The sequence below is a fragment of the Centrocercus urophasianus genome, unplaced genomic scaffold (genome assembly GCF_019232065.1).
Source record: "Centrocercus urophasianus isolate 14NV4802_14NV808 unplaced genomic scaffold, USGS_Curo_1.0 seq_13, whole genome shotgun sequence".
Classification (NCBI taxonomy): domain Eukaryota; kingdom Metazoa; phylum Chordata; class Aves; order Galliformes; family Phasianidae; genus Centrocercus; species Centrocercus urophasianus.
Window position 1 is genome coordinate 20,338,115 of NW_024884475.1, and position 72,089 is coordinate 20,410,203.

General features: G+C 39.4%; 2 protein-coding genes across 5 annotated transcripts in view; both read left to right on the forward strand.

Moving 5' to 3' along the window:
• The first annotated feature begins 5,833 nt into the window (after positions 1-5,833).
• On the forward strand, positions 5,834-54,939 carry NWD2 (NACHT and WD repeat domain containing 2). Its single transcript, XM_042811852.1, has 9 exons — positions 5,834-5,890; positions 7,248-7,304; positions 8,720-8,813; positions 23,508-23,596; positions 28,403-28,519; positions 45,427-45,630; positions 46,833-46,977; positions 47,293-47,882; positions 49,386-54,939. The coding sequence occupies exons 1-9, from the start codon at positions 5,834-5,836 to the stop codon at positions 53,316-53,318; spliced, it is 5,286 nt and encodes a 1,761-aa protein (XP_042667786.1). The 3' UTR covers positions 53,319-54,939.
• Positions 54,940-60,626: 5,687 nt separating this feature from the next.
• Positions 60,627-72,089, forward strand: part of CUNH4orf19 (chromosome unknown C4orf19 homolog) — a 42,312-nt gene continuing 30,849 nt past the window's right edge. The window contains exons 1-3 of one of the 4 annotated variants that reach the window (XM_042812084.1): positions 60,627-60,724; positions 60,901-60,971; positions 70,121-70,206. The gene's annotated coding sequence lies outside the window, so the exon portion shown is untranslated. Of the gene's footprint in view, positions 60,725-60,885; positions 60,972-70,120; positions 70,207-72,089 lie in introns of those variants that run through there. The other 3 variants (XM_042812083.1, XM_042812085.1, XM_042812086.1) reach the window with 3 other exon arrangements.

Below are 72,089 nucleotides of genomic sequence, written 5' to 3' on the forward strand. Positions count from 1 at the left end.
GATCAAAAGCCCATGTCTGATTCCCAGGACAAATATCTTTCAAATCCCATGTGCAGAATTTCAGATATTACTGAAGTTCCTGAGCATTTCCATTGGCAAGTCCCAATTCTGGTGCAAATCCCATCTCTGTAACTGACTTTCTACTGGTCTCCATTCCACGCTTTTCCTATGCCAGACTCTGGTCTCCTCCGAATTTCTTTTTAATAGTTACTGTCATGCAGGAAACTTAAATCCACCATCCATTATAATATTTCCAAAAATGACTGCTTCTACTCAAGCTAAAGTCTGTTTCAAGAAAGAAAGGAAGGAAACACTCACCCTGAATCCTACAAGTTTTGAGGTTGTATAACCATTCAGTTAAGTCAGTGGCAAAACTCCCACTGCCTTCAACAGAATCTGGAGCTTGTGCCCAGTTTTACCTGTTGGCAAAGTCAGACACAGCAACCTTTAAACCAGTGGGGAAGAAGTGCAGCCAAAAGTCATAGAGGTTCAGAGCACAAGCAGCAATGAGAAAAAATGGAAGGAAATTAATATTTTCAATACTGTGAACTGGGTAGAATAGGGAAGTCCAAATTAAGTTAACTAAACCTTGAAAAGGCTGTAAAAGGTCCTCACAGGCACCCAGTACCGTGTAAGATTTGCTAGGACATATCTTATTTCTTGCAATCAGTTTCTTGATGTAAATATAAACCCAGTAAGCCTAGGCAGCCTGTCATTCCTAATTTGCAAGGATAATAATAACTGGGTTTTTTTTTAGTGAAGCATGAATTCCATGAGAGCTCTCTCTCATCTCAGCACATCTGCCCCTGCTCTCCTGCCAATCCGCCCCTCCCTCCCCCCCCCTCTGCAATGATGCAGTACATCATTGTCAAGGAAAAGGAACAGAGAAGAACACAGTGAGTTCCTTTTCACAGCCCCAGTAGCAGCAAGCTGAAGCATGGACAGCAGCAGCTGTGATGTTCAACCAGCAGGACAGCAGCCATGGCTCCTGCAGTGAGGATCTTGCTTGGACCCAACACCAGCAGTGTGTGGAGAACATTAAACAGGTGCAGAACCACCGGGGCTCTTTCTTCTTAAAATGTGATTTTATTGCCTCCTTTTGTCTGTTGCTCTGGGCAACTGCCTGCTCCACCTGCTCCTAGAAGTGGGCCAGCCTGCCAAGGAGCTGCAGACATCGCTTGGCTGTAGGTAGGAAGTAGCTGCATGCAGAAGTCCTTAGCTTCTGCAAGTAGGAAAGATGCTGGCCAGCTTGCTGACTCAGTCTGAACCTTCAGCCTGCAAATAAGTGATGTTCTTGGGAGAGGACAGCAGGGACATGTTGCCTCTGGCAAAAGCAGGCTGTGATACCTAAGGAGAACCAATGGGAGTTTTAGCTTCTTAGGACATAACTCAGTAGACCTAAGATAACACGGACACTTGGAAGATAGCATAAACCCTCAGAAATTGTGACCCTATTACACACACAGTATGGGGCCTCCCAAAGTGTTTGCTGCTTCACTTCAGAACTGCTGAGCTCCACTAATTCCCATGGAACTATATCACTGTTGAGCACTGTTCAACACCTCACAGTCTGTACCGAGGCACATATGCACAAAAACATAAATTTAGATTGCAGACAGAACAACCTTGCAGAACCACACTGTGGAGACACACAGCACTGCCTATAGTCTATCACCCTGGTTGCCTCCCACCTATGTTGACTACTGGGGCTGACCATGGGGTTCGTTTCCATCTGAAACTAATCTCAGAACAGCACACTGCCTCAGAAAGCCCATTCTAAACAGCAAGCCTTTATTCATTTGGGGGTTGAATATTAGGAAAAACTTCTCTGAAAGAGAGAGGCATTGGAACAGGCTGCCCAGTGAGATAGTGGAGTCACCGTCCATGGAGGTGTTCAAAAAACACATAGATGTGGCACTGATGGACATGGGTTGGTGGGGATGGGCTGGTGGTTGGATTTGGTGATCTTAGAGGTCATTTCCAAGCTTAGTGACTCTATAACAGATGTGGGGTCAAGCCTAACAACTCTGCACATTTGTATAGATCTTCATAAGGTGGGGCCAAGCTGTATTTGCACCCCCAGTGTCACACTGATGGCAATGGGACATCTCAAGAAGAAAGGTTTGGTGGGAATTACTGGAGGATCAGGCCATCAACAAACCATAGCTTGATTATTCTCAGGCACTTCGCCAAGGGGGGCATTCTGTATTTAGTATTTGAACTTGGAGTAAATGAGGCCGGAAGGGTAAGCAAGAAATTATGATGTAACATAGTAGAGATTTTCTGGCTACTTTGTGACCTACATTGTTTCAGGACCAAGCCTCTACTCAGAGATGTTTATACAAGGGCACCTTCAGGATTACACATCCGTTCCACTGCATTCAGCACAGCACTTCACCCTCCGTTAGTCCTATTGACGGCAGAGGCACCTGTCCTGTAAGATCACTGCAGGGGCTTGGGGATCACACCTCCAGGCTGTGCTTTGCAATCCTGATGTGAACCATGCTCAGGCAACATAGAAGCATAAAATCATAGAATCCTTAGAGTTGGAAGGGGCCTCTGAAGGCCATTAGTTCAATTCCCCCGCAATGAACAGAGAAACCGCAGGTAAATCAGGGTTGCCCAGGGTCTGTCCAGCCTTGCCTTCAAAGTCTCCAGAGATGGGACATCAACCACATCTCTGGGTAACCTGTCCCAGCACCTCACACCCTCACTTCAAAAGATTTTTTTTCCTTATATCTAACCTAAATCTACCCTCTTTGAGCTTGAAATATCCCACAGTCACTCTGGGACTCCAACACAAACTCTGATGCCAAAATCTGGCTTGTACAGAGGAACATTTTGCTGAGAGACAAAATTTACAAGATCTGTTATTCAATATGAAATTTAGTAAAGTATTTTTGATGATTTTTGCTCCTATAGCAAACACAGTAGCACTCTCTTTGTGATTTGTATGTGATTGTATATGACATTTTTTTATGTTCTTTCTATTGAATTAAAGAAATTAAATGTTAATACTTAAGTAAAGCCACCAACTAATCTCCCTGCTGAGTTATCCCCGTGCTGATGCACTGAACACTTTTCCACATCCCAGGGAAAGTGATACATCCATTTCTCAGCAGCCATTCAATGTCCTCTCTGCCTCAGCCCTGTGGCATCCATCCCCAGCACTGCACACATCCAGGTGCCAGGCTCAGGGTGCTGACCCCAGTGCAGGCAGCCCGCAGCCACTGAGACTGTTGCTTTGGGGCACCATTGGCCTCAGCCTCCTCAGCACAGCATCAGCTACTGCAGCTGAGTCATGCATGAAGGCACTGCCAGCTGCAGCCCAGAGTGGCAACACAGATCAGCGCAGGTGCTGAGCTGCATGGTGAGGCTGTGGGCTGCAGGGCCCTGTGCAGCACAGAGGTCCTGCTGCTGGAGCTGCGCACCACAGTGGCGAACAGCAGCAGGAAGTGATTGTCCCAATCTCACTTCATCCCAGAGCATTCAGATAAGAGCCCATGCTGCTGGCAGTGCTGCCAAAGACAGGACTCCAAAAGAATCCATAAGATGAAAACTCAAGTTTTCAACTTGTCAGAGCAATCCCCTCCAGTGGCACAGGGCGTATCTAAGCACATCAGCACAACACTGCAAGGTGACTGTAACACCAACAGTTGTGCAGGCAATGGCACGCAGAGTCTCATCTTCCAGGGACTTGCATCTCATGACTATCCAGTTTGTTAACCTGGCCTGACTCATATGGAGCATCAGGCAACCCACAGAGAAGAGAAACATGCATGCTCACCAGGGAAGGCTCCTTATCAAGCACTACTAAATCTCTCAGGAATGCCACTTTGATAGAAAGGGGAATTTTCCAGTGCTGGGCACAGAGATGGTTCCTGTGATACTCTGCCCAATCTCAGTGCTCCTGGCTGTAATACACAGACACTTCCCTCCTTTGCACAGAGGCCCCCTCCCTGCCTAGCTAAGCTAACAGAGCTTACAGGAACGTAGTCTGCTACATTTAGTTAAAAGTGCCCCAAAATTTATAGAGTGCTGAACTACTGAAAAAAACGGCAAGCAAACAGCAGCCAAAAATTTCCCCTCTTACTCGCGTGCAAACGCGCACGGAACCCACAAGCGAACTCCCCTGCGTGCCTTTAAGCAGTCAGGGCCAAGGGGAGCCAGCCCGGCCTCGGGGTTGTCCGTGCGGCAATGAAGGACGGGGAGGGAAAGCTCCACTCCCAACCCAGCGCTCGGTCGGGCACACCGTACGCTGCTCAACATGCATTACGCCCAGCCCCTCCCCTCGCCGCCCGCCCCTCCCGGGGCGGTTTCAGAGCCCCGCGGCCGCCCCCGCCCAGCCCAGCCCTGGGTGGCTCCGGGGGAGCTGCCGCAGCCCGCGGGACGCCTGGACCGAAGCTGCGCGGGGACCGCCCGCCGCCGCTCCGCGCCGCCCTCTTTCCTGCCTCGGGCCGGGGCTCCGCATTGATGCCGCCAAATAAATAACTGATTAAAGCACGGGAAAGAAAGAAACAAGCCGCGCGAGTGTCTCTCTTTTGTACCTGAGCAGCCGGGGCTTCCGTGCGAGCGACTACAGAAGACACAAACAGCGCTCTGAACTCTTCCGTGCCGGAAGGATGCGCCGGCTCTTCTATAAGAACCCGACGCCGGGGTCGTGAAGCGCTCGGCGGAGGAGAGGCGCCGGCAGTCCGCCTGCAGACGTCCCTGCTTTGGGCACCGAGAAGACCCCGAGGGGCCGGGTCACCTCGCCGCCGCAAACTTTCTTCCCCGCCTCCGGCTCCGGCGGCGCTCGAAGGAGCCGCATGGGCGCTGCCGGAGAGCCGCAGCTGCGCGGCGCGGCCTGGGGGCTGCCCTGAGCCCGGGGCCCGGCGGGCGGCGGCGCCATGTGGGCGGCCGGGGCGGGCGGCAGGGCGGCGTGCCCGCGGGACGCGGCGCTGCGCAGGGCGGCCTTCGCCGGCAACCTGGCTGCACTGCCCGCCCACCTGGTGCCCGGCGGCCGGAGCGTCCGCGTCTTCATCAGCGCCAACCCCGAAGGTAACGGCCGGGCCCCGCCGCGGCTCCCCCTGCCGCCCGGGGCCGGCTTCGGGCGGGGGGCGGCGGGTGGTTGCCCTCCAGCTGCCGGGTAGGGCGGGACGGTGCTCGGGGCTCCGGCGGATCGCGCGGTCCCGAAGTCCGCGGCTTAAAGCGAGCGCCGCGGTGGTGTGCGCCCGGCCGGGCCGCGCTCGTGAGCTCAACTGTGCGGTTTTAGTGTAATGCCGTCGCACTCGCACGCTCCGTATCAGAATGAGTTAGCCGACTTGCCGCTTCAAAGCCCTTGTTAAAATTACCCTTTCGTGCGAGGGATTTGCGTGTGTCGGGAGTGCCGTTCCCACTTGCAAGACAGAAGTTTTGAAGCGTATTCTCACACGGTGCAAGGAAGTATTAACTGAAATGTTCACCCTTCGACGTTTCCCACCTGTGCAAACGAGCCCACAGCGCGCACGGCTCTCACCCCACCGCCTCCCAAACCCAACAGCGTTGTCTCTAGGCAGGCATCCCAGAGCCGCAAGCCGTGCCGGCAAAGGCAGAACCGTTCGGGTTCCGAAGTGCGATTGCCATGGCACCAACAGCTGGCTGATGCAGGCGGCGGTGCCCACAAGCCGTTACCGGGGAAAATGCTGCCGGGATTACCCCGTGCCCAGCTCCCGCAACCCCATTCCTTACAAATGGCACCGGGATGTTTGTTGGTGCAAGCTAAGCAAAGATACAGTTAGTGATAACCAGAAAGATGCTTAGTTGGCTGTGAAAGAAAACTAGCATGAATCTGTAGATTTGTTACTCATCGGGAATGGCTTTCTGCCAGCATTGCCTCCACTGTGGGAGCACCGATGCCTCCGTGTTTGACGTGAGTGGCATTTACCAGTAGGGCAACTTGTGCTGGCTCTGTGGTTGTTCAGCTAAAAAAAAAAAGCCACTAAACTCATGCTGAAAGTGAGAGATGTAAGCCATACATCTGCGGGATTTTACTCTTGCACTGTTATTCCAAAATTTCAACCTTCACAAAACCGTAAGAGGAAGGATACAACTCGGTTGCCTTAAAATTGTGCTGGCTTCCTTGTAGGACGGTGTGGCCACAGTGATCATCATTTCTCACTGACAAAACATTATCTGCATCTTTGCTCCTGCTTTCAGAAATGACAAGAATTTCAGTACTTACTGCTTTTGGTGAGCAAGTGGGCATTCAGAGGATCCCAGTCACCAGGAGCAGCCGTGGCTCTCAATGGTAGCACTGACACTGCATAGTTCACTGTATGTCACCTTACGAAAAGGCTACTGATAAACAAGAAAATGTGTTTAATGGAGTTAGTTATCATCTATTAAAGTCCTTAGAAATGAAAGTGCTATTTGAAAAAAAAAAAAAAAAAAAAAAAAAAAAGTCAAAATGCAAATGTTCTGGGGAAAATAAAAAAGGTGAAACCCTTCCTACTGAGCAAAGCATTCAGTGTGTTTCAGCCTCGGCTGCAGTGCTGTCTGCATACCCAGGGCCTGCCTGGCTGTCCTGCAGCCCCCCAGACTTCTCCCCTGCTCTGGCCATTGCTCAGCAAGGACCTGGGGATCGTTGCTGCTGCAGCTCTCAGGGAAACTCCTCATTGCAACCTCACAGGAACAGACTTAGCATAGTCCTCTTGAATTGCAGCAATTTGCTACATGGAAAGTGGGGAAAATCAGGGCTTGATGTTATGTCTTTTTTTTTTTAGGGGCATGCTGTATTAGGAATTAAATTTATGTGTATTACATAGATAGGAAAAATGGTTATTTGTAAAATTTCCTGAACAGAAATCCCTAAAAAGAACACTTACACAGCAACAGTGAGCATGAGTAACAGGAACAGAACTGTGTCGTTTTACAGTCACTTGCTTTCTGGATTTAATATTGTAGATAAGTGAAACTGCTTTTTCCTCTAGCAGTGTTTTCATCTATCAATTAACATCATCAGGTTGGTGTTAATTAATCAATGAAGATGAAGGCATCTTTAGAAACATTAAAGCTCCTTTGTTATTTGAACATAAATATGTCTTTTTTCTTGTTGCAGATCCAAGCAACCAGGCATATTTTAAATGCATATTTTGGCTAAGAGAGGTTGCAGATTTTTCCTTCAACCATTCATCACTCATCTCAGGGAATTTTGCTTGCTTCCATGTGATAAGGGAGGCAAGTTACTTTCGCCTGATTCTAAGAACTGCTTCTGCTGTTTCCTGCAGGAATCTGTGGACTGCAATAGCAATCAGCTAACATCAGTTTATGACTCAGTAGTGCCCGTATAGATCCCTGCCAATAAAACAAAGTTTATGTACAAGCATATGACAGGTACAAAATTCCATACAGCCCACTATACTGAGCAGTGACATTAACACTGCATGGACTTGGATCATTCCAGTGCCTCTTGTCATTACTTTAAGCAGAAAATTATTTGAGTTGCAAAGTTTGCTATTTCGTTCAGCAAATTATGTGGTGATACAATGTGATAAAAGTCCTGGCTGAAAATAATTGCTTAACTGGAGTAAGGGATTTGGAAAATGATTGAGAAGGTGCTTTTCATGTCATGCAGCAGGGACAAATGAAGGCACTGAAGAGGGATGTGTGCAAAGCCAGCTCCTACACACTGGCTGTTCGGCTGTTCCACTGAAGACTGACTGATCATACTTCACATAGCATCTGAGTATGTCCTGACAGAGAGTGTGAGCCACTCTGACCTGAAGGAATTAGGCTGAACCAGCATCCAGCACTTCACAGGGCAGGGATTCTTGCTTCTCCAGCCATCATCTCAGCTGATTCTTGTCTGTGCAGCACCTCTGACTACTTCCTAAGTTCCAGCACAGTATTTCTTTTTTTCTGCTATTTCAAAACATTTCTGCCATATCAACAGAAGCAACTGTGCAGAAATCATGAAAAACTTTGTTTTAAAAGCCCTTTTTAGTACAGAAAGGATGTGCATTTCATAACTCTATTCTTCCAATGACCATTTAAAGTTTCGAATATTAGAACTAATTACAAAGTTGGAAGGATAATAGTAAATTGCTCCAGCTCTTTTGCACTCTGAAAGTAGCCCAGGATCCAAGAAATCACTCACTTTGAATTTTTACCTACTTACTTACTTGTGTACAGGCTTTGGTAATTCAAATGCCTGCTGATCTTCGTTGCTTTCTCTCAAAAACAGATTCCCCATTAACAAGTAATAATTAACTGTATACTTTTTTGTTTTGGATGGTCATTTGTTATAATCTTTCACAAGGCTACTGAAATCCAACTACTTATTAAAAAGCTAATACTAGTTTTGGCATGATTAATAACCTTAACTATCAAATCCTATGTATACGTGTAGGAATTTAAAATTAAGATCTTGTTCTAACAAAAGGTAGACTTAGAGGATCCTCCGTAGCAATGTTTCCTCATGTTATACTGTTTGAGTTTTCTTGAGTTATTACACAGTGGTTCAGCTTAGCTTATTTTCCGTTGGCATACTTAGTCCAGAACATTGTATTATTATGAAAAACATTCCATTGGAAAAGACACAAATGTTTTGTGCTCACTTTACATACTTTCTTGTGACACACAAGGCAAAATTCTCACCCACAGTTAGTTTGATTAGACAAGGATTATTTCGTAATTAAGGATTGCAGAAATGAGTCTTAGCAATTTTTATTTATACTATTTTTTGAACTTACTGTTATAGGCTGCTTTGCAGGAATTCCGTGTATTTCTGTGTGTTGATGTACATATGAAAGAAAATCAAAATAATGTTTGCATTGTATTCACTGCTACTGAACGTGAGGTTGCTTAACTCATAACAGATTAAGAACTGTGATTGCTTTAGTTGCAATCTAATTGCCATATGTGATAAGAAAAAGGTATAACTTTGATTCTTTGCATATTCCAAGTATATGATACTATTTTTACCTCAAATCTTGTTTTGCTTAAGAAAAATATAACTCAGTCAATGTTAATGTTAACACTCAAAAGTCAGAATAATACTTCACTAATGATGGTCCATTTTGTCCAACCCAAAAATACCATATGGCGTCCCTCCTTGGATTTGTTGCACGAAGGTCTTTTTATAATGACAATTTTATGTAATCTGGGTGGAATTTAAGCCTGAGCTAAAGAAAAACACAGATGTTCAAGTGTATAAAATTGCAAGGGAGGTGTTGCGGAGATGTGGAGACAAATAACTCCAGGACTTTTTTCATGCTAAGTGTTAGTTCTGGTTACCTAACTTTGTACCTATTTATGGATTTACGTGACACATATCACTGTGGTGCTTGAGAGCTATAAGCTAAGCTATACTTGAGGAAAAAAGCCTTCAAAAGTTAGAAACAAAGTTGAGTAACTCAGCACGGTTCAAGCATCTGGTCTTGGCGGGGTCCTTGATTTGGTGTTTTACTTCAAGTGGCCCAAAGGTCAGAGATGCCTACAGTCCATCAGGCTTGGAACAAAGCTTGCTATTTTCAGTGTTTCAGCCTCTGCCAACTTTTCTTTCTTCCTGTGCCACAGAACCACCTTTGTTGTAAGCATAGTTGAACAGAAAGTGTGATCTGACTGCCTAAGGATGTAGGAACTGTAATTCATTTTATTTTATTTTATTTTATTTTATTTGGTGGTGAAGGTAGGTAGATATGAATCAGAAGTAGACAATTTTTGCTCAGCAGATCCTCAAGCTTTTGTTCATGTTAGAGGAAACAGCCGTTTGGGGCTAGGATGGAGACTGAGCTGGATTCAAGTTTCTGCTGGTTAGTTAAACTTGATAAACTGTATGAAAAGAACTGTTTTTCACATCCCCCTGTTCTTTTTGTGAGTTACTGGCTTATGTAGCTCGAGGAGTGGGCTGAGGATTTGCTCCAAATATACCAAATGTGCAAGACAAAACACTGAGAACTTTTGCTTAATTCACACACAAAAATATTCATTCACATGCTCACCAGGTAAGATATGCATTTGGAGAGCAAAACTGAGATCAAAGGAATTGTTCTGCATTTTTTCTTTTGTTGCTTTGTTGATTTTCTTTTAGAAAAACAGCAAACTATTTAGTTTGTTGGCTTTTTTTTTTTTTCATCTTTAGAAATAAGTAACATCATGAGAAACCCAGTCATTTTCCTTCTAAGCAGTATAGATAGTTTTCAAGTTTGCTGCTAGAACTTCTTGTGAGAACTGAGTATGTATGTTCCAAAGACCACACCCAAAGCTGTGGCATAGGAAGTTCCACACCAGTATGCGAAGGACCTTCTTCATGATAAGGGTGACAGAGCACTGGAACAGGGGGGATTGTAGATTCTCTTTCTCCAGAGATATTAAAGACCTGCATGGACACCTACCTGTGCACCTTGCTGTAGGGGGCCTGCTTTGCAAGGGGGTTGGACTCAGTGATCTCTAGAGTTCCATTCCAACACATACAGTTCTGTGATTTTGTGATTCTGTGATAATACATTAATAATATTTAGCTACCTGTAATTTAAGAGTTTACTATACTGAAGGTGGTAGATACAGTCACAGATAGACACACGTAAGGAGTACAGAAAAATCTGGTGGCTTTAAATATAGGCAGCATATTTCAGGGCAGCTGCTTTATTCCCTTTCTGAAGTTTTAATGAAAGAAGGATAAAAACTGATAGATTAGAAACCCCAAATAAAAGCTCTTACTTCCAAAACTTTTAGCCAAAAGAGAGGAGTAGGGCTAACATGCCACTAGCTGGGAGTTTGGCAAGTTGACATGGGGGGACCTTGAGCGCCTGCTGGGTTTGTGCACGTGCTGCTGTCTGAGCACTGAGATGTACTGCAAGGTCTCTCAGGATATCTCATTGCCCCAGACACATCTATCTTCGACGTGCTCTTGAAATTCCTCTGAGTATCCATCTCCTAAGGTCCATTTCCAGAAGTAAGACACTTCTGCACAGATGTGCTTGACCAACTGCAGTCATTCTTTTTGAGATCCAGATCTTGAGAAAAAGTTGTCTTTGCAGACTAGATCTATGAAGCAGGAAAGACTAGGACATGGGAGGATTTCCACACTGACTTAATCTAGAGCCACACTGTTGCTATGTATCAGCCACTGGGACTGATCAAATAGCTGAAGAGACGAGATTTCAAGTTGCCAGGGTCTGGAAAATGGGGTTGTACAACCTGCTCCTAATGTTTGCTTGAGGTAGCACAGCTGCAGTGTTTAGTATAGTGATATGTACCTGTGGTATGGTTAACAGTCAAATGTTTCTTAAATCTCACTGTATGAGCAGTCGGGTACCTTCATAAGCTCACCTATGCAATGTGAACCTCCAGCTTTCTCCTCCAGTTCACTGTTACCTTTACTGAACCTGGAATTGAGACACATGGCCATTGCAGAGCCATGTTATTTGTAAAATTATTATATAGAGATTATAATGAGGGACGCTTTACAAAACATTAAGCTGAAATGACAATGGATGACTCCCAGTTGTAGGTCCCCACTGCAGTGCTCCCTACTGTCCAGGCATTGAAGGCTGGACCCTTCGGTGTGGTTGTGTCATTAGAAACCACTTTCATTTCCTAGAAGCTGCAACGTGAGCTTTATGAAAATACAGAATTGAAATTCAGAGTCACATGGAAGCACAAATTTAAAAATCAATGGCAAAATAAATGGCTTACACAAGCCCTCCAAAAACTCTTTTTAGTATAGTGGTTTCAATATGTGTTATCTGTTAGTAAGTATTGCTTATTTGTCTTGTACAAGATTGATGCCGGACCATGCAACATAGGCACTTTATAACAGAAGCCCTGACACTGTCTGGCTGATCTCACTGACTGAATTTTGTTAGATTAAAATTACTTTTAAGATTGAGAGCCGTCAAATAACCATGAGGATTTAATACTTTTAGATGAGAAGGGTTGTGCACATTTGTAGAGTTATGCACTTGAGCTACTCTAACATAAACAAGAGGCAAGTGCAGTAAGACCTGACATAGTGAGTTAGCCCAAAGGAGTCCAGTATTCTTCCTGACAGTTTCAGATGTACAACAAAAGAAAATGAGATCACAACAAGGACAAAATGACAAACGTTACATCTTTGTGCTCAACAATCTGTGAGATCCTTTGCTTCCAGGAATTTGTCTAATTGCTTCACTAATCAGTCACTGGTCTTGGTGTTTGCAACAACTTCTGAAAGATGGAAAGTTTTGAAACAGAGTATTGCTCACAGAAATGCCTAATTCTACTCATGTCAGTGGGAATTTTGTATGAACATGACCGCATATTCAATATTCAGCCAAAAAGATCTAAAAAAATCAAAGTGGAAATATCAGTGGAACAGGCACACCTAAAAGCAAATCTCCCCATCAGAGTACTTTTCTCCAAAAGCATCGCTGGACACCGTCCACTGTATTCTATCTTTATATGGAAAACAAGATAAATTGTGAAGACTGAGTTATTTGAATGTTCTTATTTCCATGGGATTATGAAAACAGCCATACTAAGAGATAAATAAGGGAATGCTTTATAAGTGCTTTCCTTAGACTGAAGGACTTCATCTTTTTGTTTTCTTATCTACTACATTTTCATAAAAGTCTAAAGAATTCTAGAAAACAGTGGATAAACATGTTCTTGCTTAATAATCATGGTGGCTATATTCCTATGGAATGGCCTATATTGTTCAGGCTAGACTAATATATTTTTTTTTTTTCAAGAAAACACCTATTTTTCATCTTCTTTTTCCACCTTATAATATTTTCAATAGCTCAGACACTGAGATCTGTGAGCAGTAAGTGTTGGGTTTCTTTTAACTTCACAGATTCCTTTTCAGTTACCAGTAAATATTAAGAAAATGATTGAAACACATTATTGTTTGGGAGTGATCTTAATTTATTTAATATATTTTTAATGGATTAGACTAAAGGGATGAAGATTTCTGCAATGCTGTTGAATTTCTGTTTATGTGACTCCTAATTTGTCTTAACAAGACATCAGCAAAATCTGTATGATGATTTATTCTGAAATACAAATCAGATACACTGTGGGACTATAAAGAGTTAAGTAATCTATGGTGAACAAAGTAAATGCAGTTGAATTAAATGACATGCCACTTAAACCAGGTATATGATCACAGTACCCTAACGGGTCCAAGGGACCTCAGGCGGTTCTTTTGCTAAGCAGCTATTTATTGTTTTGCAAATCAAAGAGAAGGGACCTCTTGTGGCCTTTGGATCTATGCTGCAGCCTGCAGCAGGCTCAGATATACCTGTGCCATTCCTCAATGAAGATGGTCTGACTTGTCGTGACAGCTGCTCTCTCTCTGCACTGGTTAAGAAAATACACAGGAAAATGAACTATGCAGAGTACTGCTGCACAGAGCTTGCACAGCTCTCCTGGTAGTGCTCACAGCAGTGTACAGACACAAAATAGGCTCATTAGTCAATTAAAACTACCAAAGATAAAAAATTCTCCAAGCATTTCCTTGCTTAGAGTGAGCTTCGTTCATTTTCACTAGTGAATGTCATTATTCATACATTTCTCAGATCTGGCTTTTACCGTGTAAGGAAGCTGGTCTGTGCATCCAATCAAAATATGAATAATTAAGTAAGCTGGATAATTAACTGAGTTGGATAGTAAACTAAACTAAAATGAAGCAGTAAATTCCCATAAAGGTTCTTTTACCATGGCTGTACGTCCTGCAAGGACAGCATGTTTTGGATGAAATTTTCCCTCACTAGAAGTGTTCGTAAAGTGTCTAGTAGTTCGTGTTAGAGCTTTCCTTTTGATTAATTCATTTATGCTTGGAAGTAGGAGAGTTATTTACAGGATTTATTTTATTCACCTGGTTATCTGCTCTCATGTAGGATCTTCATTATATTTGAGATTCATATCATTTTGTTGGATCTGTCTAATGTCCATCATTGAGTTATATATTTCCAAAGACAATGGAAGACACATGTAAAAGACACACAGGTCATCACATATTCTTCTGTTCTTTAGAAAACAGAACTAAAGCCAGTCTCCTTACATGCCAGCTGTTTTAATTTTTGTTTTGTTTTGTTTTATTCTTTCTGTGATCAAGCATGTTCAATACAATATTATTCCACTGAGTGCTTGCATTGCTGGTGTATTATTCTAGTATTAATACCACAGTTAGTTTCTCATAGTCATTATGCAAATTCAAAATCATTTCAAATAAAAGAGATGAGATCCCCCAACGTGAGCTCAATTGTGTTTAATCATCTGTATGTGCAAAAGGTAAAGAAAGAGTTGTGCACATTTTTGTCTGTTCTGCAACCAAGGCACAAATGCCTTCACGGACAGTGAGAAAGACTGATAGTATCTGGCAGTGCTAGAAATGGAAATGAAGCCAAGCCCATCCTTTCAACCACCTTCTATGCTGCTGTTGAGAGTACAGAATCATAAAAGATTGTTATCTTCTTTTAAAGGTCATTGTGGCTCGTGGGGCAGCATCCATCAAATTTCCCCCATCAGAATATGCTGTGTTAATAGATTGGTGTGCAGGAGAATGTTAACTGCTGGGTTTCTTTCCAATCTTGTCTGTTTGCCATAGTTGTCCAGAGTGTTTCAAAGGACTTTTGGGTTACAGTGCCTTCATTTGTCTTTCTACATGCTTCTGTACAAATTGTTAGTTAATGGGATTGTTTTCTGTATGGGAAACAACAATTATGTTCACATCATTTTGATACAAAGGGGCTTAATAGAAAACTTGAATTTGCATTATATGGTGCACAGAGTATGCTGCTGACATTCCAGCTGCAGTGACATAGTGGGAGCACAAAATCCCCATAGCAGTGCAGGGATTGAATGCATCAGCTTATACGCACTAAAATGAGATTGCCCTTATGCCTTCTTCACATCCCCTTGCCTTATTACAAAAGGAACATAGTGAGAAAGACACTTTGAGAACTTTCACATTCTGCTCTGTAAGAATAATACTTAATATAATTATTTTCAAACTAGAGGCAAAGTGTTGGGAAGGATTGTTAACATGGCTTGAAAGCACTGGTTGGGAAGGCAATCTGTTGCTCAGTGACTGAGTAATTAACCTGGTATGCCAGATCTGGATGTTTTGCAACTGTTATTATTTTGTATAGCACTTGTGAAAGGTACTGATTTAGGAAAAACTGAACTTAGTTGTTTTGATTATGTGTTTGTCAAGAGCAGCAAGTGATTGGGACATATATTCAATTACTAACTCCTCAGGATTCTTTAACTGCATGTTTACTGTTACCGTAATATATCATCAATTTAATGTGATTATCAAGATAAAAATAATTAATAAAAGCATGGCAAAAACAAAATATGGTCAAATCAAGTCATCACAAAAATATTTGGATCATAAAAACAGATGCATTTGAAAAATTATTTTAAATGGCCCTTCCAACTATCTTATATAATCTTCAGGAAAAATAATACGTAGATGAATCACGATGACTGGGAAGGCAGAAAGGAGGTGCAGTAAGTACCTCCTTCTGTGTGTGTCACTCACTGCTTCCCCTCAGGCATCACACAGTCCCTAAGAATGAGCCCATCTGGGGAACTACCTGGCCTTGCCCCCACACACACTCCCCCCACCCTCCTTGACTCCTTGCACCACACATGGGCACAAGAACCAGCTGGAAGAGAAATCAGTCAGATTCTCCTTTTCAGGCACAGCATTGCTGGGTTTCTGGCTTCCCCCCTCTGCCAGTCCCATTGCTCTGGGCTTTTTGCCCTCTTGCAGCTGCTCTCCCTTGCAGGCAGTATCCTTTAGTTTCTTCTTTGATAACTGCTTCTGCTGCTGCAGCCAAGTGCTGCTCTTACTGTGTTGAGATGTTATTTAATAGTCCTCCCTGGTTAGAACTAAGGAAGAAACAGTTGCAAAGGAAACTTTTGTTGTATTGCTGCATGCTTACTTCCCTGGCAGTAAGCATCAGCTCCTGATTCTCTTTAAGCCCATACAATCATATTTTTCAGCTTTTACCCCTGATTTCAGCTGTTCTGTTTTGATCAAAGCCATACCTCTTTTTCTTCAGATCTAGAACTTTGTGGATGAAGAATTAAAGTTTAGGGAAGAAAGATGCAGCTTTACCAAAGGCTGGCAGGATTTGCTAAGTTTAGCTATGGATTCTCAGTGCTGCAAGGTGCAAAACCAGGCAGGGCGGTGATTAGAATTTCTTCAAAATAGGTGTGTTTAAGGGGCCTGCTTTGGCCTGTGCCATGAAGCAGGTGAGGCTTCTGCTTTCACTTGTTTTTTTTATGGCTCCCATCTATCTCATGCCTTCTCCAATCCTGCAGTGCACTGCTCTGTTTGCTCCCAGCACTTGGGGCTGCAACTCAGGTGGGTGTCTGACTGTCTGTGGCATCTGACATTGCATTGATTGCCACTGTATCCTGACCTCATGTGCTTCAGTTAGTGCCTCAGTTGTCTTCCCTCTGCTCTAGGGATGTCAAAAAGAAATTGTGAAGCTTCCACCGTACACACAACTTGACTACTGAAAACAGTCTCCACTATAATACAGCTTTTTTTGTTTTTTCTTTTCTCTTTTCTAGGTAATTCCACACCTTTTCTGTTACAACGAATTAGGATTTTTCAATGTTTTTGTTACTATGCTGATCCATTTTTTCTGTACGGTGATTTCACACAGCTCACTTGGAGTTCCTCTTTTCGATTTCAGAAGTTTTTCTTTCACATTAATTTTTATTATAGTTGCAAAGTCTAGCCCTTGCAGGCTTTGCTGTTTTCTAGTGCTTGGTTGTAATAAGCTTTAGTGTTCTGCAGAGGAATTTTTCTGACTTAATTTTGGTGTCTCTAAATGTGCTGTGTCTTCAGTTTCTCCTGTCATGTCATTTAATTGTATGACAGTAATTGCTTGTGAATTGTCATGTTTTCAAGAGCTTTCCTAGTTTGCATTATTAAATGAAAGAATTAGATTTTGTCGAATTCTTCCCCTTGTGCACTGAGCAGAATCTCTTTCCTTAGAGATTCTACCTTCAAGCCACAGTGCCGCTGAAGCTCCCACTGTTTATTGGCATCTGCAAGCAAATATATTTGTGTTTGCACCATTTGCCACACAGCAGAGCCAAGGGATGCAAGGCACCCAATCTACAAACTGGGAACCATTTGCACAGTTCCAGGGCAGCCTCCTTTTTCCTCCTGAAGAACACAGAAGGACAGCTGTGTCCCCAGGGTGTTATTTGAGGTCGGATATAAGGACTCATTATAAGATAAAATTCTGTTTCTGAGTTCTCACTAATACCCATCAAATTCCTTGAGTATGTGGTATTTATTTACTATTTTTTTTAAGGATTGAATGGTTTAGTATGAACTCCATGGGAGTCAGCAAGACATTAGCAGATGCTGGATTTCAGTTCATGCCACAAGTGTAGAACTTCCTTTAAGATCCTCCAGGAATAACAGACCTTTCTATTAACCTCACTGGCCAATGGATCAGACTCCAAATTTGTTTCAGTGAAGGCATAATATACCTAAAACAAAAATCAGAACTCTCATTTGTTTTAAATTGGGAAAAATATCCTGTGTGAATAATAAGTATTTTTGTTGAATACTCCTAGTATTTGGACACAGCTTTTCCTTTCTGTAACTCCAGTTCCATTCTGATATTTCCCACATTATAACACGACTCCCAACTGCTTTGATTTTACTAATTGCCTCGTTTTTTAACACATATAAATTGACAGGAGGGTGTTATTGTTAAGTCAATAGGTGGCAGTGGTTGTCCACATCAACAGTCAAGAAGCTGGGTGTTTTGTAAGATGTCACCATGCAATGTGGCCAACTATTAAAAAGTGTATTTAAAAAAATTAATACGAAATCTGTGTCTTATATATGTTGTCTTTAATCTGTCATCTTACAGAACTGAAAGTAGGAAACACTTCAAATAAGTATATTTAAAATTACATCTCAGTTAAATGAGACGTTTCATTTGGGGCTAAAACAGAGGATCTAATTGCTGCAACTAGGAGTTCCAGGCTTGCAGTTATGCCCTACACTTTGAATTCTGTCTCAGGTAGTTCTATTTTTTGTTAGGAAAAAGTGCTTGTTCAAATGTTCTGATGTGGATCACAATTTTGTAATCTTATCCAGTCATTTCTTTGCAATTGAGAGACACACTCCAGTATTACTTGATATTTTAATGTTATTTTTCAATACTTTAAGCCAGGTAGCCTTTCCTTTGGTATCAAATTCTCAACCAGCTGTCGTATTTCTGTTTATTTTTTAAGAATCAAGACAGCTGAGGAAGGGGGTGCCACCAGTGTTGTTACACAGTATGCCTGGTGGCCAGAGCACTAAGAAGGAGCTGAGGGCCCCTCCGTGGTCACTCACACACATTCTGCACATACTGGGAACCTGGTGTTGAGACAAATAGCTGTGTGCCACATTGCAGTAGTGTTGTAGTGTTTTTCTAGTCAGAACCCAGAGAGTTAGAGTCCATTGTGATTATTAGGTTAAGTAAAGAACTTCAGTGTGCTGAGTTGCTCTTTTCCCTTTTTTGAAGACCTGAAGGTAGAGAACTGAGGGTTGGCAGTGCTGTTTGAGAAAGAGTCGTTGCAAGAGAGAACCTAGACCAGTCTGTTTCCCTTCGTAGTCTATCTAAAAAGAGCCCTGGGTAGCTTGGAATGCATATTGTAATACTATCCATGTGTAGAAATCCCAAGGGAAGGAAATGCCAACAGCTTTTAGAGTTAATTTTGTAGGAAGTCAGGATGCTGAGAAGCTCAAGTCATTTTTACCTCTGTAGCAGCTACATGATTCAAACTCATTGTTTGCAAAGTGCTCTGATATTTTCAGATGAAAGGCACTATAGAAATGCAAATGACACTATTATGGTATTATTTTCAGAGACAAGGTTTCCACAATATTTAGAGACATTTGTTAACCATTGATATTCAGAGCTTTTAGTTACAGGGGTAATACACAGTGCTATTGTGTAGTATTAGTAAAAACAAACAAACAAACAAAAAAAAAAGGCAGTGTAAAAGGAATAATTCAGTTGAATAGTTGTATATGACGAGAGCATACTAACATTAAGAAGTTTGGCAGTCACTTCCTTATATTTGCTGGTAGGTAATTTTTAACCTTATTTGCATAGTATCTTTAGATAATTCATGGATATTCACTGCAGTCAGTAGACAAAGGTTATACAATAGTGGCATTTTAGTACTGTAATGCATTTAAAAGTTCCCACGGCAAAAATCCATCCTATCAACATGGCAAATATAAGCATTTAGGACACTTAAGGGAAGCAAATAGGTAGATCTCTTAATGGATATGCACTCAAAACTAGTTTAATCTGTCCACTGCTCATTCAGGGTCTTAGACTTCCACCAATGCACACAAATTGTGTTAAAGTAAACCTGTCTGTGGGCATTATACTACAAACAAAGCTGGCAAAGAAGCAGGCCATGAAAGAGGTGAGGCCAGGACCCCTGATGATCTTCTCAGTGACACACTGAGACATGGAGCTCACAGAAGTGACATGAGAGCTGCTGCTTCTGTGTACACAGGGAGAGAGCAGTTCTTCCCTGGGTGACCAGAGGTGAAACAATGCCATGCATACACACAAAAACGAGATGGTGCTCAGCAGCCTTCTCATGGAGCTGTGCCAAGTCCTGATCGAATAAAAGTCATGGTGTGAATGCAGCTTTGAAGCAGCATTTCCATTGCTGGGGAATGACTCCACCATTGCAGCTGCTGGTGAGGGCAGAGGTTGGGTAGCATGCGGGCTGAGAGCAGAGTAACTGGAAAAGCACAATTTCCACAGGGTTTCAACGTTCACTCTTTCTGTTTGTTTGCATGTAAATTTTGAAATTTTCAACTCGGCTGTTTCCCATGACATGTTTTATCCCAGAGATTAATGTTTGGTGACTGTTTGTACATACTCATCATGTATTTACTAACAAGAGAATATAATGTGTACTTTCTTTGCTGAAAATAGGGGAAGCGAGTTTAATAGGAAAACAGCTTGTGCTTGAAGGTCAAACTTTGGCATGGAAATAGTTCACAGTGAGAAGAAGCACCCTGGAGTACTCTAATGAAAACTGGCAGTGATTTGACTGAGCTACAAGCCTTCAGAAATCACACCTCACACACACAGTCGTGCTTAAACAGTGATTGCCTACGATTTGGCAGAGAGGCTGTAAAAGCGTGCGTGCTAATTCAGTTCTGTCCTCAGATTTGAGCTGGGAATGCAGCGAGAGCTGGGGGGTGGGGGGACTCTGGCAGCATGCCTTGTCCAACTGACTGGTTTCTGAGGGTTTCCAGTAGGCCTGAGGCTGGAGCCAGCCAGGGTATTTCACTCACTGCCTATGTGGCAAGTCAGGAAGTGCCCGTCTTCTGCCTAAAAGTTGTCAAGAAAAATAAAAGATGGATTTCTAACTACAAAGGCAAACAAAAGGTTAAGGCTGCACTGGGGCAAGGTGTAGGGCTGGGCAGGACGGTGTGGCTCGGGGATTGGTTCATGAGGCAGCAGTCAGCAAGGGCTTATAGGAAAGGTTTGGGTTTTCCAAGTTACCATCTCACTGCAAGACAATGTGATTTTTTTATTTGATTTAAACATTGGAGATGGGCTTTGGGGTCTTTGTTTTTTAATCTTGTCATACATTTTTGCACATGCAGAATTCCTATGGTTTATTGTGGACTATCATTTGGATTTCAGAGTATCAGAATTAGAAGGTGCATAAAGCTTGTCTCACAGCTCATGTTGTCTGCTAGCAGAATGTCATGCAGCTAATCTGTTCATCTGCTGCAGCATCCTGGAAGGCGGAATTTGACTCCATGACATCCTTGTTGGGAACTGCCAGCTTCACAGATTTGCTGTCAGTGTAAATCAGATTAGATTTTATTTAATTAAAGCAGCTTATCTGTCATCCATACTAATTACTGTAGTTCATCTCAACTAGATGCAATTCTGTTTCATTAAATTTTCACAAATTATTATGAATACAGGAATTCTTCGATTTCATTAATGTAGTCAACAGATTCAAACTTCAATAAGATATCACATTCCATTAAATTTGGAGGTAGGAATAAAAATGCAGGATGGGTATTCTGAGTCCCTTGCCCAGAATACAATTCTAGTTGAAGGAATGTTTTGTCTCTTTCTGACTGATTTATAAGGTATTAGAAATGTCACACTGCTCTTGCAATGTGTTGTTTCGTTTCTGAGCAAGCCTCTACAAGTAATGCCACAGGAAGCAATGCCACATCCTGAAAGTGGAGTCAGTGGGGTTCTGCAGGGTGTCCTGTGGGCACAGCTGGAAAGCAGCAGAACGTGATCTTGTTTGCTGTACAACTCAGGCAATGCATTTCCCATCTATCGTCCAATAATGTTCACTTTTAATTTTTGCCTTTTCTCAGTAATCTTTTTTTCTTTTCCTGCATCTTAGCCTATTTTAGTTCCCTAGTAAGACTGATCTATCTGCTGTCATGCTGATCATTTAAGTAAGGGCATATCACACCTGTGAGTTGGTGCTTCCTTAATAATGAAAGTACAGTTGTGACTAATTTCAGTTTATACAGAGGCAAGAATCATTTTGTTTTAGCTTGGTAGCAGAGTAGTAAGTTGTTTTTTAAGAAAATGTTTTGATACGACACAGTTTTGTCAGATCTGTTTGGGTAAATTAGAATCTATTGTATCAATGATTGATCAGTGGGCCTCAGTATCTGCTGGAGGAAGAAAAAAATATGTGACATATGTCAAATGAAGCCAACTCTAGAACCTGATGCACACCAAATAATTGTGAGGATTCAACTCAGTGAGGAGTAAAATACCCCTAAACATGTACTGCATGATCTTTAGCACCAGCTATTTTACTCTATAGTTTTGCTTGTTCTGCTACAGACAGTAGCAGAAATCTTCCCAAGCACTGTACTGTATGATGAAGCCATACCTATGGGTTCTTCTGGGAGACTAGATTGCTGGTTGCAAGAGGGACTCAGGAGGTCATCAGGACTCTGGAATTGCTGCCAACATTAATTTGGGCAACAATAGGCTTGTCCAGTTGAGACTTTAAAACTCCTGGGACAGAGATTCCCAGCCTGGGCAGCTGATGGCAATGATGCATCACCTGCCTGCATAAAAAAAGCTTCTCCTTATGCCACATGAGCTTCCCAAGCTGTAATACTTGGTTCCACCATCTTTGAACTACACTGAAGTAGTTGTAGGCCAGCCAGGGTTATTTCCACTTTGCATGACTAATCAAGGCCAAATCCCTCAGTAGGTACTTGTAGGCACTGAGTTCATGACTGTCTCAATAGCCTCTCCAATTTCTTTCTCATTCTCCTGATTTGGGTGTCCAGAATGCACAGCACTCCTTGTGTGGCCTCTCCAGTGCCAAGGAGAAAAAAACTTGCCAAGAGAGAAATGTAAAGAGGAAGAGTGGAGCTACACTCCTCTTCAAGCAGCTCAGAAGACCTGCCCTAGTTGTAGCATGCAGTTTGGATGCACAGAAGCTTTGCGCTGCGGATTTAAACTGTTATTTTGTATCAGTGCAGTTATACAAATGTTACCTTAACTGCAGTAGATATTCTCCATCATTCATAAGTTAACATTGTTTTGTTTTTGTTTTCCATTATATGGCCTTGGACCTAGTGATTTTAACAACAGTTGTGCTTTACTTTTGCAAATAACTCAGCAACAGTGTCATCCATTTGTGTCTTAACTTACTCAACACTGGCCACAATCTAGACCTATGTAATCCATCACATGTCTTAACCTTACTTGGAGAGACAATAAAGTTTATTATCTATACAAGGTCTCTGTGCTAAACAAATTTATTTCAAATTTGACAGTATGTTTCTTATGTGCCTCGTATGAACGTGTTCAAATTAACTTAATTCTTGCATCCAGTTACTTTATTGGAATGTGTTATCAAAAATCATTGTTTCGCATGGTGAGAATAAGATGAAGATGTCAGAGCTGTGCATTTAGTGTAGTAGCAGGAATCACCTGCACCCAGAGATACCATAAATAAGATATTGTCATTTCCTTCTGCCTTTTATAGTACTATCAAATTGAAGTTGTTGAAGAAAGTAATAGCATTTGACACAATGTCATTAATTAATGTGGTTAATTTATTTCTAAGTACATTTTTTGCGTATTTCTTTGTTCTGTGGTGTTTCTAATTAGTAAAATTCATCTTTGTAAGAATTAAATAGAAGTCAAACTGGTAAAGAAATTCTGACTGTTGAATAGCAAAATTAATTCAGCTGCATTTTACTGAAATATATGCTGCAATATGAAGATAACTATTGAAGCTACCATTGTACACATAAAGCCATTTGTGTGAAAAAGAACAAAGTACAACACAGAGATGGGAAATTAAACCCAGCACTAGATTTCCGTTACAAGTATAGGTCTATGAGGGCTCTTTTTATGTAATAAGTCTGGATCTCTGACTAAAAATAAGAAAGTTCATTTAAATATTTAATATATATATATATTAATTATATATATAATATATTTAAATATTAAATATATTAATAACATCTTTTTCCAACACAGATACCATAGCAGAAAGGAGCGCTCTAAGAGAGCATGTGTATCCTAAGCTGAGAGAATTCTGCAGGGAAAACTATGGGCTGGAATTTCAGGTAGGTTTTATTGAATCTTGTCTTAAGAAAAACACAGTTTCTTGCAATTAGCTGTATTTAGAATGGATAATATTTTTAATTACTGTAATTGTTGCCTTACCACTGGTCAAATATAAAATTACGGAAAAATGTGTTTCATACGTTAATTGTATCACACTGATTCACTTAAACTATCTTACAGGAAGATTTGAGGTAAATCCAGAACAGATGAAAAAAACTCACTGGTGGAAAAAGCAGTACAGGGACAAAGTGCCAACTTCCACATAGGGAATTTAATCAAACCACCTTTGTTTTAAATACTCAAGAATAAATAATATCAGAGCTGAGTTACTGTGCTCTGCTTCTAGAAATCATACTGAAGTTAATGTCACCCCTGCAAAATATTTTTTATTTCATGTCATCAGCATTGCATTGCACCATCTGTGTCATTTCATAATTGTTATATATACCTACAGATTTGTCTTCCACTGTAATGTGGAAAATAACCAGGTGAACGCTGAAACACTGATTAAAAAGTGGAACTGAATGTGGAACATCTAAACAAAATTCCTGTTGTGATTGTATCCCACAGAATTTGCTTCCTTTACTGTCAACCATAAAATTCCCATTGCTTCAGTCCATTCAGGTTTTACTTTGTATAATGGAAAACCCATAGACATCTTTGGAAAGTGCCAATTAGTAAAAAATGGAGTTGCATTTAATTTAAAGTGCCTGAATTTGACTTCACAGTTAAATCACTGGTACATTTAAGTCAGGTATAGACAAATTCACAGTCCAATAAAGTCAATTAGATCCATTTATGTCAGCTGGTGTGGAACTAGCTCTCTCTTAAGAGTAACAAATGCAACTTGCAATGTTGTAAAAATATTCAGTTTTTTTAAAAATCTGGTTATAAATCTTCAAGCCTTTCTCCAATACTAATAATTTTTTTTACCATCCCATTTTAATGACTCCCAAAACTCAGCTCTTCAGAGTTTAGCTCACTTGACAGCAAACTAATGCTTTTTAAACAGCATCTTGTCCCTCACAATGTTATTTGTGATGTACATTCAACTGGCTTTTAATCAAAATAACAAGTTCCTGACTTAGGATATTTGGTCTTAATTCCCTGGGTTGCAATGAAATTGTTGAGTCTGCATAGTGGTAAATAACAGAGATTCCTGATTAAGGCTATAAAAGAACTTCCTTTGAAGATTCTAGCTCATCAGCTGACTGGGAAGCCCCAGCTGCAGTGGTACACACAAGGAATATCAAAAGATACTGAAATAAGAAAATACATTTTCCTGCTGCTACCATATGATGATAATGGAAAATGCCAATAAAAACTCTCTCAGCATCTTAATTTTGCAGTCATTTCTGAGGAGACTTGTCTGGGACAGGAGGGAAATGTCTCCTCCAAATAAATAATGATCCATTGAATTCTTTGTGGGAAAAAAAAAAAACATGCCTGTCTTCAGATGGATTGTAATGTACCCTGTAGGGGAGGAATAATTGAGTTTACTCTGGTTGATATTCATCAAAGCAAATTGTTTTATCTTACAGTTTCAACACCAGAAGAATCCATATGTAATATGAGGTCTGAGAGACAGCTCCACTGACACAGTTCTGGAAACAACTAGAAAGTTACCACAAAAGTGCAAAGTAGGAAAATTCGCACACAAAATTACCAAGGGAAAGGACTTTTACTGCCTTTTCCACTCCTGATACACTATATTTCTTAACTCAGTATGCAAAGTCCAGACTGCAGATTTTACTGCAGTGGTGGCCATAAAGTAATATGTACTTTTCAGATAGAGTGATAAACTTGTATCTCCCTCCACAGAGCATAACATGTAACTTTCCATCCTGTTACATAATCCTGTACTGAACAGACATGTGCAACCTCACGTTAGACTGCCACAAAGATGTTAAAATACAGACTGTCCTGAGATACCCTGTGCATGACAAATCATGACCTAAGTGAAATACGTTCCTGGGCATTCATTGTTCCATCTTCCACTGAGTCATCTGGTTCCACTGACAAGTGTTTCAGGCATTGCAAAACATGAGATTTGTCAAGCATCCTAGCACTGTTGGGAACTGTTGGGGAACATGGCTACCATGTGCGTGGAAGCAGAACTCAATGAATTAAATCACTCTATGGATTTTATAGTTCAGTGTGCTTCCTCTTCCATTGAGTCAGCAAATATTGCTGAAAAACATATATTGGCTAAGACAGAAATGAAGTTGTGAAGCCTACTTCCAGGAGGCATGGTGTTTTATACCTGGAATATAAAATTTGGAGAAGTGGAGGGACACAGAATGGTCAAAGAAAGTAATTGTAATAGAAAAATTTTGGAGGATGACTAACAATAGTTAACAGACAGAATATTCTTTTCTTCTTGGGAAAAAGGACTGTTTCAAATAATTTTCACTGTGTGATACTTGTTATGTTGAAAGTAGAATCTCTGCATGAATGAATTTTTTTTTGGTCTTTTTAAGCAGTAGGAAGCGATAGAGTTAAAATTACCCCATGTAATTAGACAAATCTATGAAACTGTCAATTCAATAGATCAAAAGCTAAAATAAGCAAAAGGAAACAATGAGTCATCAATGAAAAGTCACCATTAATTGACTAGTGTGGAGGTAATCCAGAGTAGCATCAGCCCACCTTGTTTAACCAGCTGTCATCTCATTGTGACAGCCCTACTGAATGTCAGGATGAGGTCAAGCAGTTTCTCCAAGTTTGAGTAAAAAAGCAGTTCAACATCAGACACAGCTGTTGTCCTGTTTCATTTCCTTAATTTTGTAAATCCTGTTTATTTCAGGTAGCATAAGTGATAACAAATGAGCTCATCCTTTTGAAAATGCTGGTGCCTTCAGCGGTTTGATGGCTAAAATACATCTTCTTGTAGGACAAAATTATAACACACGTTGAGATACTATGCACCAAAATTAAGTTACTGAATAAAAATAATCTATAACTGACAACATATAGAAGGTGGGTGCCAAACTGCTACAATATCCAGATAATTTCCTCTTCACGTTTACAGTATTATCTGATATCTGAACAGTTAATTAAAATAGAAATTTCCTTTATGTTTCAGTACAATAAATTCATTCAATCACTAATTCAAATGCTTCTGACAGTATGCTAAAATGCTCTAATTTTATGACTAGAATACTTTAGCTCTATCGGATATCATTCAAGCAATAAGACAGCTGAATACAATATGAAGTTCAGTAATGAAGTCATATAGATAAATAACAGATGGGTGAGAGAAACTGGGAACACTCTTTCCTAATGAGATTAGAAAAGGACAGAAAAGAAATCAGTGAAAATGAGGGAGATAGGAAAGCTGTTTCAGAAGCAGCTTTATAAAGCAGAAGACTTTTGTTTCAGCAAAGTCTTGGAACAAAACTTCCATAAAAAATAAGGATGCTAGAAGTATTTTTTTGCCAGTGCAAGTTACAGTGCATTCATACTTAGGGCTGTTTCATTCATCATCAGTCAGTGCCTTATCCGGTGTGTTTGACATCAAGGTTCCTACTGTAGCAAACACCACCATAGGTCCCAAAATTTTCTGCCTGAAAAAGCCAACAGGAAAATAAGTAATAAAGTTAAACATTGGCATAAGTAGTTCCAGGATGACAGCTTCTTAAGCCTTGTCACTTACTATTAGGAGAAATTTCCCAAGCTGATTAACCAGCTGTACACCTCTGACTTCTACTTTTACAGCAATTCACTATTAATTCTTATATTAGCCCTTCAGATTGATTTTATGATCTTTTTAGACAACAATCAGTTTTGTGTTCCTCACAGTAAGAGCAGAGTGCTCCCATGATACAAGTAATATAATAACTGACACTGGGATCATTCATGTCTTAATACAGTTTTGATTTTGTTTTTTAAAGCTGTCCATTTGGACTTTTTTGTTCAAGTTACATGCTAACTGTAACAGTAGCTTAAATTAGAATGTAGTAGCATGTGTCATAAATATTATTCCAATAGTAAGAAATGTATGCATACAATCCCTATTCTTTTAAATTCAATTGCCCACATTAAAGATTCAGCTTTTTAGGAAAAATATACAGTGAAATCACACTTTGTCCCTAAATTTCTTGAAATACATTTAGCATCTATATTCCAGTTTCTTCCAAGAGTTTGTTTGCAATCCATTACCATCACAAAACCAAGTCTGCAGCTATAAATGAAAGGCTGAACAGCAAGCTGTCTGCTATTGCATATCTGTAAAATTTTTTCTCCCAAAGTAACAAAGGGCAACTAACAAAGGAAGTATGATATTACAGAACTGCACATATTCTTTCTTTAGAGCCATGTGCACTGGATGATTTTATATCCTATGGCTACAAGCGACACAGGGTGTCAAGTCATAGTATTGAATAAGATCTATAGCAAAACTCCCATTGATTTCCAGGGAGCCAGCATTCTATCAGTGCTTTTGTCATTATTCTTACCTGTTCATTATATGCAATCTACTAGAAAATAAAGACTACATCAAATCAAGATCTTGTCATGCTAATCTCTGCACAAAAATATGAATACAAAATGAGAGACTGTCCCAGTCCTAAAGTGTACTTATAATCTAAAGAGAAAAAAGTCTCTGAGGGGAAATAGAGGCTCAGATTGTCGTTACTTAAGGAAAAACTGCAAGTCTGTTTAAGGACTGGTGGTAGATCTCATTGCTTTTCACAGCATTGCAGAACAATGCTTAGCAGCACACAACATGCCATCAAAGTTAATTTTTAATTTGATAGAGAGAAAGAGCAAATAATAGATTAACAACATTATATACTATTTTCCAGGTCATAGATTTATACTGGGGAGTCGAGGCAGATGAATGGGACAGTCCTGAGCTGCAGAAGACTCGCATGAAGCTGTTAGAAGATTGCTTGAAAAGTTCTGCAGGTCCATGTTTTGTTGTGGGTATAAAAATAATTTTCTTTTTAGAAAGTTTTTCTTTACCACAATAATATACTATTAATGAACCTAACATGCATGTTTCAGTAACAAATATATTATTTTCCTCTTTCTGAAGTATTTGATATTCCTAGCTGTACATTTTGTATACTGCAGCCAAAGGTTTCCCCACACAGAGCTGTCAAATAACTGAGATTATTCACTAAGAGAAGAGAGGAAGGAAGGATCTTTCATGAGCAGTCCCTATGGCAAGATGTATTTAGAAACCACAAGATGTGATTGTTCTACCACTACAACAGGAGATGGACTGCTTGTGTAAGAAGGCCACCACTAATTAATTCTTGGCACTTTTCAGACATGGATTATTGGCTGGCATAGAAGGACTTAGCTATAAAAGCACAGCAGCAGGCAAGAGCTATCTGCTCTGATAAGCATTTTGCTGCTTTGTGTGGTAAACTCAAGTGAGCATGCCATATATTAGTGCATGAAAAGCCTGGAGGTCAGAGACAACCTGAGGAGGCTTTGACACTGCCTTCTCTTTATTGTTGCCAGAACATTGCCTTTAGGATTCTTAGAGAGTCAGTAAAGCTGACAAAACAGATACATCTTCACTGGCTTTTTCTGTTGTAGTTAAAAATGACCATTACACCTGTACAGAAGTGCTTTGTAAAGCTTTACCCATCTTTTTTAATGTCAGAGGTATCTTCAATAAATGAACCTGTTGATCTATATCAAGGTCAACAGACAGTGTTCTTCAGATGAAGCAATTTGAATTTATGAAATCATGCATTGGGATGAATAACTGAAAGGCATTGGGAGTAGACTACATACAGTCTTGCTAGGTATACTTCTCCCCTTCCCGATGAATCATCTACAATAGATTTTGTAGTCACTGGTTTTATATTAACTACATACTTCAATATAGCATGAATTTTTCTCTCTCCTGTGCTTAGAAAGATTTGTGCTATGTTTTAAGTTGAACATGTATCACTTGAAAAATATTTTAAGAGCAGTTAAATGCATTGTATGCTGTCTGCGTTAAGTTTTCAATGCAAAGAAAAAGTATACTGGCTTTTGATAAAGGTATTTTCTCAGCTGTTTAGAGAGCAGCATATCCTCATTATCTATGAAAAGCAAGGCTGTTTTTCTTTAACTTTCTGAATAAGACCTAGGGAAAGAATTTCTCTAATGAGTTTGGCAACTGAGTGGTATGAACTGCACATTTAAAATATTCTATTAAAGTATAAAGCAAAATACAAAATGATTTAGGAAGAATGTGGGTTTATTTTTTATGATAGAGGTACTTTGTGAAAAGAAGACTTCAGAAAATATACAGATATGATGACAATGTGTAGAATTTGTTCTGATCAAGATTATTTCTCTAGAAGATAAATACTTCCATTATTATTATTATCAGCTTTCTCGAGTCTCCATCTTTGGAAGAAATTAAATGAGGGATGTAAAAAATCATTTTTCTATGCATAACTGTGGAGATGTTAGGATAAGACTTCAGTTAAATCACCCTCTCTAAACACTATTCATTTGTGTTTAAATCAACCAACAAAGGTCATCTTCAGCTCTTGACTGGAACAAGCCTAACCCAGAGGACTGAGTCTTGGCTGGGGTGTACAGCTCTCCTTACACTGTTTTCATAAGCCCTGATTTGAGCAGCACCTTTTGTGGCTAAATTTAGTTTTCTGGATTTCTTTTCTAATTTCTGTGTTTGCTTTGATGGAGAAACAGACTTGGAGCAGAAAAGCATAGCATATTTTGTTGGGCAACACTCGTTAACTATGTACACTCTTAGGCATGTATGTTCTGAAATATCAGTGGAAGAAACCTCTCAATACACCATTGCTCAATAGTTTTGCAGCTCAGAATTTTGGAAGTATTAAGAACTGCTTGGATTGCATTGTTCCTAAGGAAAGAGAAATCAAGCCAAAACAGAAATTTTAAATAGAGTGAAACAGTTAGCAATGAGGCTGGATGGAGTCAGATAACTCAATTTCTACTCTAGTTTTTCTAGTTATAAGCTGGAGTAATAGCACTTCCAATGTTAGGTTGCAGAATTATAGAAATTATAGAAATCTCTGTATGCATATTTGTTTGTTTGTTTTTTCCTTTGTTATACCTTAGTGGAGTGTGTTTTATTTCATTTACAATCAAATTGAATTTGATCCTACTCCAGCAAGTGTATTTAGTTTTAATTTATAGTAACATAATTAAAAACTGACTGGTACTGCAGACTTTGGGCAACTTCCCATTTCTTGACAATGTTCTATAAATTGTGCCACTTCCATTTAGCTGGGTATTTTCTTACATTTCAGTTATGGCTTTTTAAATTGAAACTCAGATCTGGGATTAAATCTGCATATTCAGAATTAACTTGCGGATATGATTTGATTTTAGAAAGTGTTCCCTTATGGTGCTTTGTGCCTGTATTGTGATGTCAGGTGAAGAGAAAATGAAATCCAGCTCTTAAATTAAGGTGCAGAAGTTAGAAGTCTTAAGCTTTTGAACACGTATTCATAAGCACAAAAGAGGAAGCAACTCTGAAACAGTGAGTGGTTAATTTCCTGTGATGTTTTCTTTGGGAACATACAGTCCCCATTTTCCCTGGTGTCCAAGCTCTATCAATACTAGTTCCAGTCAAGGGAGGGGAGAGTGGTTTGAGTTTGGGATTTTGTTTGTTCATTTGTTTTCTATTTAAAGTCAGTACCTATTGCATGTGATCATTTACTAACTTGCAGCATGTACCATGCTATTTTTATCTACAAATTTATCAAGATTTATTTGTGAGGGGAATATGCAATCTCTCTGTAGGAAAAATGTTTTCCATGCAAATTTTGCATAAAAATTCAGGCTGGTTGTCTCAGTACCTTACATGAGGAGATCATATTGCAGTGTATTTGTTAAATTGTGAACTGCAAGACTGCACTGCATAATGGTACCAAAGACTGAATATATTTTCAGTGCTTCTCCAGAACCTTTACATTTTCTTTGGTCACATTTCCCAGTAAATTCATAAGAGATAGCAATACAGGCATGAGACTAGTCTGGCAATAAGGATTATATTATCATCCCATTATTAGTACCGATCATGAAGAGGATTCATCCATTTTGGATCTAGTCTCAGTCTACAGTAGATACCCTTAACAGCCAATAGGAATATCTAGTTACCTCCAGTAATTTCTGAGTCATTCTCTGGAGCTGCACCTATTTCTCCATTGAAAGCAAAGAAATACTAGGTAATTAGGTGCTATTTTAGGAACCAAAGTGCAGTGCTTGTTATTAATTAAAGCCTTTAGCTATTTAGACTATTGTTAATCTACAGTGATTTATTTTTCAGAATGAGTTTACTGCTTTTTTACTGAGATCCCCTAACTAGTAGCCCAGTACTAACCTGCTGTTGGTTGTGCCTTGATACAGATAAAAGATCTGGCATGCTGCTCTGCACTGCTCTTCAAACACACGCTGCAAGTTGCAACTTGCACATGCTCTCATCCAGCTATGCAGCACTGTGCAGTTTCTGCCTGAACTACTCTTGTTTCACGATCACAGCCTGAGAAACTGCAAAATTAAAGTCTGAGTTTGTTATTGTAGCAATTTGTTCAGTTCAATACATTTGGGTTTGTGCTTAGATGGTGGTTGCACCAACATTTTCAAATCGAACTGCAGTATATCAGGCACAAAAAAATGATTTCAAAATTCATTTGGAAATGCAGCACTGAATCATAACACTGAAAGAACACTGTTGATACGTACTAATAAGGGTGCTTATTGGTTTCTAAACTTTTATGTCACTGGGGATAGCACACCTTTTCTTATTCCTCTTCACTAGATGCATTCACTGAAGTCTTAGACCAGAATGTAGGCATTTTGGCTATAGGGTGGATTTTACTCTATTTTAGGGAGTAACCAGATTAAAAGTTTCAGCAAGTGTTCCTGATCATTGTCTAAAGGGAATACCTGATGAGCCTATCGTCTTTGCGTACTGCTTTGGATTAAGAATGATTGTTTCATAGAAAAAAAGACGTAGAAAAAAAGTCAAAGCTTCTTCCTTATTTACAACAAGTTATAGAGCAAAGTAATTGGGTACACTGGGGGAGTTATATCAATACCAAATTTTAGTCAGCCTAAACATGAACTTTGAAGTTCCTCAAGCATGTTTTGAATGTGTAATTATGAAAGTGCAAGCTCTGGCAGGTAGTTGTGCAAAAAAAGCACTGATTGTCTAGAGAAAAAATCATTCCTTTGCCTGGTCAGATGAAGGCCAGCTCTCTGCAAGTATCAAAATTACATAGATAAAACAAAATTCTTTATGATTAAAAATTTCATATTTGGTTTATTTATCCCCAAGATATCTTTTTCCATCTTGGTTTATATTAATGATGTATGTTTTATTTTATTTCTTTTAGTGAAGTCTTCTCTGTCTCTTAGTGACAGAATACTTCTAATAGTGCAAGGAGGGACACAACCTAGACACATAATAAGCATTAAGATGGTTCCAGAGAGATTCTCATTACTTTGTGTTTCATTTGAACACATTTATACAAAATAAATAAATAAATAAATAAAATGACAACTTCAATGTAATTTGGAGTTGACTAACAGTAAGGATAAGGAGCAGATTTATGAAGATTTATGATTACTATTGCTTAAGCATAACAACTAAATCAAATAATAGAAAACACTGAGTAGATTTGGCAAATGTCTGGAAATTAAGAACATAAATACTTATCTGGATCCAGACTGAGCTTGAAGCTACAGCAGATACAAATCTAAGAGAGTCTTCCCTGCTTTCATACAAATCATGTGGTCCAAAGAAGCGAAGGCCTCATTCTACTTCTTCATTTTCTACCTCTGTACTGACACTGTAGTTTACATTAACCATCTGAAATTATTGACAGCTTGTGTTTAATACAGCATTCATAAGCCATTAAAAAACTCCTAATGTTATAAAATCGAAATTCCACTAGAATTTCAGCTCAATATTAAAAATATACAATGTCTGTCATGTCCTTAAATAACCCTGGAACTGAGATGAAATCAAGGAGTGAAATGATGTCTATACCTCCAGATCTTTTTGTTCCCTGAGTATAACGTGTGCTTTAATCATTTTATGAAGTGCACTGCTACATGTTTTTCTTCGCTTGATAATTAATTCTAAGTGCATTCTGGCTCAGAGAAAAATCCAAATTGTATTACTTCAGTTCTCCTGAATCTCCTCAACTCCCAGTTCAGTTGTGCTGTCTACCTTAGGATTTGTTCCTAATTGGAAAACTGAATACATACAGGCTCCGGAATACCTTAATTGCATTTTGTTTTTTCTATCCTGAGAAAACACCCTGACATTTAAAGTTACAGAGGGTAAAGTCAGCAAAATGTGTCCGTTAAAACAGTCAGTTTAGGAGGAATGCTAAGCACCCAGGAATTCAACAGAGGTTAGGAAGTCTCAATGCATTTCAGACTTTAATTTTCCTCAGGAAAGCAGATCTAGATTACAGGGAATGAGGAGAAATAGCTGAAACCAGCCATGGGCACAACAGCCCAGTTGTCCCAATAAAATATATTCAAAGGGAGAAATATCAAACCATGAATTATCTTCTCACTCAGCATCTGATTTGAAACCCATCCAGATAATAATTCCCACTAACATAAGTGGAATCACACATGATACAGCAGTGTCTCCGTAGGACTTCCTGGCATTAACCCTGTCATTAAGCATAGGGCTGAAAACACTAATTCTGTTTTGGGACAGTCAACAGGAAAAAAAATTCTGCCAATATCAAAGGAGAGCTCTGTGTATTTTTTTAACACTTTTCACAATGGAAACAGTGATTAAATTTGTATGTGACTCTCCTCTTTTGGGGAGCCTTGGTCTTCAGTCAGGCAGTTCAGGCAGGCAAAGGATATATAGCCCTTTACATGATGTTTGTCTCTGGACAGCACAAACAGCACACATACCCATAGACTGATATCAAGCACAGGATAATATGATATTATTAAGCTATTGTAAATGAGTTCCTTGATCTGCCTTAGAGCTGGGAATGTATTCTCCTGTGAATCATTTCTAATTCTCTAAATCTAAAATCTAGGATCTAAAAATGCTTACCCATTTTTCAAACATAACCCACTGAAAATATCTACAAGATTCATCATGCAGCTTTTGCATGCACCATCAAAACTGCATGGTTTTCACTTGTTTCTCCATGTAATCTTTAAATAGCTTTCATTTTAAGCCTCCAGAAGACTGTATGTGATTTGTGCTAAATCTCTGTGTTTCTTATTCTGGACATAAATTGACTTTTTGGTGCTGTCTTCCAGAAAGTTAGGTATTAAACCTAATATGAATGACCATATTAGTGAGAACAAGATTTGTGTAAACTCAAATTTGCTTCATTCTGCACATAATGTGTGGAGGAGAAAATAGGCAGCCTGAGATTTATAAGATTTAGTTTCTCTTGAGCTTCAAGAGTTTTACCATGTCATATTCTGTGCTACTATTTTAATCAAGTAGATGTAAAGGTCTGCTCTACAAATGAAACTGTGTGAGAAAGCCAACATCAGCTATTTCTTGCAAGTGAGAGAGGAAAAAAAAATAATCCTAAACTTTATAATCTCACTTCTGTGTAAAGAAACAGCATACTTTACAGCATGTAGCAGGCAGTTGATAAGTTCACTTAAGCACTTAATGCTCTTGCTTGCATCTAGCATGTACTCTTTTCTCAAATAGAGTCTCTTCAGGAGTGACATATCCAGAAACAAATACCTACCCACCTAGTAACAAGTTCACTTCTCAGTCTGAATATTCTTAAATTCAAGAATCAGTGGCTAGTTATTTTCTTAAAGATAATTAGAGTTCATATTATTTTTCTTCAAGGAAGTAACTAATTTATAAAAGCAAAATAATGGAAAGTATCAGTGATATTCATGGTGCTGCAGGTATGCTCATACACTGTTTTCACTCATCTCTTAAAATACTTGCTCTCAGTGAAGTTTTGTTGGTATGCTATGTAGCAGTTAAATATTATACGCTTCCTTCTTTCATAACTGCAAAACATCACACTATTTTTTTTATCCTATTCAGCCTGGAAAAAATAAATTAGAAAACACCTGCTTAGAATGCTACAGAGATCACAATTATTATGAGTAAGCTATATGTTCTTTTCTTTGTCAACTATTTTGTGACAAATGCCTTCGGTGCTAATTCATCTCTTTTTCTCTTGCTCAAAATTACTCCTATCTGAGCTCTTTGGCTCATCACTCATCCTAAATACCACACCAAAATAGTAGAGAAAATATTTTAGTGCTTAAAACTTCTTTGAAAGTTTTTTACAAAATGCTTGTGCTGCTCATGGCTGGAACAACAGGGCATTGCCTGCCACAGCCTTTAGCAGAGCATATACTCTGCCTCTCTGTCATATCATTGCATGGCATGGGCAAAATGGAATCCTTACTGAAGGAAGTGTCATGTCCTTTGCTGTCTTTCATTCATTTTCATGCTACTGAATTTTTAACAATTTGGCTAATTATTTGACCTGTTACCTGCAGGCTGTATTTAGCATTTAGTGTTTTGTACACTTACCATTTATTTCAGGTCTGATTAAAATTACTACTAGAGAAGACATGAAGTTAACACATGAAGTTAACACACTAGAGAACTAGAACTAGTGTCCCTTGTACTAAAAAACTGCCTTTGGGCCTTCATTTGTTTTTTTATCTCTGTAATATATTTTTATTAATAGTGTTTATATGCTTTACAACACACTGCACAATCATGGGTCATATCAGGCTTCTGGGAAGTGTATTATTCTATGCAAGTTGTCAAAGCAATTTCATGACATTTAATTACAAAATTAGGTTTTCATTTGCAGAATCAATGAACACCAATCTCTAGTAAGAAGGACAAAAAAAACAGCAGTGAAATTGCAGTGAAATGACATATAATGTTAATACTAGCTTCAAGTTTTCTAAAGTCAGAGAAGGTCTTTAAAAACTCTGTTATCCCATCAGTGACCTATACTTCTGATAATATTCATTGATTATTCATTAATTAACACTTTCTAATACCATTATAGTGGCTGTATATGTTACTGAGAAACATGGCTTGTGTTACTGAATAGCATAAAGATATATAGATATAGAAGATAGATATATATCTATCTATATATCTATCTATATAGATATAGAAGATATAAAGATATAGATCTTCCCAAGAGTTCTTCTGCATTAAATCCATTTTCTGAAGTACTCCAAAAAAGAGTGCATGTGCCCAACATGCAGCCCTAAAGACCCCCTCAATTGCTGCAGATTTGGAGGTGTCTACATACCTCTGTGTTAATGCCTTACATGCCTAATTCATCTCTTTTTGTCTTGCTCAAAATTACTTCTATCTAAACTCTTTGGCTTATCACTTATCCTAAACACCACACCAAAATAGGAATTTAGAAACTAAGCAGCCCTTGTTATAGACATTAGCACAATTTTATTTCCCTGAATATAAAAATAAGGTCCTTCTTTTTAGAAGGCATGTGGGTATGTGGACCCAGCAGAAGACAGTACATTTTCTTTGGTACAAAGCATAATAGTGGGCAATAAGAGAGTCCTAGTTTTTAATTCCTTGATATTTTGTCCAGAAATCAATGTCATGTCCTAACAGCCACCTACACTGCTAGTCTGAAGGTATCTTCTTCTGTGTGCCTGTATCTCTGGATGCTCAGAGAGGCACACTAAACAGCACTGGCAGGGGAAGCATTTCTCTGTTAGCTGCTCTTCACCTAAGAGATGCAAGACAAGATTTCAAACCCTCTCATGTTTCTTCCCTGCTTGGCTAAGTGTTGAGATTATTTTACAGAACAAGCAAGGTTACACTACCATGCTGTTCTCTTGAAGACAAGGTGGATCTTGCAGGAAAGGTTCTTATCCCACATGCTGTAGGAAGGGTAGAGATTTCTACAGACAAGGTTATCAACTCCAGTCTGGGGGTGTTTGCTGAAATCTTCTATTAGAACTAACCCTTGTAGTTTGTTTCTCTACCCAGCTCCTCTGAAGGAGAATTTGAGTGAGTGAGTGGCTCAAATGTACAGCCACAGGTAGGCAAAATCTTCTACAGTACTTCCTCTATCTTGTTTTATTCTCTTTGACTGTTTTTCTCACCTGCGCATCCACTCAGGGAGATTGAAGCAATGATGGTGAAAGAAAAGACAACTAAATGGACCGAAGCAATAGTCTATAATCACATACAAGAGAGAAGAAAGATTTTGGAGAAAGTAGATCACTGATATTTTTATCTCCAGAAGAAAGAAAAGTTCTGATGAAGCAAAGCATATCAGGGAAGTCATGAATTTATTCTGAGGAATCACGTTCACCCTGCATGACAGACTATTAGTTCCTACCAAATATGTCCTGAGAAATCCTTCATAGTTATTTTCTATCTCCCTACCACTAGGAGAAAGTTAAGAAATTTAGAAATATTGTACTGTGGTTGAAGTTCAGAGCCAAAGGAAATGGTCCACTTGCTTACAGCTGCCCTCTTTATCAAGTAACACCACCATCATTCTCATACCTCATATCAGAAACTTTACTCACAGCAGAAGATTTTAGCACTCCATCCTTTCAGTTCCAGTTCCAGTACAACAAACCCTTTTTGTTCTTCGTGGAACTGAAACCAATACCCTTATGAAGTTTCTGAAATGCCTCTAGCCTTGCCAACACTACCATCTCCTTGTAATTCTGCAAAGCCTCCAGGGAAAAAGAAGAGAGAAATTAGGGCATGCTTCAGTGAGCCAAAGCACTGTTTCTCAAGCCAAGGAGCATAAATGCACATTCAGGCAGGTTGAAAATGTATCTATTTCTCAACACAGAAGTGATTTTATTATACTTCCATGACAATCATTTCAAAATGAAAAAAAAATTTCTTCTTTCATGGTTTCTGCAGTCAGCTGAAGTTATAAAAATAAATATATTTTCCTACAAATTTCAACCAAATTACTGGAGGCATAGACACAAATATTAGCACCAGGTAAAGAAAAAAGTCAAAAATATTTATTACTGCTCAAAAGGCATTATTTTCCTCTTTTAAAAAACAAAAAATTTGACAAACAATGTAAAGCTACAGTCTCATTCCTTGCTGAAATATAAATACTTGAGATCCATTATATATTAGTAGTGAGAACATAAAAGCTTTTTTTGCAAGTTGTCATTAGCCTCATTTCATAGGTGGGCAATCCAAGGCAGTGGTAAAAGCATCAGGAAGCTACATGTGCCAAACTGAGATGAAGCAAAAAGTGGAACAAAGGGCTGAGATTTAAGAGGTCTGCACCAACTCTGCTCACTTAGTTGTACTGCCTTACAACAGCCAGCATCAGAAGAAAAATGCTGTTCTGAAGGCAAATGCATTCTAGAAATCACGGCTACAACTTTTTTTCATTCTTTTTCCTCTCCCTACTTTTTACTTCTCTATTTATGAATTTGAAGAATATTCTCCCTGTGCGTGTATCAGAAGGTACATTGTACCACATTACAGCTAGCAAGAAAAAAGGTGGAGACAACTATTTTTAGAGTATCTCTTAGCTACCAGCTACTCTGTATCTTCAACTTCCTAAAATTTGGTTTAGATAAAATGTCTTCTTCATCTAAGTTTCAGTTATTTGAGTCAGTTTGGTTGCAGATTAGACTAACAAGCAGTTAACATGTATACTCCACTGAGATTTTCACTGAAATCATGTTTGTTTTTCTCAGTATTGAAATAATCATTAGTGCATTGAAAATAAATTTAAGTAAATATACTTCTCTCATTTCAGTTCAAATGATTCAATGTTGTTTAACCATTAGCATTCTTGTTTTGAGCTTGAGAGGACTTGGGTATTGGTCCCTCAGTGAATAAAAATGAATAAATAAGTCAAGGACACATGCGCCTGTTTCTGATAGTAAATTCTCAGCTTCAATTTAACACATATTTGTTTCTCAGAAACAAAGTCCAGCTAAGCCTGTTTGTTGTATTTTTGCTTTTTGGTTTTGTTTTGCTTCCCCCCCCCCCCAGTGGGGAGGGGGAGGAAAAAATGGTGTGACTATCTTATATTGCATAACTATCATCGATAGGGAGCCATAAAAATAGGGTTACACTATGCTGGCAATAAGCCAAAAAGACCTATGGTTGTACTAAATTTCTTTGAGCAGGAATGTAAAAAATCTCTGTCCTGACCGTTTTGTTCCAGATTTTTAAGACATGATCTGCCTACCTATTTGTTTATATCAGTTAATCCAAAAATTTCTGCTGACCAGGAGGGTAAATGTGCCTAAATGTTACCAATCCTGCAGTCCTTCCTTTACTTGAACAAGCTGTTTAGGCAGGATGGACTTAGAACTGCACTGCATTAGCAAATGGAAATTCAAAATGCAAGACAGGGTACAAACTGTAGACAGTTTGAAAACCATAAAGCATTTCCTACAGTTGTGCTGAAGTGATTTTATGTTATCACACAGATGTATCTACATAGGATAGAACCACTTGTTGAATATCATTCCCATGTTTGAGGAGTTAAAAAAAGGAAGACCTGGGGAACTATGTTAGGCCAGTGAGCCTAACGTAAGTGCTGTGGAGATCAAGGAACAGATTCTCCTGGAAGACATATTAAGGCACATGAAGGATGAGCAGGTGATCAGAAACAGCCAGCATGACTTCACCAACAGCATATCATACCTGACCAATCTAGAGTCCTTCTATGATGGAATAGCATCAGTGGACAAAGGAAAAGCAACTGATGTAATCTACCTGGACTTGTGCAAGGCCTTTGACATGATCCCAAACCACATCTTTATCTCTAAATTGGAGAGACATGGATTTGAATGCTGGACTATTAGGTGGATAAAGAATCTGTTGGTTGGTCATAGCCAAAGGGTTGTTGTCAATGGTTCTAAGTCCAAGTGGAGGCACGTCACAAGAAATGTCCCCAGGGGTCTGTCTTAGGCCTGGTGCTCTTCAATGCATTATCAATGACATAGACAATGGGATTGGGTATACTCTCAGCAAGTTTGCTAATGACACCAAACTGAGTGATGCAGTTGACACAGTAGAAGGGAGAGATGGCATCCAGAGGGACCTGGACATATTTGAGAAGTGGGCACATTAGAGCCTAATGAGATTTAACAAAGCCAGGTGCAAGGTTTTGGGATTGGAGGCAATCCCAGATATGAGTACAGACTAGGTGAAGAATTCATTGAGAGCAGTCTTGTGGAGAAGGTACTGGGAATCCTGATGGTCAAAAAGCTGGACATAAGACAGCGGCATGCTCTTCCAGACCAGAAGGCCAATAGTATCCTGGGCTTCACCAGAAGAGGAATGGCCATCAGGAAGAGGGAGGTGATTGTCCCACTCTACTATGCCCTTGCAAGGCCCCCTTTGGAACACTGTGTCCAAGCCTGGGGCCCCCAGTACAAGAATATGTAAAGCTATTGGAAAGGGTTTAGAGGAGGGCTTCAAAGAAGATCACAGGGATGGAGCACCTTTCCTGTAAAGGAAGTTTGAGGTAGTTGGGCTTGTTTAGCTTGGAGAAGATCTCTAGGGAGATCTCATTGTGGTCTTGTAGTACTTGAAGAGAACTTAAAAGCCAGACAAGGATCAACTTTTTACACAGTTTGATAGTGACAGGACAAGGAGGCTTGGCTTTAACCTAAAAGAGGGTAGATTCAGGTTACATGTTAGGAAGAAAATTTTTACAGAGATTGGTGAGGTGCTGGAACAAGAAGCCCAGAGAGGTTGTGGATGCCCAATTACTGGAGACATTCAAGGCTAGGTTGGATGGGATCCTGGGCAGCCTCATCTAGTGGCTGGCAACCATGCCCATGACAGATCTTAAATGATCTTTAAGATCCCCTACAACATAAGCCATTCTATGATTCCATGAAGCCCAGCAGAAGATCATTGGATCTGGTCATTAACCAGCTACACATCCATATTTTCAATGAACCTGCAGCTTTCTATGTTGGCAAGAATTCAAATCTTGTTACTTTTCTCCTTCTGGTCATTATTGTGATTGTATCTACAATTTTAATATCTTCCCACACCCAGAGTAGAAGGAAAATATTTTCCATATGGACTTAAACAGTAATTCTTTAATTTGCCTCTAATAATTTTCCTTTAACTTCAGCCTCAGGCACAACAAAGCTAACAAGACTACTGCTGAGGTTGTTCTGTTGTCAATTCTATGAAGTTCTCTCTGATACAATTAGTTCCTGGGGGTTTTATACATTTACCAGTTTGGTAGCTTTAAACAGTTCAATCATCTTCAATCTAATGAATTTTTGTTATTTTACGATTAAACGAAAATGGCTTATTGGGTAGGAAATTTAGATTCACAAGTCTGCATATAACAATGTTTCCTAGTACTGAATATAGTGTAAACATCGCACTTGCTTTTAAAAAATAATTTCCTGTAATAATCATCAAATTGTCCCAATGTTGTTATCGCAAATTGAAGTTTTAGGTTATTAGCAGAGTGTTGTGTTATTTTTCATAAAGAACATAAATGGCAATATTCTTATTTTCATTTAGCGTGATGAAACATGAAGATTGGGAGAAACTTTATTTTCTTTAAATTCTGTTGTTCTGATTTTCCTACTTAAATGTATAGTGAATAATGAGAGAGGGACAGACACTTCGAGAGGCTGCTGCCTGCCTCTAGTGTAGTTGCATCTTGGACACTGAAGTCCCTGGAGGAACATGTGCCATTCTAAGTTTAGGTATCTAAAGTTTTGGATGTTTTTGTGGAACCCTGGCACAATATATTTGTACTAACAGATTATAAATCCAGAAAAGTAGAGAGGAGATGTCTTTTCCGTGGAAACTGCCTAGAATTAGATACTTCCAAGCCTTCCAAGCTACTCCCATATGCAAGAATGGAAGATGCTGTTCTCATAGCCTGTGCATGCAAAGCACCAATTCAAAGGCTAACATGTAGCGTAACAAAAAAATTTTGTTAAGATTCCAGCAAACACACGTAGTCTTAGTTATGTTTTTGTTTGTTTGTTTGTTTGTTTTTAACCAGTGATCACTTTTGGTGAAAAGCATACTATACATCTAGCAAAATATGTTTAAGGGAAGAACTGTTCCCCAGGAGCTTGGCACACTCATCATTCTCTCAGTAGAATGCAAAGCTTCAGAGGTGTGCTCTGAGTGTGACTAATTCATGCAGCTCATGAAGGACTTCTATGAAAATCCCACCTGTGATTTCCAGTCATGAAGCAAGCACAATTACAAAAGACCATTCAGTTAGAAAATGTAATGTCTTTCAAATAATATTTGCATAGGCCTCCATTTTATTTAAAAGCACATGACAAAATCATCTACAGTGATTCTAATATTATAGGACTTGAGGGTACTGGTAGATGGTAAGCTGGGCATGAGTCAGCAATGTGCCCTTGCAGACCAGAAAGCCAACCATATTCTGGGTTGCATCAAAAGAACCATGGCCAGCAGGGTGAGGGATTTGATCCTGCCCCCTACTGTGCGCTGGTGAGGCCTCACCTGGAGTACTGTGTCCACATGAGCAGTCCTCAGTACAGGAGAGACATGGACCTGTTGGAGTGCATCCAAAGGACCACAAAAATGATCCAAGGGATGGAGCACCTCCCTTGCAAGGACAGGATGAGAGAGCTGGGGCTGTTCAGCCTGGAGAAGGGAAGGCTCCAGGGAGCCAGTGTCTAAAGCAGAGCCACAAGAAAGAAGGGGACAGACTCTCTAGCAGGGCATGTGGTGATAGAACAAGGAGAAATGTTTTCATTTGGACATAAGGAAAAAGTCTTTTACAGTGAGGGTGGTAAGGTACAGGAACAGGTTGCCCAGCATGTGGTGGATGCCCCATCCCTGCAGAATTTCAAGGCCAGGCTGGATCAGGATCTGAACAACCTGATCGAAGATGTCCTTGTTCATTGCAGAGGAGCTGAACAACGTGACCTTTAAAGATCCCTTCCAACTCTAAGGATTCTATTATTCTATTCTGTTCATGTTGAAATTCCCTTCCATTATTTTTTGCTCAAGTGGTTAGGAAGATGATCTCTAATAAAGGATTGCTTATATAATGTCTCTTGCAATAACAGATAAGAAAAAAAATCTGTGTTTAAATTTTAAGGTAGTGCTTTTCTTTACTCACCTCTCATACAGTGGAAAGAGAACAGCATGAACTGTACCAGAGAAGAAAAAAAAAAAAAAAATTATTTTTTTAATTTGAAATGATTAAATGCAGTGCAATAAAACAAGAATTTTTAATACTGCTAATGAATGGCCCAACTATTGAGCTTTGCTTGGACATTCCATTGAACTTAAATTTAGAAAAAGTGTAGCCTCATTAATTGCTATTTAAGGTAATTTAAAAATCTGCATAGCAAAGATTCAGTAAGAGAAATTTATGAGATTTCTACATCACTGTGAATGTACAAGTATGGCACTGTAGAGCAATTAACCTCATGTGATAAGAAGAAAATAACGTTATACTATGTTTAACCTCTGCAACTTCAGAATTCAGAACTACAGGGCTGTCAGGCCAACCATTTGCCATTAGAGCTAGCACTGCACTTCACGTGTGCTCTCCCTACTCTGCCCCAGGCAAAAGTCAGTCAGGTTAGAAAATATGGCTGTGGTCACATTTTGTCTGAAACAGGTTAGGAAGTGTTTGCATTAAGTGCTCTGATGTCTCTGATCAGAGGCTACAGCAACTAGCAGGATGAGTTGCTTGAGTACCTTCTGCCAACATAGCTGGATTCAGAGAAGGCTGTCAGCAGCATCACACTTCTAAAATCAGTGAAGCTGCATCATAATCAGTTATTGATTTGCAGGATTTAGTTGCAGCTGAAAAAGTTTAGAACAGTTTCTCATTATGATGAGTGGTTTAAAAATAACAATTATTTAGATTTTTATTATTTACCAACAAGGTCATTTACATTTTTAGGGTAGTACTTTATTTGCATTAGCATTACTTTGCTAAGAGACCTTTCTGATTCAAATCAAGATGCTGATACTGTTGGCTCCTCTCCACATTAAGTGTTAATTTTTATTAATTCAGAATCTTTACTGAATGTATTTAAATGGCAAAAGAAATAAAAAATGAAATTATATTTTAAACAAAGTGAGAATTCTCACAGACTGCTGTGGGCCAACATTTGAATGCAGAATAAATCACAGGGTCAAAAATATGCCACAATTTTGCAGAAAGAATGCAGAAATGTCCTACAGCTTTATCTTCCAAAAAGTTTTTCTCAACTCTTTTTTATTTAATATTTATACACAGAAAACTGCAAAACTAAGTTTTAGAGAATGTATTCATGGCATTATAACCAATATTTTACGCTTCAGTTTTGAAGGTAACACTATCTGTGAACTGACTTCCACAAATCTTTACATTTATACCAAATACATGCACTTAAGTAATAAAGTGGGTTTTGGTATTGGTCAAAACTATTTCACCTTTCTCCACTGTGCATTCCCTGGACAGCTGCTGAGGCAAAGAGAGTGAACATTTTTTTGCAGCGTGGGAATACAAGACAGCAAAGTAACTAGGGGTTCTTCAACATCAATCTTGGTATTTCTAGAAGAAATTTTTAATAATGTTAATGTGAGATGAACCCAACCTCATGTGAGAGTTTGTATTGTTGTGCCCTTGTATTTTTATAATCAATTAATGTAAAGAAGGTTAGTGTATCTGCTTGAAAATCTACCAGGTGATCATAGTGGAATGGAGCTCAACACAATAATCTCAATATAATTCATCTTACACTGCTTGTGTTTCCCTTTCTGTTAATTTCAAAGTTGTGAAACTATTACAATACTGATGTTTAGGAAATTCAGATCCTGTGGAAGGTGTTCACATCACTAAGGAGAAAAATGTAAGCCCTATTTCCCGCCAATACACAGGGCCTACTGGGAGAGAAGTATGGGAACATCCGCATCCCAGGGGAAGTGGAGTCAGCTGAATTTGAAATGATCCTGGATGCTGCTGTGGAGGCCAAGCTAGAGACCAGAATTATAGAAGAGTGGTACTGCAGAGATGAGAACGCAGTGCCGCCAGCATATTACCTCAGGCCGAAATCTGAAATGCTGAAGAGCTTCCAGAATACAGTAAGTCGCATTCACCTCCTTCAAAAATTCCTCTCTGTCAGGGGAAAAAGTTCTGCAAGAGTGAGTGACACAAGTGCCTAATGCAATCCCTCGGCACCTCCCACACTTTTAACTTAATAACTGCATTCTAATGGAAGATTTTCCAACACCATTAATTATAATTTTTAAAACATGCATTTGTCGTTAATTGGTGACAATAAAAATTATGTGTTACCCAGGGCTCAATTCTACCCTCCCATATTAAAAAACATTAACACAGAAATGTGTAGTGGGTCGAATTCAGTATTATTTAGCTATATATTGCATATTTACTGCAATATCCTTTAGAATAATGCTCAACTTTTATTTGTTATTCAATGTTCTAACCTTTCTTCAAGCTAGTGAGACGCAGGAGTTACCGAAGGATGTTTGTAACTTAAAGCTAACACAGGGTTACGTCACATAAACTCAGTGAAAGTAATAAAAGACAAACTGTTCTGAACATGTCAAGAAAGTCACTAAGGAACATTGACCTCAGGGCCACTTTTTTTCCTGTTGTACTCTCCTTCTTCCAGGAAAACAAGGCACTCCTTGAAGATGTCACCTACAGTAACACAGCAGCAACTGCCAGCTGTGTTACAGAAACCACCATTGTGGTATCTGACAGATACCTCTAAAGGGATTAATGAATTTATCTCACAGGCCCTCACCAGTGGCACTAAGATCACTGTTACTATAGCAATATATGGACTAAAATAATGTCAGATAAAATCCCATATTTTTTCAAATATGAAGTGCTTAAAATTAGGTTCTAGGAAACTCATTTTCAATTTTGAAATCCAAGCTTTAATTATTATTATTAATACTTGTCATTAATAGCAAAAATAGTTTTTAGAAATATTACTGCTTCTGTAATATCATTATTTCAGGCTTGCACCTCAAAACACTTTACAGACAAAGGTCTTATTCTTGAAGAACATTTCATCAGCTGCCTACAGGAGGAATTCAGAAAATATTCAAAAGTAGATAACTTTTATTATTCTAAAGTGGAATATACATCATGATTATCTACAGTATAAAAAGGTGAACTTGTTCATTTATTTTTAGCAGATGTGTTTCTCTGTTACCATATTATTTATGACCTTCAACAGTAGATCATAACTTTCTGAAGTTTTAGATGTGTGTATTATAGCCTATTGTTTAACTCTGGATATTTTTTAAAGATGGAACCTTCTTCAAACTCTATGAATGAGAACAAATGGCAAGATATATCAGAAGAAATAAAGAAGATTTTTAAGACTGCTGTGAAATTGCTGCATGAAAAAGGAAAAATGAAACACAGCCAAGCAAAGAGATATCTTTCCTCTGGTAAAGTTCAGGCTGTTTCTGTATGTTCATTTATTGTCTTTTCTACCAACCTTTCCACAAACATGAAAATATATTTCTGTTGGCATTTCTCACATGATTGAGGTGGAAAAAATGCTCATTATGCTTGCTTGAGACTGAAGCCTTTATGAAAGTACCCAGCAACTTTTTCTGTGCTTTTTCTGCTTCTTACAGAAAACAGATGTGATCATTAAAGTGTCTGCATGTTGGCGGGGGGAGAGGGTGGAAGAGGGCAGGATCCGAAACAGTTTAAAAAGAAAAGATAACAGAGACTCTGTGTTCTCTTTTCATCCTCAGCTATTGAAGATGAACTTGACTTTGCCTTGGGTAAACAAACACCAGCTTTCCTAAAGAAGTGTGTTTGCTACATTCGGAAAATTGCCAACATTGAGCGTTTTGTTAAAATTCCAGAGATGGGAAAATACATGGATGTGGTACATACAGCTGGGAAGTTTCTACGAGATCCCGAAGCTCATGAGAAACTGATCAAGCTCAGGGATGAATTCATTCCTACCATCGTTGCATCCTCCAATCTGAGAGTGTACACCTCTGTCACTCACTGTGACATGAAACTGGGGTACTCCCAAGAAGTGGAGAATCATTACATTGAAGGACTTGGTAAACAGTTCTATGAAGACATGATCGATATAATCCAGGCAACAGTGCAGCAGAATTTTGACACCGAGACAGACTTGCTGTATGATGAAGTTCTTCAACATTCATCACTATGTAAAACATACTCCACTTTTTATGAATACAGATGTGAGGCATTAAACATAGTTCACAAGTATGTTCTACCTAGCAAAATAGGACACATTAACCCTCTTATCATATACGGAGGACCATGCACAGGGAAAACTCTTTTATTAGCCGAAGTGGCAAAGAAGGTAAATAAATACCTTACATAGAATGGTGATGCCAGGATCATTAGTGCATAAAGGCCAGCTTAGTAAAATAAAGAATATAAAACTCACATATAGCATATTATTGTATATGTGTTCAGGAAAGGACTGCCGTTTAATAACAACATGCCTATCTCATATACCCAAGTGAATTAAAAAAGCCTTATTTGAGCTTTCAAAAGGCAGGTAGAGTTAAAAACGTGTATTTTAGAATGATCTCTTCCCCTTTTGTTCCACTAACGTTCTATGAATCTAGAACCATCTAAACGTCATATGCTGTTTTTAATCTTATTCACAAATACAACATGTTTTTCTAAGGTATGCTATCTTGTTTAACATCCTCATCAGAAATTACTCCAGAATTAGTCTGATACACTAGCTGTAACTATCAGTAATAATCAGCAAAAATACATTTTTTTGTCTGACAAGCTTCTTCAGCCACTGAGCTGAGTACTACAGGGACATGAGGGGAAACACGGCAAAGCAGGACCAGACACAGAAGAAAAAAAAACAAAATGAAACAAAACAAAAAAAAAAAAACAAGCTGGCATCTTTAAGCCTAATAGTCTAGGTGAAAGTCACAATTTTGAGTTCCCTAGAGGTTGCCCAGATAATTTGGCACAGTAGCTTGGGAAACAGCCATATCAACCAGAAGGAAATAGACAGAGAAGCAATAATGCTTAAAATCCTACCTTTCTCAAATGTGACTTCCTATAGATTCACATTTGTTGTCTATGAAAAATAGGGATTTGCAGCTCAAAATCTCATTTCAGTACTTAAGTTCACCCAGAGGCTTTGGTTATGTTTCTTTTTCTTAAAATATTCTGTAATAACTTCAAGTGAAGTGAAAAGAATTAGCAGATGAGAGAACTGAGCTAGTTAGCCTGCAAAGACTGAGAGGATTTAGAGCCACATTCCTCACTTGCTTATAGTTAGCTAACCTGTTTACTCATTGTGGCAGCATAAAAGAGCCATAGGCACACCGAGAGAGAATGTACGTCATTGGCCCAAGAATTAAAGTAACCAGCTGAGAAAGTTCAATACTATGTTCCCATCCCTGTCTAACAAAATTGCCAGGGTATGTATTTAATCTTAGCTGGGAATTAATATTAAACAAGGTTAGGTGCCAAACTGGTTTGCCTTGCCAAAGATGACATCACTTAGTGTCTAAGGAAGTCTACCTGTAGATTTCTAGAAGTGAGACATGGATTTTGCAAAAAGTACCCTGGGATTTATGGGCTAAATTCTGCTCAGGTCCTTGTAGATCTGGGCCTTAGTGTTTTAGGATATTAGCCATGAAAATGACATAACATGAAAATTTCATCCAGTTCACAGAAATCAAAAGCAGCCTCAGGCTCTACTAGTGAGAGCATTTACATTCAACCAGTCACATTTAGAAATGTTTATTTACATATAGGCTATTACTGTTTATAAACTCTCTTACTGTGCTTTGTTTAGATGCTAACTAAATAATGCTCTGTATTCCAGGCCTATTCCTGGCTGCAAGAAGAAATGGGACCTGATTCTGACCCTGTGGTAATTATAAGATTTTTGGGATCCACTGAAACAAGCATAGATCTGAAGAATATACTTCAAAGCATTTGTGAACAATTAGCAGTCAACTATCGTTGCCTCGTGCAAAGTTACCCTAAAAAGATTCATGACCTCCGGGATTTGTTCATAAATCTCTTGAATGAGTCCTCATTCCACAGACCATTGGTGATAATATTTGATGCCCTAGAACAGCTAACAGATAGTGATGACGCTAGGAAGCTTTGGTGGCTTCCCATTCACCTTCCCCGTTCAGTACGGATAATTTTGTCAACACTGCCAAACAAGCATGGGATACTGCAAAAACTGAGGTGCCTTATTCACGAAGAAGACAACTACATTGAATTGACTGCAAGGGACAGAAAGATGTGTAGCCAAGTACTGAAACATCAGCTGCTGCGAGTTAAAAGAAAAGTAACATCAGGGCAACAAATCTATGTCAATGAAGCATTCTCCAAGTGTACACTGCCCATGTTTGTGAACTTAACCTTCAGAGAGGTCAAGAACTGGAGATCTCACAAAGATGTGGATGCGTCCTCCCTCTGTATCACTGTACATGAAAGCATAGAGCAGCTGTTTTGGTCACTGGAAAGTAAATGTGGATCACGACTACTGTCAAGAGCACTTGGTTACATCACTATGTCCAAATCTGGCCTGAGTGAAATGGAACTGGAAGATATCTTGGCCCTTGACAACAGTGTTATGTATGAAGTAAGTGAGAGCATCCGAGATTGTAACCCACTGAGAATTCCTTATGTATACATTGCAAGACTTAAGGAGGGTTTGCAGGGATACTTAATAGAGCGACAAGTAAAAAACGTTACCCTTCTTCTTTGGGCAAATAGACACTTGCACCTAATTGCCCAGAAATTGTATCTGAACAATGAAGAAGATTTGCAGGAAATGCACACGATCATGGCAGAATATTTTCTTGGTGTTTGGTCAGGTGGACGAAGAAAACCTTTTTACAGCAATGACCAATATTTGAACAGTTGCCCCGACCGTGATAACAGAGGCTTGAATGAGGAAGAAAAGCACTGCATGGATCAGATTGCTTTTGACAGGCAGGCGCCTGATCAGCCATGGGTTTTTCAGTGTAATCCCTTAGAGCCTGACATCTTTTTTATCAATCATAGAAAAATGACAGAGCTTATTCATCACTTGACAAGATGTGGAAGAACAGATGATCTGCTGTATGGAGTCATTATGAACTTCAGCTGGCTGTACACTATGATTAGAATAGGGCAGTTTGATAAAGCACTTTCAGACATAGAACTGGCTTACACCTATTCGCAGGAAAAGGAACTGAAATTCCTGGCCAGTACTCTCCGCAGTATCAAGTTCAAAGTAGTAAAATATCCAGGCTCACTCTCTGCTGAGTTGCAACAGAGGCTTCTGCCAGTAGTAAGTTCACTGCCTAAACTCAGACACCTACTCTTAGAATGCGACAAGGACGGGCCCAAGTACTGCTCTATCGTCCCCTTGCATTCTTCCATGGATGTGACTTACAGCCCCGAGCGCCTGCCACTGTCCTCCAGCTACATGCATGTCACTGAAATTCTGCCTACTTTTAATCCCAGTACAATCATCGCTGCTTTGGAAAATGGTTCCATCAGCACTTGGGATGTAGAGACTCGCCAGCTATTGAGGCAGATTACAACCTCTCCATCTGTTATCATAGGGATGAAACTTACTAGTGATGAAAGGTATCTTGTAGTAGCTACAACAAACAACACTCTTTTGATATATGATAACATAAATTCCTGTCTTTTATCTGAAATGGAAATTAAGGGGTCAAAACATTGTGGATTAGGGGGGGGCTCCAGTTTTATAAATGGGTTTACATTATCAGTCAACCATGCACTCGCGTGGCTGGAAGCCAGCAAAGATGTCACTGTAATAGACCTTCTTTATGGCTGGCCTCTCTATCATTTCCACTGCTGGTATGAGGTAACATGTGTGCAGTGTTCTCCGGATGGAGTTTATGCCTTCTGTGGACAGTATCTGAACACAACAACCATTTTTCACTTAGGCAGTGGAGAAAAGCTGGCCACCGTGACCTCTGAATTTTCTGGTGGATTTGTGAAATTCCTTCTCATTCTGGACAAGGCCCAAGAAATGGTGATGGTGGACAGTGAAGGCAGCCTCTCTGTTTGGAGTACAGAGGAGATCACAAATCCCCAGCTTACAGATGACTTTGACTGCAGGAGAGATGACAGTGAGGTTGTCAGCATAGAGCTTTCTGAAGACCAAAGTGCAATTTTAATTTGTAAGGCTCTCAGCATTGAGCTCCTTGACACTCATGTGTGGAAGGTAGCTGAAAAGTTCAGAGCTAAACACAATGAGCACTTTATATCTGCTGTGTTGTCCAAAAATGGCAACTGTATAATTGCTTCAATGGAAAATACCTCAGCCATTTTCGTGTGGAGAAGAGATACGGGACAGTGTATGGCAAGCTTACAGGAAATCTCAGGAACTATAGTCAGGCTAATTAAATCAAATCATCATAACATGCTGCTATCTTTATCCACCAGTGGTGTCCTTTCTATTTGGGATATAGACATCATTACTGCTATGTCCAATATTGACAAATCTGGCAAACCTATCCAAAGACTGGTGTTGCCAGCCAGAGGTGAATTAATATACACATTGGATGGATCAGATTCTGTCCACAAGTGGAACTTCAGCACTGGATATATTGAAGCTATATTCAAGCACGAAGGTACTGTTGAAAACTGTGTGCTGACCACTTCTGGAGAAATAATGGTTACATCAGATGATAAATGCAGCCAGTATGTATGGCACACTGTTAGTGGGGAAAACATCTTTCGCATTAATGGGCAAAAAATCTCAGAGCTAATGATAACTCATAATGATCAGTTTGTAGTCTCCCTCTGTGAGCAAAATGCATCCAGAGTTTGGCGACTGGCAACAGGACATAGGGTTTGCAATATTTTAGTTGCCTTACAGAATGCATTTATAACAACTGCAAATACATTTGTGGTCGGAATGGCAAAGAATAAAGTGTTGGCAGTGAGTCTCTGGACAGGCAGTATAACCAAGAAGTTTTGCTGTGATGATGGTGCAAGCATTGTAGATGTCAAACTGATACCAGACTGCCCAGATATTATAGTATTTATAACATCTACTGAAACTGTGAACATCTGGAGCTTAACAGAGGAAGTCATCTGCAGACGTGTACAACTGCCTACCAATTTCTTGAAAAATTTGGAAGACTTTGAGATGTCCCCAAACGGCAAGCTAGGAATTATAACCCGTGGTGATGAAAACATTAATGTGCTTGATCTACACAGTGGAAAACTTCGTGTAGTTCACGCTCCAGGTGTTATCTGGAGGCAAAGGCTGTCTCGTGATGGCCGCTATCTTGTGTACATCTGTTTTCTCAATGAAGATGATGACAATGGTGCAATCTCTAGTTTAATTGTAATGAGGCTAGCGGATGGCAAAAACATCGGTGCCTGTTCTCTTTATAAGACTCCCACTTTCCTTACACTCTCACAGAGACATTTAAATATTATTATTGGATTTGATGATGGAAGTATAGGCACTTACACTGTAGTGGATCGAGTCGACGCAGCACTGAAAATCAAAATTGCTACTTCAAACAGCCGTCAGATTTTCAACAACACGACACAAGTGATTAGACCAAAATGTCACAATTATAGCTTCAAAGTGACTGCAGACTGCATATGGAGGGAATCAACTGAAGTGTTTGCCAGGGATAGCCCCATTACAGTTATAGAGCCTGAGGTGAGTGAAGCAACACCAACCAAAAAACACAACTATTGCTATGAAAAGGTGTGCTCAGCCATAGACTGCAGAGGACATAGTTTTGCTGCTGACAACTGAGCATCTGTCCTGACTAGTTTACCTGAGTAATAGTATTCATGCATCGATTTGTCTTCTGAATTCAAGTAAAAATCAGTGCATTTCTTGGAAGACATTAACAGCAGAGGGCAGACCAGCTATTTTTTCCTTCACAAATATTCTTACACTTACGTACACAAAAACACATACACAAAAAAAAAAAATTGGGGGGGTGGGAACATGAAGCAAATGTTTAAGCAATGGGCTGCAGGGTTTTTTTTTAATTTCGGAATACAAGGTTCAGTACAAGATTTCACCAGGGCCTTGATTAACAATTTCTAGCAATACTTTCAAAATTGTTATGCTATTACAGAGGTTGGCTGATCTTATCTGCAAATGACAAACTGCTTTAACTAGAGCTAAAGTTCCATGTGAACAGAAAGAAGAGGCAGACCACTGTTTATAATAAAGTAAGTCGCCTATAAGTGGTCAGAGCTGAATCGATAGCCAACAGCCAACTTTATATCCACTTGCAAAACTGCATTTTTCTTGCTTGATGGTGCAATGACAAGATGTCACCTGCCAACCTGGAACACTTGATACATTCCATCATCATTTTAAAAATACTCTTTTTTTTTTTTTTTTTTTTTTTAATTGGGATTGATTTGGGGGTTGAAAAGAGTAGGTACAGGTCAGCTGCAAATGTGACAATGTGTGAGGTGATAAATACTTGTTCACCTCAATGAAAGGACTACAAGATTTTATTTTTTTTTTTAACTGCATGCAGGGATTTCAGGTTTCTGTATTGTGATAAAAAAAAAAGACATTAAACCTAGATCATAAAAGGAATATAGAGTTGGGTTTTTGTTTTTGGTTTGAGGAAGTTATATGTTGTCATAGTGTATGTTAGTATAGGTCATTAAGAAAACTTTTTCAAAGACAAAGGGCAATGCAGATAAACAATTAAACATATGAATTTCTTTATGTTAAAATATGGCTATCCATTTTGATGTAAGAAAGTCTAAAGTATCTCCTATGTTCCCGAAGTACTCAACAGAAAGTTTTCAGATATGCCATGTTTTAATCTTAAAAACATTTGCCTTACTATCATTTCTGTTCTTTCCCATGTTAAATACAGATCAGATGACCAAACACTCTGGGACCGCTTGTATATGTGCTAATTCTCCACCAAATGCAAATGCTGCCCAAAGGTTCTTTATGGTTCCAATTTGTAATGTTTTTTTCTTACCTACAAGGTTCACTTTCTGCTTTAGAACTGTTCTGAGCCTTTTGTACAGTTTTGTCAGTTTCAAGGCAGAAATTGTGAAATAATGACAAATGTTTAAAAAAAAAATTCCATTTCGTCCAAGTGAAAGATATGCTGGATATCATCTGAAAGCATAAGAAGATATTTCCCTCCTTCTTAAAGATGGCACATCTGAGGAAAATTTTTTCAAATGGTTTAAACAAAACAATTTTATTTTTAAAAAGAGAACTTCATGCCACAGATTTTCAACAAACGAATGCTAAGCTGGAACTTAATGTAGTGTGTGAATGTTCTATGTACAAGCCAATATAGTATATTAAAGTGACTTGAATGATTTTTCCTAACTTGTTTGCAACTAATAGATCATATTGAATGTTTTTATGTAAACTTTGTATTGTTGAGAAAACCTACTGAATCAGAGATTTATATTTTCATAAATGTCAAATTTAGTTAAATTTTGTTACAGAGTTGTTAAATTAGAAATCTATTGCAGTCTTCAAACAATATACAGTCTTGTGTATGCACTGTTTGTACTAATAAACTAAGGAAACAGACTTGTATGTGTTTGCAGAGTTTTAATTTTAGGGAAAGTTCCAGTAGGACAATGCATTTTAGTGTACTGTAGTCTCAGCTCACACTATATCTCAAGACTTTAAATTAATGGTTTACAGAGTGTATACTGGCCATCTCTACAACAGCAAACTTCACACTGGCAGAGGGACATAGCTGCAGACATTTGCAGCTCCCATTAGCCTGTATTCTAATGATCATTTAAGAGCTATGTTTGTAAGGAGAATTCCAGTGTTTTTCCCATTAGAGTTAACTAATTCAAACATCAAAAAGCCACTGAAATTTGCAAACCGTGCTCAGGTTCTCCTTATGACTAGATTACATGCTGTCTGTATGCAACTCAACAGACAGAAAATATGTGTAACATATCTAGTAAAAAAAACTGGAAAGTGGGGAGTGCTTGAAATCTCCCTCCTCTGCAGAGCTATGGAACTGCAAGTGGTTCTGGAATCCACTCCTCCAAGGTTCTTGTTCTGAATGTAAGCAACCTTCCTTCCACCTTCTTTCAAAAACTGGGCATGACTCACTCATGCCAGTCTTGATGTCCTTGTGCATAACTTGCATGTCAGAAAGTTAATTCCTTTGTGATCTTGAAGGAGTGAAAATACATCTCTTATCTGCCAGCAGAGTGACCAAATTGGGTAGTAGCTGAGGATAACATAGAAACAGAATGAAACACAGAAACAGAGAAACATTTTTCTTCATTGAAAGTACTACCAGAACCTAGTCAGTCCCATTCAGCTGAGTGGCTTGTTGGTGGTGAACTTGCTCCTCTTGTTTTCTGCCTCACCACTTTTGCACAGTAACACAGCATCTTGGGGCAGGACACAATCCCCAACATAACAGATGATGATCAATCTGCCAGTGAGATCAGTCCCTTTCCCTCATCTCAGGCCAAAGAGGGATTTTAGGCCTTTGTCAAAGCAGCTGAGTAGCACAAGAGAGTTAATGCTGTATATGAAAAGGAATAAGTGTTATCTTCACGTTTTGAACCTTACTCTCAATCTCACATGTTCTGCCCAAGGACAACAAGAGTGGGGCAGAACTTCTGTTTCTTTTAATTGAAAACCAGTAAGAAAGACAAACATAAACATGACTCTTACTTTAGTTAAGTCCTTTTGCCTAGTATTGAGTCTGTAATCTCACTGAGAATGCTGTTTAGGTCCTGTTCCTCTTTACATTTTCTGTCTCCCTCAGCATATCTGTACTCAGCTTTCCACCTTTCTGAGTCTATTTCTCAAGTATCAGATGAACATTGAGCCACCACAGCAGACAGGTTTCTGAATGCCATTAGGCTGCAGGGTGTCCAAATACCTGCTATTGCAAGACTGAGTGCTCCACAACCCTCTCACAAATATGACCCCAAGCACACCCATACTATTGTATAGAAAGAAAACAGCTTCTTTAATAGAGATATCCAAATACAAAGTGCTATTCTATTCCTTCAGAGGACCGGGGCAATTTACTTTCTCATAAGGAGCTCTATTTGCATATCCAGAACAAAGCTTTCATTCATTCTTTATCTAAAGTGCATCAATAACAGGATCAGATGAAGGTCCATATTTTCTGACATACAAGGCTCTGGGAATAGGCCATAGCTGCAAGAAAACTTTAGTGTGGAACTAGCCGGAAATTCTTTGGCTGACAAAGGTAAGCCAGAGGTCAGCTAGAAAAAATACTTTTATCAGTCATTTCCTTTGCACCACAGCTGGGGAATGCACGGCCTGTGAGTTCATTTCATACGGCCTGTGGCCATTTAAATTTTTTCACGCTACTAGCAGATAACATCAAAATGTGAGTTAACAGGTAGCTTGGAAAAGGCATTCAAAAGGCTTTCAGGTTTCAGTGTTTCTCCAGCCCTGATGTCTTTTTGCCACAAATGCAAGTGCTACTCAGAAACCTGTAGCAACAGAAATTTTGTCACGTGGCAAAGGGAGTTTGAAACAAATATCTGCCACTAAAATAATGGTCATTTAAGGGAAGAGGGGGAGGACTATTTCAGCCCCAGATCAGCCTAGAGTCCTGAGAGCTCACTGTGACTGTCAAAAAATTACACTGAAAGTTTTTCAGGGCAGGTTGATTGATGTGATGCTTATGTATCCTTGTGACACATCATAAAATGGGTCCTGTAGATCATTATCAGTAGGCTAGGAGCAACGATCTGCACTGTTTTATTTTTTTCATTAGGGATTAAAAGATATAACATATCCACTCTGGATGGATTTGGCTCTTAGGTAACATGGGTCAGCTTCTGGGCTCTTCTTACAGACACCACACCGCAGCCCTCCCTGCTACCAAAGCCTTGCCACATAAACCTAATCAACATTTTACAATAAGCATTAAGAGTGCAAAATGACAGAATTTTGTTATGTATTTCTATTTCTTCAATTATAAAATCAAGGGCATCTTATTGTTCCACACATTTTTAATGTACCCACAAATTCGATCTGTAAATGTCAAAATGTGAAGTAGGACCTCTTGGATAGCTGTCAGGGACTTGTTATTAAAAGTCATTTTACACATTTATGTTACAAATATGCCCTACTTTAAAATTGTTACACTCTGTTAAAGACATGACTTAACATTTCTTCTTGGATCTCCACCTGGATGCAGGAAGAGCTATGGAATGCATTACTTCCCCTGCTTTGCCTTTCCAGCCTGGTCACTGAACACCATTCCTTGCATTTTGGAGGTAGTCCGGAGACTTCGACAAAGCCACTGATGATCATCACAGTGTGGGCTTAAATCACAATGTCAAGAAGAAGTTAACAAAGATGGTGAAAGGTCTGGAAGGCAAGGTATATGAGAGGTAGCTGAGGTCTCTTGGTTTGTTCAGCCCAGAGAAGAGGAGGCTGAGGGCAGACCTTATGGTGGCCTCCCAGGGGGAGTGTAGGGGCAGTGCTGAGCTCTACTTTCTGGTGACAGTGGAAGACCCAAGGGAATGAATGGAACTGTATCAGGGGAGAGTCAGATTGGGGATTAGGAAAAGATTCTTCACTAGAGGGGGGACAGCATGGAACAGGCTCCCCAGGGCACTGCTCATGGCCTCAAGCTGCTGGAGTTCACAAAGTGTTTGGACAGCACTCTCAGACATGGAATTTGAATTTTTGGGTGTTCTGTGTGGAGCCAGGAGTAGATAATGTTTGTGGGTTCATTTCAAATCAGAATATTCTATGATCCTTCTAAGGATAGAATGAGGCACTTTGCCAAGTGCTTCTCCAGGAGGAGCAGTTCACACAACCATCCTTCTCCTTCGAAAAAGAGACTTTCAGTATGGAGGACCATCTGCACAATACTGAATTTACTTGAAAACGTAGCATAATAATCTATTATGCTCTAATAATCTGTTCTCCAGCAGAACATTCCTTAAAACTGCAAATGGTTCCCAAAGCAACTGCTACAACCAGCCCCTAGCAAGCTCTTCTCCCTGCCTCTGCAGCTTTGTTGTCCCAGACCAGTGTCCTGCTTGCCTGGGTGGGGGATGCTCCCATCCCGCCCAGCAAAGCCTCCAAATGACTGCAGCCTCCACCTCCATCACCTGACCTGCCCGCAGCTCGGGGATTCCATCTCTAACCTCAGCAGGGAATACATGAAGGCAAATTTAAGGCACATCCACATGTTCCTGTTGGCATGGCTTCCACTACACAACACTGCTGCACCAGCACAGCTCTTACATTTACCGCAGCTTACAACAGGGATAAACAATGTCATCTCCTGATTTTCTTGCTACAGCTCTGATTCCATGTGAATTTTGTGGTGTTTATTTGCATGTGGGAAAGCTTCAGGACTAAAAGAAATCCAGTCAACAGACTTGAAGTGAAATACATAACATTTGCAAGGCAAGGGATGAAGCAAAAAACCAGACACATCAAAGCACAGATGAAACCAGAACATCCTGATAGCAATAGGACAGCCTATTGTCATTTGTCTCCATTATTGAATTGCCTCTTAAGTGCCCAGCATTTCCCACTGTGAGACCACATTGCTGATGGTATCTAACATATGATTTTAACCTCTTGGGCTGTAATTTTTCAAGACAGACTGCTATCTCAACAGGAGTATCCTCTAAAATGACAAAGAAAGAAAAAATAGAAAGAAAAAAAGAAGGAAAAAAAAAACAAAAAAAAACAAAAAAAAAACCACTACCAAAAAAGTCTACAATGAGATTAGAGGAAAAAGAGGGTTTCTGCTGTCTGAATATCTCAACTACTTTTCCTTTGAAAAAATATTTTCCTACTTGTGGTTTTGATACTCCATCCAGGACACATCTGTAAAAACCTGAGCAAATTATCAGCCCAAATAGATTCTAATAGTTTGCATATGTCCATAGGAAAAGTCAGATTTCAGGAACAGGAACAGGAGATTATTTTCAACCAGTGCTAAAAGCATGTAAGCAAAAATAAATAAGTAGAATATTATTTAGACAAATTAAAAAAAAAATTAAAAAAGTCTGCCACAGAGCTTTGCAGAGCTTTGCTGAAGCCCACAGACTGTGGATAATGTTTGCCTTTACATTACAGCACATTACTGCTTAAAATAAGCAGATTCAAAGAAGCTTTTATGGCTTTGTTGCTGGGCAGTGGTGTTGCAGCCATCTTGATTGCTCTGCATGGGGCCAGGTGGCACAGCCCATGCTCCTGCTGCCCCAGTACCTACACTGCAGCCCCAGCCCACCCCTGACATGAATCTGGCAGAGCCACACTGACCTCACTGTAGTCTCTAGGAGAGGAAATACAAGGCAAACCCTGCTCATTGATGAAGTGGGATTTTAAGAGGATACTTTGCACGAGTAAGGCAGGCAGTACTGCAGCATGTCTATTCCACTGGGAAGACAGGAGTGCAAGCTGCAACCAGAGTTCACCCTAAGTGAACAGTTACTGGGAGTGAGAACGATACATCTACCAGTACAGCAGCCAGGCTTCATATAACCATAAACAAACAGAGGATTTAGCAAAACATTTCCGAAGTGTTCTCAAGTGAGCTACCTCTGCTTGCACTGCTTTGGACCCCCATCCTCATGTAATGTCAGTGCCAGTTCTTTCCAGGACTTTTTTTTTTCTGTTTCCACTTACACATCTACACACATTAAAGATTACAGCTGGGAAACACCTGACGCAGCTGACTGCAGATATTGCTTAAGCCAATTCTCTCCTCCTGCACAGGGAACACTCTCATAACTGGGTTGCAGCAGCAGAACATCTTTCATAGCACATTTGGGAACACCACGCCCAAAGCAAAGCGATTTCAGGGAAGTCAGCAACTTTCATCAGTAAATATTAGGGGGTGCCTGCAAACACCTACCTTAAAGCAGAGCTCCTCTACAGAGCATCACTCGGAACTGTGGGGACTCAAATTCTGTGCTAGGTAATACTCCGATGCAACAGAGGAAATTTTTACCAGAGCTCTTCAGCACCGCTTGTGGCACGAGAAGATTTAATTTGAAGAATATGCAAATGACTGTGTTAATACACTGACAGACTTGGACTTTGTTGTGGTTGTGGTGAGCGGGTGTCCCAGCGGAGAACTATTCAGCACGTGTTTTCCCTCCCATTCTTTTTCTAACCCTGGCTAGAAAGCAGTGAGTTCTGTCCTGTTTTTATCCAGCTTGCAGGTAAAGGGTTACAGATTCTAGGAAGTATTAAATGCAAACTTTAAAGGATTTTATTTTCATCTGCAGTCACATGACAACTTAATACCCAATGACACTAACTACAGTGTCTCATTAAGAGGTCATGCAAACTCCCAAGCTAAACAAGGCATTCTTACATATTTAACATTCAAATGCAGGAGCCGAGCTAAGCAATGGAAGATTGTAATCAGAAAAAAGCAACACTTCCTGATCAGGACAAAAGCTACAGGTAGGAGAAGTTCTTGTTCCTTTAACTTTCAACACTGCTTTCAAGAGAAACTCTTTATAGAGCATGTTGTGTACTCTATTTCCTTTTTTTAGCTCTCAAAATAATCTAACACCTTTATCTGGAAAATATCAGATCTCACCTGTTTCACCTTTTGTAAAATTAGTTTTGTTTATATGCTCAGTTGGCTCAGCAGAAACCCAAACGAAACAGTGCTCTTAAGTGAAATGTAACTATAGAAAAACTAATATTTTTAAAGATTTCTTAGCTACTGAAACTGTTGTGTTCGAGTATGTAAGGTAAAAGGGGAGTTAATGCGTCTGATGTCTGACTTAGAACTCTTCTGACTTTACTTATACCATGAATTGCACATTGTTTCACTCTGATCAAAGCATATTTTAATGGATGTGGCTTTCTCGCTGAACTTTCATGATTTCTGATTTCCCTTCCTGCAATTTGGTGCATTTAGGAGGAAAAAAAATCTTACAAAAGCAAATGAAAGGCAGATGGGGAGAGTATTTCAGTGTTCAATAAAAGGAGAAAAAAATAAAAAAAACTGAAAAAATGGGGAGTAGAAGGACAGGCAGTCAGTTAATTAAGAATTTAAATTGTATGAAAGCATATCCATTAAGTGATAAAGTTTCCTTGACAATTGCTGGCAATACTGCAATTCATTTTTTTTGTTTTTGCTGATGGATTTGTCCAGGATACAGCATTAGCCCTCCATTCACAAAGATCTTCCTCTCATCTCAATTTTTCTCTAAACTTCACATGGGGCCGTACATACTCATCATTTTTATCCCTTTATAAGAATTTAGTTATAGACTACAAAACCTGCCATTTACCTACAGTTGCAGAGCCTATATTTACTCCTTTAGATATCACCTCCTAGGGATTCTCACTGCATAAAAGGGGTAAGTGGTGTTTATAGTTTTACTCCTATGATAGCAGGGAGGTAATTGCAAGCAATGTAAGTTTTCTGCATTTTATGAAAGCACAGAAAACCTCTCTCTTTTTCCTCTTCCCACATAATGCTAGTGTATACCAAAAAGAAGTGGAGAATAGCAATACCTACATCATCTTGCTACAGACTTGCTCTCAACTTTCTTTGCTTTATTATTACCAGTACTTAAAATAAATCCAAGGAAGTTGGAGCTCCAACAGGTTTATCACTAGTTATTAAAAAATAGTCGCTCAGTTCCAGGGTGGCCATCTAAACCTGTTGTGGGTCCAGCCTCAGACACCAACAAGTCTTTTACCAGCTATGGATACTTCTCTCCTTCTAGCAGAGAAGCTCACTGTGCAGGTGGGGACGTAGAAAGAAATGACCATGCTTTAAAACAACTGTTCTAAATTTACTATAACTGACCTCTTCATTTAAATTATTTACATATATATATATATTTATTTATTCAGTAACTCTTGTAGATAAGGGGCTTATTTGGTAAGCAAAATTTGAACATAAGGTAAACACACCAGATCCCAAATACACAGCCATTATGTTATACAAGCTTTCTCCTAAGGTGAATGTTGCACCCACCTGACATGCGGGAAGCAGCCTGCCAAGGCCAGACTCTTTTAGCAAATGTTTGTACACATCGGGTGGGTCATGAAAGCCAGCATTTAGGAGCTACACAAGCAAATCTGTTGAACACTGATTGCACAAAATGCCTTTGTAGGGTGGAAGACGCAAGAAACGCTAAAGTCATTCTGAGCAAACAGATATTAAATGAGGGTGGGAAACAGCTCACTTCCAAAGAGAGGCATATAGAAGAGTTTACTCCAAGCACACTAGCAGTTCAGATGTCCATTATACCAAAAATTTGCAATCATTACAATAATTTACACTGTTTTGATTATTACCTTTGTTTTCTGATGATATAACCCAACCTATTAGCTTGCTCTATCACTTCAACGTAGAATCAAATGTAGTTTCGTTCACAGGAAGGACACAAAATCAAAGACTTCCTTCTTGTAGGAAAGAGATCCTCAGAAACCAAGATCCATGCAAATCCAAGAGAGAATTTTTCTATCTTTGGGAAAAACCAAGGAAACACAAAAATCAAAATGCTTCCATGAGTTTGGAATTGTTTTCTTTTAGCCCCAAAACCAGAGCTAAGCAAAATATTGATCAAAAGTTAACCCAGCTCTTCCAAAATGCTTGTAAATCTCTAGAAACTTGTATCAGATTTAAGGCTTATACTGAAAATCATCAATCTGATGATCTTATTGCAGCTCTAGGCAGGTGGAAAGACAGAGCAAAAGCTGAAAGTGAATGCAGCTGTGGCTTCCCTGAAAAGCCAGGTAGAAAGCGATCACCATGCGAAGGAAACATAAACATTTTTGAGTGCTAAGGCTCTTCATTAACCACATGGTTGCTTTTATCACATCTCTAGGACACACAAGTAAGTATTTGCTTTAAACCAAGGTGCTTGATATAGGCAAGAGTGTATCCTCGCCTTCCCATTGAGCAGAAAACAAAGTACAGGATCTGAGGCACATAAAATACCACAGTGAAGGAGACCTGGCAAGCAATAGAGAAGGTCTGTATGGTCTCTGTGTGGTGGCCTCGTGCAGAACAAGAAAGATGGGCAGGAGAGGGGAAGTGGCTGGGCATGGGACAGGGTGTCTGGTGCCCCAACCAGCAGGACAGCTCAGGGCAAGCAGGACCTGCACAGGAAATGAGGGTCTGCTTTGGCTCCATGCTGTTCTACCACCTCAGGAAAGCCTTCATTCACATTTTGCAGGAAGGGGAGACCTTTTTGTGTATTTGCACAGTATCTAGTTAAACATAATCTCAGCCTTCTCAGCATCTCACACAACCATCATTTCACAAGTGACTTGGTGTGAACAAGACTTGACACACACAACCCACTGAAAGGTGATGAGATGTCATCAGATAATAAATATTTGCTTGGAACTTAAAATTCCTCTTCCAAAACCTGTTCATCTGCCACCTGACAACAGAGTGTGCCTGATTCTTCCACCAAAAAAGCATAAGCAATGATGCATGGACACGGTTGGGTTTTGCAAAGCTACAGAGCACAGATTCCAGCAAACTGGATATATTGCTATGGAAAATCGGTACAAAAAGTGATGTCGATTTTCTTACTGAAAGTTTGATATCAAATGGACAAAATAACTTTTGGAAGAGAGGTCAAAAGGTATTACTGGAAAGGGGGGAAAAAACAGCAATTTTTCCTTGACCTTCCCTTTAAGTCACTTTCACTTGGACATATGGAGGAACATTAAAATCTTATTAAAAGCTGAGTACATAGTTTGGAAACTAAACATTTAATCAGTTACAGCAGGAAGCAGGAAAAAAAAGACCTAAGATTTCTTTTTTGTGTGACGTTTTTGTCTGCAGTTTCTACAAAAGTTTATTTAACTTCCAATTCTTCACTTTAACCACAGATGTTGGCGGCAAAGCCACAGATGCTTTCTGGTTAGAAAAATATTTGTGGTCAAATAGTCTATTATTAATTCACATAAGTTATTTTTCCATTTGGGAAAGCAAGGAACAAGCCATCTCCTTGGGGCTTACTTTTTTTTGACATTACCAAATGGGCCTGGCTCCATTTTAAGTCATTCCCCAGCTATGAAAGAAAGCTGGGCATTGTTATTAAAAAGCAGTTAATTTTTGGATTTTACGTGAACAAGGCAAATGCCTTGTTATAGCAGACAGTCTGCCTTTGTGCAAGAGATGAGGAGCAAAGAGGAAAGTATCCCATGTGAGAGAGGAAACATACTCCAAGTGACTGAAAAATCTTTCAACCTGGAGCCCCCTCTGGGACCCTTTGCATGCTTACAGCAGTGGGAATAGTACCAAATCCTCATACACAGGCCAGGAGCAGAATACATGGCCTGCTGTAGGCTGTGCTGGTGCTGCCACAAATGTCTACTCTGATTTGAAGTCTCTGAGGGCTGCTTTAAGGCAGGAGCAGAGTGTCCCAAATGAGCTATATGGAACCATGTTCCCACAGGTTCAGGGATTTGCCAGGCAGTATGTTCCTTCATTCTCTGAAAATCTATCCTCCCCCAGGATTTATTGCAATGGTTAAATTTATTGCAGTGGTTGTATTTACAGCTCTCACTTCCCCGTTCATCCCACAACTACTTGCAACACTTTTATTAGATTTGGGAGTGCCCAGCATTATCAACCTTACTCAGCACTTGAACCTTGTGCAACAGCGCAGGACACAGAACAAGGGGCCCATGCACTGACACAGCAGTCTAACACTTTCCTCCCCTCCTCCTCCTGCAGCTTTCAGGTCTAGGCTGCAGCCACCCCAGGGCCAACCAGCAAATCTGTACTGCTCCACAGGACCCACCATCTTTTCTCCCCTAAAAAAAGTGTTAACCAGCTCTTACATTTCTTAAAGCATTCAAGCCTGTGAATGTGATCTTGTCGAGGTGATTTTAAAACTGTTTTTTTTTCTGAGGAGCTACTCTTCTGATCTGCTCACAGTAAAGGTATTCTTCTGATCTAGCTGCAGTAAAACAAGCATAAGGCTTTGGCAGTGTCAGATTTTTGAAGCAAGCTAGCAGCCCTGTTCACTTAGAGAACAGTGGAAAAAACCTTTCCGCTTTCAGAAACCTGAATAAAGCTTTGTTAAGGGCCTTTCAGTCTCTATTTTTGGCTTGGGTGTGGCATGGAAAAAACAATATTTACCATCTCAGTAGCTGTGTCCTTTGTGTATTTGTTTTCATATTCCCTTTCCCCATGTGAATTCAGCAGATGTTGCAGGGCTTGATATCAGCCCTGTACTTCTGTTATCTAAATGCGTGCACGTCTCCACTGAACGGCCCACATCTGTGCAGCAAAGATACAGATTCAACTGCCAGACAACATAATGAAGAAAAATACCGTAAGATTTCATTTGCAATGTAAATGAAACAGAAGCAACAGTGATCAGCCCTAAACTGAAGGCCTCCGGGGGCCTGAGAAGTTACAACCATGTACAACGTCCCATTTCTGTCCTAAACATCCCTTTTTAAATTAAAATCACTTGCGAAAGTATTCCATTGCATTGGATGAATATGCTCAGATTGCTAAAGGCTACTCCGTATTTACAGATATACATTAAAAACTAATGCTTAGTGCAATTATCCAATTCATTACCTGCCATAAAAACATTTCCATCCACTCACGTATAAACAAACAGATTTGCTGATGCACAGATGATCAAAAAGCTCAAACACCACTTAAGAAAACAGCAGACAAAGAGTGTGAGCTAGGGAAAGGAAAACTGGCTGCTTTCGTGCCAATACCATCACCAATATTAATCAGCCTGAACAGTTAGTTCTTTTTCACTTCTCTGCCATCCTTCCACAATAAAGCTTTACTGGAGAGCAACTGAGCCTTTTTAGCTCAGTACACATGCTGATATCCACATCTTGCTAGTGACAAAGACCAGGTTTGGGAAGCAAGGAGGTAAATCAGCCCTATGCTCTGGACAAGAAGCAGAATTTGAAATCAAGTCTCCTGAATTCTCTGAGAGCCGAATCTGTCTCCAGAGACTAACACTTCAAATCGTAGCACACTGACAATAAATCTCCTGTCATGAGGAAGTATGTCAAATCGGCTGGTAAATAAGTTATTACATACAGGCAGAAGACATTTGCTTTATGACAGAGCTACCTGAGACACACTGTACCCAGCCTCAGATAAACTCTCTGGAATAAGGAGTCTTGCTGAAAATGCAGTGTGCTGTTAGCTTTAAGTATTCAGCTGCAAGCGCAGTCCAACAAGTCAGTCTTAACTACGCAATCTACACTGATAATGTTGGTGAATTCTACCCATTCATTTGCCCAGAATTATACAAAAAAGGAAGAAAGAAATTAAAAATGGAAGAATTACTTTACTGACCCAATTCCAGAAAATACAAAGTCTGTCAGTGGAATTAATACTTTTCTATAGCTTTCAAGTATTGTTCAACTTGAGACTGAAACAGGTAGTGAATGCAATCAGGATAATCCATTCAATAATACTGCAGAAATTCATCTGTATTTCATTCACTTTTTTTTTTTTTAATCTTTTTCTCATTAGTGCCTCTTTAATACAATGGTCAACACTTTGGACCTGCCTTGTGCTGAGAAATATTTACTGTAATTACAACATAAAACTCTTATTCACAATCAATCTGATCATTCCCTTAGCCACGCATCATCACTCAATGCCTGCCAAGGAAATTGGTTGAAAATAACTAAATGGAAAAATTATTTAAAAGAAAAGTAAAAAGCCTTTGAGTGAAAAAGAATTCATGTAAGAGTAAAAAGATGCATTCCATGAAAGGGTCTTGAAAGTTATTGTATCAGAGGCTTTTCCTGAAGATTACTAGGTGCAACTTCAGCAGCTGTAGTGTTTTCTGTATCTTTCTATTTTAAAAGTTTTGTTATCCATTTTCACAGTGATTTGTAACTATAGCCTAAACAATCCTCTGCTCTTCTGCTCTCTGCTGGTTGTTCTTTATGTGAAGTGAAATGCTGAGGAACAATAAGGTGAAAAAATTCACCCTTGTATGTAGGAGTAGTTCCATGTAGGGTGAGCAGACCAAGGAAAGAAACTGGGAAAAAACAAACAAACAAAAAAGGAAAAGATATACATCAGATACATGAATATCTTTGAGCCCGTGGCTGATATAAACGTATCCTGATGGGGGAAAAAAAACAAAAAACAATGATTTATATGGTTTACGTTCTTTCAGAATAATTCCTATTTTCCATCTATGTATTTGATACCTCTTAAACATTCCCATATCTGAATGGGTCTAAGCAGTTTCACTTACAAGCTGCAAAATTACCTCACAGCCCTACCATTCACTAAAATACCACGTTCTAAACATCTAAACATCTGGTACTCCTACATTCTAGTACTGGCAGTCATCTGAATGGTGGACTGCCAGTATTTAACACAATCCTTCTGCTCACTGAACAAGCCAACTCTGCAATTACAGCACACTAAATTCATGGAGGAAAGGATCTTCTTCAGTCCAGCCTTATTATTTAGCTGGACTTCATTTTTGATCCAACTAAACACCAGAAAGGATAATAAATCACAATTAAAATGATTGATTTTACCACTATTTTCATACAGAATACTTGAATAAGGAGAGTTTGAGTTCTTTTTTTTGTTTGTTTTTGTTGTTAAGAGAAGCAAAGAATTTTTGCCACTTTCTTGTTTGCATCAAGGCATTCTCCAGGCTTTAAATTCTTCCACTCCATTCTTCCGCATATGCCTTATTCTAGTGTCCTATGCAAAGTCTTCCAATTTTCAGACCTACTAGCTTGCCTTTCCTTTAGTTGTTCACTCATGGTCCTCTCTTTCAAACTTGACAATTAAAAATACATTTTGGATGAGCAATAAAATTATAGCACGTGATTTGAGGGTCAAACCTACTCCTCTGTGTAGGATTCACTTTAGGATAGCAGTAACAAACCAAGGTTGTAACTCTAGCAAGCTCCAGCTATTTTTAAACAGGTTTCAGTGTCTTCTCTTTCTGTTTACATTCCAGTCTGAAGATACTGTTGTGAGATTTTCCCAAAAGATTTTCCAGTCTGCCAGCCACACAAAATGGCATGTTTTTCTGTACCTAAGTTAATTTCCTTTCAAACAATGAAACCAACAAAAATGCTTTTACCTATAGCTTTTAAGGAGCTACAGTTCCATATCTTCCCCAAAAACTGTCAAACTGCCTTGGTCTGTTAAGCTGCCAAACCTGTTAAATTGCCTTTGTCTCACAATTCTGAGTCTGTAAATCATTGTTTCTCCTAATCTTATGAAATTATTCTCCATTTTCTGTATCATTTCAGCTTAATACAAAAAGGCAAATCTTCAAAAACTTATTTCATAAGGCCAGTATCTGGGATGAGCCCCAGAAGCACGGCTCGTTGCCAATCCACAGTTTGCATTGCTGTAACAGCTGCATTAAATGAGCATTTGTTTAGCACAAAGTAAACCTGACGGGAACTTCTGTAAAGTTCGTTTAGTGCAGATAATCCAGTAGTGGTATGCTCCCCTGCTACAGGGCATGCATTGTTCATTATCACGCCGTGAATGAGCCTAGATTTGTATGTTGTACTCTTGACATGAAACTACATTAATCGTAGACTGAGATTTCTTTGTTTAGTAAAACAGACCGTTTCTGACCTGTTACTGTATCTCACATTCCTATAGCCCACAATAGACTTCTGTCCACAGGGCTCACTGCACAGTGCAGTGTTAATGCAGTTCAATAGCTCACCTAAAAACCCACACAAAATTCCAAACTCAACAACTGAGTCCATAAAGAGCCACCTGTTTTCTAGGTTTGGCCTTCTGCTTCACAGTTTGTGCAAAACTCTATTATTAACATGCAGGATTTGTTATTTTGGTTGTTTTGGCTTTCTTCATCTCCATGGTATCCCTGGTAAGAAGCATAATATCTGAAGATATCATAAGAAAGCCCTTTGTGCTCCAAAAGATATACAGAGTTTCTGGAATAAGGCTGCTGGAAACTTTGCAATATAACTGGTGGGTAAATATACTACCTCTCAGAGAAAGCTGGGTTGCCTTTCCCTGACAAATGGGAAGATTAACTCCATCAAGCCCAGCACGTTCAAGAGTCCTCCATCCTCAAATCTTCCTCATCACGTATCTCTTGCACTCCATTTGACAGAAGGAAAATTAAGCTTAAATTGTTGAAGACCTCATTCATTTATGCCAAGAAAATCCCACACAGTTTGAAATTAATTGATAACACAGAAATCCCCTCCCACCTGCCACATGGAGCCCAGTCTCCAAAAATCTGCAATATCTCTCTAGAGCGGTATGTGAAACAAACCTGTTTGCAGAACTACCTTCACCCTCCTCCCCTGCCATCTTCCCACACAGAGAAACATTTCACTACTTTTCTCTCACATGAAAAATAACATGCTCACATAAAAAACAAAGGCAAGATCATCATAACTCCTGGAAAAGCCTGATTTGAAAAAATAATTTCTTCTCTGAGTCAATACATTTTCCTCCAAGTAAAAAAAACAGCGTTTTTACTCCAACAAAAAGCAACACAAACAAGAGGCAGCATTTGAGTCAATGAACCCTTATGAAAGGCCTGCTAACAAAGGTATGCTTGAGCTTTATTCTTTCTCAGGACATTTCTTTTGCTTTCTAGGAGGCCTGAAGATGTCTTTGCAGAAGTACAGATTGCAATTGATAGCCACGAAACTTTCCATGAATGGCCTTGTCTAAAGCAGTCAGGTGAGCTGCCCAAAGGCCAGTTTCTGAGGAGTCATTCGTGGGGCACAAACACCCAACTCCTACTGCACCTAGGGCTAGGGCCCCTCCCCACCCACAATGTTCAAGGAAGCAGGTTGCACCATTGCCATACAGGATTTCCCCTTATAAAGAGGCTATAGGTACTTTGCAGATCACCTCATCAACAAGAGAGATGCCTACATGTCGTTTTTTTTTTTTTACACTATTTCCTTGTTTGTGTTACAGCAGCATCTGCAGGCACCGTAAGTGATAAGGCCACCTTACTTCAGCTGTCACCTACAGGATATGTTCTTACTAAATATTTACAGGTTAAAGAAAAAGGTCTAGAGGCCAGACTTGACCCAGATTTGATACCAGAGCACCTGCCTGTTGTAGGGGCAGTACAGAAAAACACCCAGCCCAAGCTTCTCTAACAACATGGATTATGTCACTCTGAGAAGTTAAAGCTCTGATCTTTAATCTCTTTGGATTTAGGAGGCTCTTAACCATGGGTACTTGAAATCCCAAGCTATAGGTAACTTCAGGAGGTTATTGTATAAGGTGCACCCATGTATCTGAGGTGCCTAACCAGCACAGCAAGGTCATTGCAAATTGTTTGGCTGCACAGCAGGTCTCCCTCTGGGAGAACCAAACATTGCAGCAGGGGCAACAGGGAGTCCAGAGCAGGACCTCACGTAGGCTGCCAGATATTAGTCAGACCTCTTAATCACAAAGACATTCTCACTGAGTGTTGCTCCACCCAATATATAACAGCTAATTACCCCAGTATTAATGCTTGCCAACTGTCTCCTTCTCTTTAGAGAAGGAAAGTTTCCTTAGGCTTTGCCCAGGGAGGCAAGCCTGAGTCCCCCAATTTCCACATTTCTTCCATGTCAGTATAACTTTCTAGTACCAAAGAAAAACCACAATCAACAAAAATATAAATATATTATCAGGGATCTTTCAAAGTAGTTTGAGTAACCAAGCTTTGTTTCTTTTGTAAAACACTACCTGCAACCTGCTCTTTCCCAGAGGCAATCATAATGATGGGTTTCCACTCCCTCTCTTCTCTGGTTTTAAGACAATGTCAAAACAGTGCCTGTGTTACAAATTAAACAGCAGATTGTTTTGCAAACTCCCTTGTTGTTTTCTCACTATCAATTTCCACCTGAATAAGGAGAGTTCTTTGAGGAAGAAAGAGAGAAAGTAGTGAAGAGCTGCCTCTACATCCTCTCACCTCTCATGGAAAAACCTTCTGCAGCTGCTGGTGGCCATCAGGGATTGTACCCAGGGGAGATCACTCAGGCACCCTCATGCCAGCTTCTTACCATGGTGCAATGGTTTCAGCACGTGTGGAGGCTTCTACTTCACAGATCCTTCTCATCTCATGACTTCAGAGAAAGCCACAGAAAAGTGTTGCCTTATTTTTTTTCTGATTTTTTTTCCCCCCAGTGGGTACTCTTATTCATTGCATTTTACTTTTACTTATTTTCCTTTTTCACACATACAGCAGAGCTGAAAGAAATTTGTGAGGGCTGTCTCATGGCAGCAGTTCAGCACTGCAGAAATTTAGCTGAGACAGGAAGCTACACTGCAAGTCTTCACATGTCACTTTTGGTGTAGAAAGCTTTGTCACATAGAAAATTTAAAAAATGTAGACTGACACGTTTAAAGAATTTCAAGAGATAAGAACTCAGCATAGTGTGAAAAAACCCTTATTTTTCTAATAGACAAAAATATCATATTTCTTTAGACTCTTTTTTCACCTCTTCACAATGAGCTGTGTAGACTGACACTTCATCAGACAGCAGGAGGGTTAGGAAAGAACTTTGCTACATTTTTATGCAGATTTTCCATTCCATCTTAGCAGAAACTAATTCTGGTGT

Coding starts and splice junctions, on each gene's coding strand:
- NWD2 (XM_042811852.1), top strand. CDS start 5,834: ATGGCTTTCTGCCAGCATTGCCTCCACTGTGGGAGCACCGATGCCTCC. Junction 23,597..28,402: donor ACTATGGGCTGGAATTTCAG/GTAGGTTTTATT, acceptor ACTATTTTCCAG/GTCATAGATTTATACTGGGG. Junction 28,520..45,426: donor CTGCAGGTCCATGTTTTGTT/GTGGGTATAAAA, acceptor GCCAATACACAG/GGCCTACTGGGAGAGAAGTA.